General features: G+C 40.0%; 1 protein-coding gene across 2 annotated transcripts; it reads right to left on the bottom strand.

Moving 5' to 3' along the window:
* Positions 1-26,490: 26,490 nt before the first annotated feature.
* On the bottom strand, positions 26,491-59,103 carry LOC122555549 (organic solute transporter subunit alpha-like). 2 transcript variants are annotated; one of them, XM_087992401.1, is made up of 8 exons: positions 58,896-59,103; positions 52,500-52,658; positions 50,135-50,228; positions 47,777-47,935; positions 43,198-43,309; positions 41,154-41,300; positions 29,943-30,048; positions 26,491-29,250 (listed from the first exon to the last, which is right to left on the bottom strand). In XM_087992401.1, exons 1-8 carry the CDS (start codon positions 58,969-58,971, stop codon positions 29,072-29,074), a joined length of 1,032 nt encoding a protein of 343 aa, XP_087848527.1. In that variant the 5' UTR covers positions 58,972-59,103; the 3' UTR covers positions 26,491-29,071. The 2 variants fall into 2 exon arrangements, with proteins under 2 accessions (XP_087848527.1, XP_043557509.2); XM_043701574.2 differs by having other exon boundaries at positions 50,135-50,208; positions 52,504-52,658.
* Positions 59,104-72,089: the final 12,986 nt, after the last annotated feature.

Raw genomic sequence — 72,089 nt, 5'->3', positions numbered from 1 at the left:
CAGAAAATGGCATATATAACACTAAGACATAATTATCATATTTATTGCAAGTAACTACCGAAAAGTGGTAAGGAGGTTCCAGAATGGTGAAGCAAAATTTGATGGGTGAAAATTGGAGCACATGATTGTGGTCAAGCAGAAGCAATCTCCCCACATTGCATATGATAAATAGGTAGAATGCAATGGAAAATCCAGACCTATTCATTTGATCAAGATTTTGGTCATAAATTCTGATGCGACTTGCTTTCAAATTGTAACTGATAAATTTCTTGCAAAGCAAAGCAAATAGAGACATTTTTCTCCTGGTTAAGAGCACCATGCAGATGGAGAATGACCCAAAATGCTTTCAAGGCACAGTAAAGTCAAAAATGACACCTAGCTACTTAATGTGACATTAGGTCAGATTACCAAAAGTTTATTCAAAGAGATTGGCTCTAATGAGTAAAGGAGGAAAATAAAACACCATTAAGTGTCCAATAAGTCCATAAATGATTCAGGATGATGATCTGTATTCATGACACATGGCATACAACACTGATAGATAACATAAGTTTATAATTTGCATCAACTGTATAAATTTATTTAATGTGCATTGCTGTTTAGGTTTGTAACCTGCAACATGTGAACTTGAATTATGTATTCAAATACATTTTAAGACATAACAATAACATAAACTTCTAGCACCATTAACCTAATGATCATATAATCTGAACTAACAACATCGTTTCTCCATCAATACCCTACACCCACTACCATCACCCCCACCCCTCCCAAACAATAGCATAAATGCTGTCTCCTCCACACTTCAGTTCTGTTGAAGAGTCACCTAGACACGAAACGTTATTTTGCTCTCACTCCGTAGATGCTGTCTGACCCAATGTGATCCCCAGCATTTGTTGTTTAGAGTACAGATTCCAGCATCTGCAGTAATTCTTTTCTGAGATAAAATACAGTATGGGTGAGGGTTCAAGGAATAGATGAGTCAAGGGAGGGATAGAGAAGATGGTTTTAGCCTTGGTAGGAATATATGGTTAGCAGCTCATCTTTTGGAGTCAAATATGACATCAGTGTTGTGTACAGTCACTTTAGACAGTTGCCAGAGAAAAGGATGGAGTTAAAGATTAGGAGGCAAAGTTTTATTTTAGTGATAACCAAAACCTTTAGACTTCACAGTATTGGATATTATACAAGCCTGTCAGAGGTTAGAGAGTAGAGCTTGTGGCAGATACAAAAGACAACAAGATTGCTAAGTTAACAATTAAATGTGATAACTTTAATATCTTTATTGTCTGTTTCATCAGCTTTCAAATACCTTAAAAATATTATTTTTGAAAACCTGATTATTCATGCCATCCGTGGATACAGTTATTGGTTTAGGATCCTTCACCTAACTTTCCCATTCTGTTGCATACTTTGTGGCGTTATGGGTAACTTCTGTCTGGCCACAAATGCCTTCCTAACCCCAGCTGTATTCCATTACTGAGGTTATTTACATACAGAGATTTGAATGCCTAATATTGTGTAATGGAAGTTTACATTTGCAGAAGGAAATCAGGCTGGGAGAAAGAGGTACCAACAAGGGAAAAATCAATGTTCTGCTTCAATGATAACGCCTATGCATTGTTCTGAAAATGACCAAACAGGAGTCGCTTTTCCCTCTTCCCTATTAGTCCTTGTCCCTATTCTGTAAAGCCTTGAACCTTATAGTAGTCGTGAAGCAGAATGCATTCCTTTAAGCTGTTACTTTGTCTTATTCTACATTGCAAAAACAGTTATATTTGACTTGAAATGTTAACTCCATTTCTCTCTTTACAGATGTTGTCAGATCTGCTGAATCTTGCCTGCACTTTCTATTTTTATTGTCGGTTCCCAACGTCCATAATATCTTGCTTTATTTTGTTTTTATTTCACCCTTTGAGCATGTATGCAGATGCCGAGGCAATAATTTTAATATAATTCATTTGTGGGAAGCTGGCATGACAGATTGGCCGCTCATTTTCCACACCACGCAAGTTTACTTTTCCTACTGGAAAATAAAATTAAGTGCCATGAAAAAAAAATAATGAAGCTCAACTCTGTCTTCAATCAATGTCCACAAAAGTAAGTGTCACAATAATGTCAGCAACATTATAATCAGCAACATTATAATCAGCAACAAGCTCAATTTTTCTCCCAAACTCAAGCGGTGTTGTACCAACTTGACTGAGGTCAGCTAACTCAGCACGAACCAAAAATTGAAATAGAGGATATTAGAAAAAATTACATATTCAGGCAACACCATTGAGAACAGAATTGTAGGATAATATTTCAGATTGATACCTTCACCGCATATTGAACTTGGAATCTATATGTGTTCACCAACTGAATGATCAGAGAAACTGATTCTGGCCTGGAAATTCTGTGGAGTCCTCCTAGTGTCTCACTTTAGCTACAGCAGGAGATCAGCAAAATCTCAAGGGAAACAATTAATGGTTAGTAGCTGTTCCTAGTTACTCCTAGAGTTGGCCAAATTCTGTGCCAAAATTAGAATGGAAGACTTGAAAAACAGAATTTTAGAACCTCTCATTATTATCTCTCACTTCATCAAATAGGTAATTTTATTTTTTTAAGATGCCAGTCTTTAATTCTATTCTGTTTCTCCTACATCACAAATCATCTCAGATGGAGAATGCATGCAAACATTCTGCTCCAGATCTCTGAACACTGGTGTAATATCTCCTGTTCACTTTAGATGGTTGTTTCTGAATGCAAACACACGCCTAGTAGGTTATTTGTTGTACAAACATGGAACAATAATTCTGTTGAACCCAACACAGTTGGAACAGGTTTCACTACCTGTAACTGGAAGCAACCAAATGTCAATGTTAAAGATAAAGAGCAAGGGCTGGCAACACTTGGTTTTAGCAAGTACTTAGGAAATGATAAATATTGAATCAATCCACAAAATACTTCCTTCAGAATCAGTTTCTTGCGTCAAATATTCACCATCATTTCTGAGAAAAATGTTTAGTTTATTAAATATTAAAAAAAACTAAAAATAATTTTAGGACATAATTTGCATAATTATGCTAATGTATACATTTTAGGGCCATTCATGAAAATAATACAAAGCGCTCAGCTCTGTCACATTGGAGTGAAATTTAATTTATGCAAGCCTCTGGATTAGGGAGAGAATTATTGGAGTTAGTAGGCATGGGGTCACTGCTGATTCAAAGCATTGGAAACCGGTGTAAACCAGGAAGCTTCTCCAACCTCTTGCCTACAACATTCAACTTCAGTAAGTTACTTTCCATGTGAAAAGTAACATGGAAAGTTTCCATGTGAAAAGTTGCGAGAGGTGAGTCATCACTGTAATATGTAACAATTATGTTGGGTTCAACAACAAAGAATGAGGACCACCATGTTGTGTGGGCACATCAGCTCACTACATTGTAAGAGATGTTGCTCATGGTGAAGTTTGCTGTCATCGTCCTCTTTTAGAGTAGGAAATTATATGGCCTACTTGATCTCGTGTGAAAGAGAGAAAACACTTCTTGGTCTAACGGGAAGAACTTCTTGTAGTTAACAAGATGGCATTTTGCATATTAGCAACTAGTTACAGGTTACACTGATATGGTAGACAGTGTTACAGAGACTTTGAGAAAGACCATGTCAAAGTCTCAATCTTTGAGGTCCTAAGCCGTCTGCCCACAGTCCATATGACATCATCATAGTTGGCAGTTCTCCGTCTTGACCCTTTCAGAACCAAATACAACAACTCTTCACAGCTTTGTTTCATTACTAATATTATACAGTTCCCACTCCCATTTCTACCCAGATCTCTGACATTAAAGTTTCACTACTCTCCTAAAAAGCATTATCTTCAAAACTGGTAGTTTGCTGGATTTTCTTCCTGATAGTCAGAGTTCTCTACTTCTCTTTAAAGCGGAGGACCTTTAGTCTCTTACATTTCCTTTAACAGATGATGTCTTTCTTGCTGAAATGGTTTTACAGATTTTTTTACAGTTTTCAAGTCATGTTTAATGGAGCACATTGTGAGTGGTATAAAAATGTTGCCTTTTCCTGGAACAGAGAAGACAGAATAGAATTGGTGAGTTCTGAACTAAGAGACGGCTGCTTGATGACAATGTTTGATTGGCCTCTGAAAGGTGACCGTTATTGGTCTGGAGGCAGTGCAACAGAAACATCTAGCTTACAAGGAGAAAGCATCAAAAATCTATACCAAAATGTCTCCAGCAAAAGCTAGCTGACACCCCCTCACTTTTCTCTGTATCTTTCTAAATCTCCTGGTGAAGGAGGAATAAATCACCTTTGGAAGGATGAATTCTAAAAGAATAACCTGAAGATTGAATATTAGAGTGCAATCAAATTTGTCAATATCAAAGAATTAAAATGAAAAAAAAGAATACAACTCATCAAATTTTGTGGTCTGGATCGGTGCTATTAACAGTGTTTCCCTGGTTTTCTTTCCACCCTAAGTATCAATTTGTCATATATATATACATATATAATATCTGACAGGAAAATTTCAGAAGGAGCAGAGTTACAATTATACAGTTACAAGTTAGCAGTTCATATTTTTGTCATTGCTTAAAGACAATTTGCTTGCAACAAACAATTACTTTCTTCCTAAATACACAAAGATGTTGCACATATTCTTGGACAGTTAAGTAGAATTGGATGGTTCAGTGGTTTAATCAAATTTTCACAGTTGTAATGACTCCTGGGATAATGGATCTTGATTTCCATTGCAAAGCCACAGTAAGTCTTGACATAAAGCGAGTTGTTCACCAAGCTATGTTGCACTTTGAGGAACATCAGCTCTAAATTTGTCAGTTGGCTCAAATGGGTAACTCATTGTTTTTTCCTCGCAAGCATTGCTGGCACTTATAGTGAGTGCTGTTGAGTGTTGGTTGTTGGCTGGATGGCTGTTTGTGATGCAGAGTAATGTCAATAGTGTGGATTCAATTTCTGTACTGGCTGAGGTTGCTATGAAGGACTGTCCTTCTCAACCTCTCCCCTCACTTGAGGCATAGTGACCCTCAGGTTAAACCACCACCAGTCATCTCTCCCTAATGAGAGGGCAGCCCTATGATCTGGTAAGACAATGGGGGCTTTGTCTTTTACCTTAGTCACAGGTTCCCATCTTATTGACAACATGAGACAAATTTCTCATGCTAACATAACTGATCTCAGTAGTTTCTGCTTTTTTGTTTACTTGCAATCTTTTGACCAGTGGTTCCTTGACTGGCTATCCCTTAACAAGCTGTCCCTTAACTTTATATAGTTTAATTCCGTTACCATTTGAAGAAAACAGAAGTCAAGGTATGCCATTCCACTCAAGAAAGAGAATTCTTGATTGTGAAGTACACTAGACTTTCTAGAATTTGGAATTTAAGCTACTCTCTTGGTGACCATGTAACCTCTGTCAATTATCATTAAAAATCCAGTTCAGTAATATCCTTTAGGAGAGGAATCTGCCATCTTTACCTGGTCTGGTAACATGTGACTCCAGACCGACAGCAGTGTTGTTGACTTTTAACTGTCCTCTGGGTTATTGATTCCTGCCTTTATTACGGCTCTTATGAAGAACCTCATACACTTTGTCACAGACTGAATAAACACTCCCAAATTTTTTTCCCCATTATCCTAGGTCTGCTTAGGTTTTTAAGCTGTTATTGCTTTATTGGTTTCACATTATCCCTGGGTCTACTACCTTTGATTAGTATTTCCTTTCCATCCTTTTATTTCTGCTTCTGTAGCCATGTTTTGTAGTGTCCACCCATTATGGAGGTGATACTTGATTTGAGCTGTAAGTAATTTTTTGACATCTCACTTTTCCAGCCTGGATTACTGTGTTCTTTCCAAGCTCATCAAGAGTTTTAACCTTTATTCATTGAGCTTCCGATGTTTGTTCATTCACTGCTCTGACTTGGGACCATTCCAAAGAGCTCCTAACTCATCTGTTGCAGTATGTTCTCTTCCCAGGTTTGAACTGCTTTTGCCATTTACTGAGGTATTCGTCCTTTTTTAGGATTACCACTAGAGTTTCTTCTATAGGGTTCTTAAATCCTCAGCTCTGCCTTGCTGCTGATTTTATGAGCAAGTGAGTTAAAACTGAATCTGTAAATGTCACACTTTGGCTTATTAAGTAGAATGCTCGGTTCAGTAAAATCCGCACACCTGCCTATCATGTTGCATGAATATTCCAGCTCACTGCTATTTGAGTTGCTGTTCAAGCATCATCCTGTTTAGGTGCAGAAAAATACAAGGCCTAGGGTGTAGGTTTGCTCGCTGAACTGTAGGTTTGATATCCAGACGTTTCATTACCTGGCTAGGTAACATCATCAGTGGTAACCTCCAAGCGAAGCGAAGCTGTTGTCTCCTGCTTTCTATTTATAGAAAGATATAAATAGAAAGCAGGAGACAACAGCTTCGCTTCACTTGGAGGTCGTCACTGATGATGTTACCTAGCCAGGTAATGAAACGTCTGGATATCAAACCTACAGCTCAGCGAGCAAACCTACACCCTAAACCTCAACCTGAGCTACAAACCTTGCAATACAAGGCCTGCTTGTCTTGTATAGAAAAAAAACACTTCCTGATCTAACTGAAAGAGTCTTGTAGTTATCAAATGTGTGTCCGAGGATTAAAGTTTATTCAGTTGTATTAAGTGCCTGAATTCTTCAATACCATATTATCTATGGCCAGCTTCTTGTGTCACGGCAGATAACATCAGCATTGCCGCATCAGGTAATACATCCAGTTCAAGACAAGCTCACACCATAGTAGCAGCAATAGTCATTTAGAAAAGACTCCAATATCCTGGTGACAATTATTTGGTATACTGTTTGAAGACTAACTTTAGAGAATTTGGGCAGTGAGAGACATCCTCACCCCTAAGTGGTAGCAGTTTGTCTAAGTACAGACAGTGTATAGATTTAAAGATCGGGCATTAATCACCGAAAAAACTGAGCCAAATTATTTTTGATCAGATTGTAAGCTCTTTCAAGATAAAAAAATCTAAGATTGATTTAATTAAAAGAAAAAATAAAAGACTGACGTGCACTGTTGAGCTACAAAATAAAGCCAAAGCCATGCAATACAAACGCTGGAAACCTGGTACACTCTAATCCGGACAGTTGATACATAAATGAATACATAACAACACATGAATTATCTATTATTAAAGAACAATGTTCCATATCTGTAGTAAGATAACTACCAATATGTTTCTGATTCTCAATCAGCTTTTGTCAGCAAAATCTTGCCTACAGTAATACTATGACATCAGGCAAATTAAGATTCTTGAAGTGTTTTGCAAGACAAGGAATATATACTTGTGGAAGTCAACTATTCCAATAAAAAAACAGCCCAAAGAAACACAGATGCTAGAAATGAGAAACAAAAACAGAAATTGTTGGAAAAACTCAGCAGGTGTGGCAGCATCTGTGGAAAGAAAGCAGAGTTAATATTTCAGGTCCAGTGTCCCTTCTTCAGAACTCCTTCAAAACACAATTTCTTCAAAAAATTGAGCATGGCCTGTGCAGGAACCTTTGGATAGACATACAACTTTCAATGTAATCTAAAGGAGCAGCACTCTGAAAGCTAGTGCTTCCAAATAAACCTGTTGGAGTATAACCTGGTGTTGTGTGATTTTTAACTTTGTACACCCCAATCCAATACCAGCATCTCCAAATCATCTTTAATCCAGGTATATAGAACTGCTCACAATACTCTAAGTGGGACCCAAATAGTGTTTTGTATAACTGCAGCCTCATGCTCCAAACCTTTAGATAATGAAAGCCAGCATTCCAATAGCCTTCTTAACTATATTCTGTTGCTGTTTGTGGCAATTGTAGACCCTTACACATGTCCTTATACAACATGTCCCCCAAGTTTTCTTTTCCATTATTTATATCTATACATTATGTATAATTAGTACTTTTCCATCCACTCCCCACCACACCTTCCAAACTTCTGACTTCACAAAGTTTCACTATTCTCCCAGATTGCATTCTCGTCAGACTTGGAAAATGGTAGGTCTCTGGATTGAAGACTGGTGACTTTGATGCTCTTCAAGACAGTATGAAGTCTATAAACCCCTTAAACTGGAGGATGGTTTATCTTATTGGATTTCCTTCACTGAAGACATCTTTCCTGATGAAACATGCAATAGCTTTATTGTAATAGCTGGAAGAACTTTAGTCTCATCAATTTCCTTCATGGAGGATTGCCACTCTATTTAAATATATAATTTCTTATTTGCCCTACCCTGTTTCACAACATTAGACAATATTTGGGCAAAAACTTGGCAGATGGATTTTAATATAAGGAAATGTGAGGTCTTGCACTTTGGTAGGTAGAATCAAAAGGCAAATAATTGTTTAAATATACACAGATTCTAAAAAGTGCAGCACTGTAAGATCTGGGTGTTCTTATGCATGAAACACATATAATTGCCATGCTGGTGCAAGAAGTAATTAAGAAGATAAATGTGATTTTGGCCTTTATTGCTAAGAGATTGAAATTTAAACATAGTGAGGTCTTATTACAACTGTACAGGGTATTAGTGAGGCCACACTAATACTGTATTCATTTTCGTCCTCATATTTAAGAAAGGATGTATTAGCATTGGACCAGTTCAAAAGTGTTTCACTGGGCTGACTACTGTGGTGAAGGGATTGACTTATTAAAAAAGAGCTAACAGGTAGAACTTTATTTATCAGAGTTCAGAAAAATTAGGAGTGACATTATTGAACCATAGAAGTTTCTGAGGTGTTTAACAGAGGAGATGTTGAGAAGATGTCTGCAGTAGTGGTGAATCATGAACTAAGGGACATAGGTACAGCATAAGCAATGATTTAAAACTGAGATGCACAAGAAATTCTTCTCCCAGAGGGTAGTGTATGTCTAAAATTCTCAACCCCAGAGAATGAAAGTTTCAGTTAATTGAGAACTATGGTGAACATTACTGATGAAGGGTTTATGCCTGAAACGTCGATTCTCCTGCTCCTCGGATGCTGCCGGACGTGCTGTACTTTTCCAGCTATGATGAACTGGCATGAACGAAGTGTTGAGGCCTAAGGCAGATCAGCTATGATCTTGTTATTCATGAATATTTTTGTGTTGGGAAGTAATTGTTGAAGGATGATCTCAGGGAAGGGTTGGTTTAATTTCTAAGCCAAATTGCTAATAAAAAGGAAGAGGTGTTGCATATCTTAAAAGAGTAGATACAACCTCGGGTTCTGATGGGATCCATGCCAGAATATTGAGGGAGGCAAAAGAACAAATTGCTGGAACATTGATAGACATCTTTGTATCCTCTGGCCACAGGTGAGGTTCCAGAGGACTGGGGACTATGTTGTCCTATTGTTTAAGAAGGGTAACAGGGATAATCCAAGAAATTACAGGCCTGTGATCCTTACATTGCTGGTGGGGAAAATAATTGGAAAAGGTTCAGAGGAACAAAATCCACATGCATTTAGAAGCAAATGGACTTACTAACGAAAGCATGGTTTTGTGCAGGGGAGGTTGTGCCTCACTAACTTGATCATGTTTTTTGAGGAAATAATGAATATGATTGATGAGAGAAAAGCATGGACTTGAGCAAAGCCTTTGACAAGGTTCCTCTTGGCAGACTGGTACAAAAGGTGAAGGCAAATGGTATTGGGATGAGCTGGCAAGATGGATACAGAACTGGCTTAGTTTTAGGAGACAGAGTAGACCGGTGGAAGGATGCTTTTCAGAATGGAGGATTGTGACTAGTGGTGTTCCACAAGTGTTGGGGCCTCTGCTGTTCATGGTCTACATAAATGATTTGGAGAAAATGTGGCTGGACTAATAAGTTTGCAGACGATACAAAGATTGGAGGAGTTGCCAATAGTGAGGAGAAAATTTCAGAGGGTACAGCAGGATATAGAACAGTTGGAGGACAGAAAAATGGTAGATGCAATTTAATCCAGACAAATGTTAGGTGATGTACAGGTAATTCTTCTATAATGTGCGTTTCATCAGTGCGAATTGGCTATAACCCGATTAATGAGTTGTAGACATTGTTACATAACGCAAACTTTCTGCTGAATGGGTATGGCGGGTTTTCCATAGCGAGATCTTCTACAGCACGATTTCTATAGCGGTTTCCTATAACGCGATTTTTTATAGCACGAGGTTGCAGAGGAACACAACTGTTGCATTATAGCAGAATGACCTGTGTCTTGGAAAGTTAAGCACAGGTGGAAATTATATTGTAAATGGCAGAACCCTTAGGACTATAGCTATGCAGAGTGATCAGGATGTGCAGATCCACAAATCATTGAAGTTGGCAGCACAAGTAGATAAGGCAGTAATAAAGGGCTATGCTTGTCTTCATTGGAAGGTACATTGCATGCAAGGATAGGCACGTTATGCTGTAGCTTTAGAGAACTTTAGTTAGGGCACTGGGAATATTGCGCATAGTTCTGGTCACCACGCTAACAGAAGGATGGTAGATGCTTTGGAGAGAGTACAGAAAATGTTTCCCAGGATGTTACCTGATATGTGGAATTTTAGCGATGAAGAAAGGTTGGATAGACAAAAAGTTTTTGTTTTCACTAGAGAGCAGGAGATTAAGGAGCACTCTGATAAACGTTTATTAGATTGTGAATGGCATGAATAGAGTTTTTCCCAGGGTGGAGGGGTCAATTACTAGGGGAGACAGGTTGTGGATGTGGGGGGAATGTTTAAAAGAGATGTGCGAGGTAAGTTTTTCACAAAAAGGGTAGTGAGTGCCTAAAACACACTGCCAAAGGAGGTGGTGGAAGCAGACACAATAGCTGCATTCAAGGAGATCTACTGCAGAAAATACGGAGATCTACTGCAGAAAATACGGAGATATGGCATTGAGGGTGAGTTGGAGGTTTGGATTAGGAATTGGCTGGATGGAAGAAGACAGAGGGTAGTAGTTGATGGCAAAGTTTCTTCATGGAGTGCCGTCACTAGCGGTGTTCCGCAAGGATCTGTTTTGGGACCATTGCTGTTTGTCATTTTTATAAATGACCTGGAAGAGGGGTTAGAAGGTTGGGTGAGCAAGTTTGCGGATGATACGAAAGTCGGAGGAGTTGTTGACAGTGAGGAAGGATGTGGCAGGTTACAGCAGGATATAGAGAAGCTGCAGAGCTGGGCAGAAAGGTGGCAAATGGAATTCAATGTAGCTAAGTGTGAGGTGATTCACTTTGGGAAGAATAACAAAAAGATGGGGTACTGGGCTAATGGTCGGATACTTGGTAGTGTGGATGAGCAGAGGGATCTTGGTGTCCATGTACACAGATCTCTGAAAGTTGCCACCCAGGTAAATAGTGCGGTGAGGAAGGCATATGGCGTACTGGCTTTTATTGGTAGAGGAATTGAGTTCCGGAGTCCTGAGGTCATGATGCAGTTGTATAAGACTCTGGTGCAGCCGCATCTGGAATATTGTGTGCAGTTTTGGTCGCCATACTATAGGAAGGATGTGGAGGCACTGGAACGGGTGCAGAGGAGGTTTACCAGGATGTTGCCTGGTATAGAAGGAAGATCGTATGAGGAAAGACTGAGACACTTGGGGCTGTTTTCATTAGAGAAAAGAAGGTTTAGGGGTGACTTGATTGAGGTGTACAAGATGATTAGGGGATTAGATAGGGTTGACAGTGTGAACCTTTTCCCGCGTATGGAGTCGGGTATTACAAGGGGGCATAGCTTTAAATTAAGGGGGGGTAGATATAGGACTGAAGTTAGGGGTAGGTTCTTCACTCAGCGAGTCGTAAGTTCATGGAATGCCCTGCCAGTAGCAGTGGTGGACTCTCCCTCTTTATGGGCATTTAAGCGGGCATTGGATAGGTATATGGAGGATAGTGGGTTAGTATAGGTTAGGTGGGCTTGGATCGGCGCAACATCGAGGGCCAAAGGGCCTGTACTGCGCTGTATTCTTCTATGTTCTATGTTCTATGTTCTAAGTACTTGGACGAATGCATGAATTGGAAGGAAATAGAGGGATATGATAAGTGAAGATAGTTTTAGTATGGAAGGGCAAAATCTGTCGGCGGCAGGCCTGGAGGACCAAAGAACCTGTTCCTATGCTATATTGTTCTTTCTTATTTGTTCTTCATTCTAAACCACCTGTCTTAAGCTTCAAAAAAGGCAAATACAAGCAAAAGTAGACAGTATGGGTGAAAATGGACTGGAAAAATAGGTTAATGAGTAGTGTGGTGAGGAATCACTGTAAACATTTAAGGAGCTATTTCATAACTCTCTACAAAAAATTGAGAAGGAAAGACTCTGAGACGTTTACATCATCCATGCAAAATTAAGGAAGGATAGTATAAAACAGAAAGAAAACAACTATAATACTGCAAAAATTAATGGCAGGTCAGATGGTTGAAAAAATATTAACAAGTGGCAAGGAAAAGTGAAAAATGAACAGAAAAATTAATGTGTTAAAGTAGTGGCTGCATAGATATTTGTTACAGTTGTTGCAATCTTCTCAAATTCCCTGGATGTTTGAAAGGTCCTAGCAGATTGGAAAATGACAAATGCTATATCTCTGTTCAAGAAAGAAGGAAGGATGAAAGCAGGACACTGTAGGCTAGTTAGCCTACCATCTAGCATAGGAAAAATTAAGTGTGTAAGTTAGCTCACTGTGTTGGAAGGTTTGTTTTCAGATGTTTCATCACCATGACTAGTAACATCATCAATGAGACTCCAGTGAAGCGATGGTCTTGTGCTTCCTAAGATGGATAATGTCATTTTCAGTTTTTTTTTTCAAGGTAGGTAGATGGGATCTGTATCGATGTGTTTATTGATGGAATTCTGGCTAGAATGCCATGCCACTAAGAATCCTCGTGCGTGTCTTTGTTTCGCCTGTCCTAAGATGTGTGTGTTGTCCCAGTCAAAGTAGTGTCCTTCTTTGTCTGTATGTATGGAAACTTGTGATAGTGGGTCATGTCTTTTAGTGGCTAGTTGGTGTTCATGTATCCGGGTGGCAGGTTTCATGCTTGTTTGTCCGAGGTAGTGTTTTTTTACAGTTCTTGCATGGTATTTTGTAAATGACGTTAGTTTTGCTGGTAGTATCTAATGGATCCTTTAGGTTCATTGGTCACTGTTTAAGTGCGTTGGCAGGTTTGTGGGCTACCATGATGGCCAAGTGGTCTGAGTAGTGTGGAAGTCATTTCTGATATGTCTTTGATTTAAGGTAATGTGGATATAGTTTTTGATTGTGTTATGTCTGCTTGTTTGGGTTTCTTTCTATGGAATTGTGGATTGTGTTTATTGGGTACCTGTTTTTCTTGAAAATGTATAGATATTTTCCTTCTGCTTTTTGTAATTCTTGGTGCTGCAGTGTGATATAGCTTGTTGAAATAATGTCTTGACGCATCTCCGTTTGTGAGTGTTGGGATGATTGCTTCTGAAGTTAAGTATTTGGCCCATGTTTGTTGTTTTTCTGTAGATGCGTGGTTTGAAGCTCTCTGTTAAGTCTACGTCCAACTGTCACGTCTAGGAATGGGAGTCTGTTGTCGTTTTCCTCCTCCTTTGTGAATTTTATGCCTGTCAGGATATTGTTGGTGGTGGTATATGTTTCCTCCAATTGGTTCTGTTTTGTGATGACAAAGGTGTCATCCACGTAATGGACCCAAATTTTGGGTTGGATAGATGGGAGGGCAGCTTGTTCAAGTCTCTGCATTACCGCTTCCACTATGAGAACTGATATTAGTGATCCCATGGGTGTTCTGTTGACTTGTTTGTAGGTTTAATTATTGAATGTGAAGTGTGTGGTGAGGCACAGGTCCATTAGCTTGAGGATGTTGTCTTTGTTGAAGAGGTTGGTGCTGCCTGGTGTTTGTGGTCCTGGTTTTCCTAGTAGTGATGCCAGTGATTCTTTGGTCAGGTCAATGTTAATTGATGTGAAAAGGGCTGTAACGTCAAAAGAGACCATTACTTTGTCCTCTTCTATCTTGGTGTCTTTGGTGTTCAGGAATTCTTGGGTGGAATGAATAGAGTGGCGTGAATCTTCAATGAGGTGTTTTTGTTTTTGGTGGAGTTCCTTGGCTAGCCTGTATGTTGGTGTACAAGGGAGAGAGACTATGGGTTTGAGGGGGGGGCCCAGGTTTATATAGTTTTGGTAATCCATAGAAACATGGTGTGTTGGATCCATCTGGTTTCATATTTTGGAAATCTGTCCTGTTTAATTCTCCTGAATTTTTAAGTCCTGTTAGAAAGGATGAGACTCTGTTTAGTAGATATGGGGTTGGGTCTCTCGCCACCTGCTAGTAAGTGTCGATATTTGTATTTGCCTTTTAAGCTGGAAACATGCCACTAGAGTACATGAACACCAACTAGCCACCAAAGGACATGACCCACTATCACTAGTTTCCATACATACTTTAAAGAAGGACACCACGTTGACTGGGACAACACTCACAACCGAGGACAGACGAAACAAAGGCACGCACAAGAATTCTTAGAGGCATGGCATTCTAACCAGAACTCCATCAATAAACATATCGACTTAGGTCCCATCTACCTTCCCTTGAAAAAAAGAACTAGCAATGACTTCATCCACCTTAAGAAATCAAGACCTATAAACAGAGAGGTGGGACATACCGCCAGCACTTCACCAGAGACTCTCACTGATGATGTTACCTAGTCATGGTGATGAAATGTCTAAAAACTAACCGTCCGGCTCAGTGGGCTAACTTACATACTTATCATCAACCTGAGCTATATCTACTCAAAACTCGCTAATAGGAAAAATTCTTAAATGCAACATTAATTAATAGAATATTTAGAAAATCATAATCATAAAAAATCAGAGTCAACATGGTCTTGTGTAAATGAAATATGACTAATTTACTAGTGTTTATTGAACAATTAATAAGCATAGTGAATCATAGTGAACAGTAAACGTAGTGAATTTGAATTTACAAAAGATGCCACATAAAAGTTTATTGCACAAGAACTCATGGTATTGGGAACAGCATATTAGCATGGAAAAGGATGCAGATTTGGGATAAAAGGGTTATTTGGGGTTAGAAAAATGTAACTAGCGGAGTCCCATAGGGATGAGTGCTGCACTACTTTATTTGCTGCTGACACAAAGATACATTGAAAGGCAAATTATGAAGAGGATATAAAGAGTGTGCAAAAAGGTTTCGATATAAAACAAATGGGAAAACGTTTAGCCATGGGAGTATAATGTGTAAAAATATGTGTTTGTCCACTTTGGCGGGAAGAACAGAAAAACATGAGATTATTTAGATGGAGACTGTAGAATTATATGGTACCTGTGGTCCTGTACATGAACATTGAAAGTACCATGCAGGTGATTAGAAAGGCAAATGGAATGCGGGCCTTTGTTGTAAGAGGAGTTGAGCATAAAATTTGGGAAGTTTTGCTCTAGCTTTATAGAGTCTAAGTGAGACAGTACTGTGAATCATTTGGTTGTTACATTAGGAGGTATTTACTTACATTGGAAACAGTTCAGCAGACATTTACTCAAATGATTCCTGATATTTGGGGATTATTTTATGAGGATAAATTGATCATGTTAGGCCCTAAACCTAATTGGCGTTTAGAAGAATGCATGATGTACTTATTTAAAGAGTCTAGGGAGCAAATTTTAAAAGTTGCAGATTTCCCATTTAAGTTGAACATTGGAACGATTCTCTTACTCTTATAACATTGTTAAGACTTGAGAATTCGCTTCCCCAGACACTAATGGAGGCTGTGTCAATGGGTACACTAAAGACAGAGTTAGACAGGTTTTTGATCAGTAAGAGAGTCAAAATGTTATGGAGGCATGGCAGAAAAGTGGAATTAGGCCTCATCAGATTAACTTACTGAATGGTTGAGTGGCCAAATAGTTTACTCCTGCTCCTAATTGATATGATTTTATTGAATATTTTTGGAGATCCAAGTGCACTGTGTCTATTAGTTTCCTTACGTCTATCCTGCTCATTGCATAATGAACTGGATTCACCCAGTACATTTTTAAAAAATTCTAAACAAATGTCTGTAAATCTAGATTTACAGTGTTCAGAATTACTGATGTTTACCACTTGTGGCATTTTTAAAAATAATTCATGTCTTGCGTGACTGCAATGTCTACCTATTAATGTGTTACTGTATGAGCTTTCCTTTTTATTCAAATGCCATAATGTGTACTCCCAAATATCCCCAAATAAAGACACATTTTGTCCGATTAAAGGTCATTTACAATCAAATCTCAAGTTTGAATATACATTCCATTGTCAAGAACTATAAATACTAAATATAATTACCAGACAATAATTAACTATAAAGTTTGTCGCAACTACTAACCCATGGTTATGACTCTTTCAAGTTCATTGCAAGCATTATATTATTTTTGTCTTTGAGATAATGACATAAAGTGCCTTTTGATTGTGGTGCTTCATGTCAAAATTTAATAATGTTAACCCTGACATACACAGGAGCCTGATATAATTTAGCTTTTAAACATTAATCACATCACCAGACAAGTTAAACCATGATATAGCACTGTTAATTGCACTTCGTACTTAAGCTCTTTGCCAAAGCGATTCATGGGGTGTTACACTATCTATATTTATCTTCTGTGATTTAATTTTTTGACGGATCAGCAATTGTCTTTTAGATGTCTAGCAAATGTGTACTTTATTAATGAAAAACCTAAATTTAATAAGACAGTATCCTTTTGTGTTAAATGAAACAACCTGCAATTTGAAGCAATGAGGGGAAAATGTAATCTATTATGCATTTAACACATTTAGTTCAACTTCTTACAAATATAATTAGAGTGTGACACAGTAATTACATAGGATCGGTCACAGATTCATACAACTGCATGTTCTTCAGCTTAGCGCCAGGACTACTGAGTAAATGCCTGACATAAATAAAAAGGGACAATTTGTTTTTATACAAAATAAATATCTGGCAGCAATTCTATCAAAGAAGTTGTGTTGAGGTCACAGATCACAGTTGTGAAGGGTGAGCATTTTATTAAAGTCATTAGCTCCTGAAATTACTGCCTTGATCTGTCAGGCCTGCTATTCTATATTTTATTTCTCATTCAATCTTTTCAAAATTATTTTCTTAATTCTTCTTTGCTGTTATACTTGGAGATTACTGAGCATTGAAAAGAAAGCTATGATGCATCTCAAAGAGTAACAAAAATGTAACTGACGCACACATTACATGAATATGTCATTATATGACAGTTACTAAATACTAGCAATTATCCAGGAAAATATACAATGTAAGTTAGAGATAATTTTACAAAGTGAACCACTCTGTTGAGGTCTCACCAGATGGGAGACCGGGTTATCATGCACAGGTTAATTCTGCAATCCACCTTAAAATCTTCATTTATCACTCGACATGTGATCAATAGTTTAAAAACCTTACATAAAACTAAATTACATAGTGCACATAACTATGTCATCGTTGCCCAATGCACTAGCCACGAGGTGCACATGATTAATTGTGAATATAGATCTAGCTAAATTGCATTATTGATTCGGAATAAGAATGAGTCTTTTGCAATGCGCCTCTTAATCCATAAAAGCTCTGATTCACAGAATCAAAATACAAATTGTGCAAACTTTACGAATCTGACAAAATAATGTCTATCATTCCATATGCTCTCCACTTCTGTTGTGGCCACTGATCGATCACTATGACAACAGAGCTGAAAAGAATGCCCTTGATTACTGAACTACTACTGTTTCAGATTTGAAGTAAGCTTGTCACAGATGATGTCTTCAGATTAAAGCATTGTGACCCCGGCTGAGATATACCTGCATCACTGGTCAACTGCACAGGTATACGGTGGAAATCCTAGTGTAAACTATAATATTATGTTCAGTGTTCTGCCTAGTTACACAGGTGTCATTTGTGACCTCCTTGATTTTGAGGGAAGGTATTTTCAATCAACCTATTCTGACATGTTTGGACACATCTCTGAAACAGGGCCTTTTGCACTAGAGATAAGAAAATTACCAATGCACTACAAAAGCCCTTGATTTTTGGGGGGAACTAGAGTGCACTAAAAGCAATGTCAAGGCACTGTTCCTAATCAATGAAAAATGAGTTCACCCTGATGAACATCATTCACCTCCATTGGAAGCAAAGGTCTTGCTTCTCAGAAGAGAGAGCCATTGTAAAATATAAACCCATGCAATTCTTACCTTCTCCAAAGCTGGTGCAGTAACAGTTCCATCACAGTTTATTTGTCCAAAATTATGCTAAATTTGTATCATTTTAGGTCCAATTAAAAGACAATGGTTTTACAATTCCAATTATAATTTATCATGAGTGACCTTTGTACCACATATGCTAGGCCTAGCTGAGACAAGTCTTCAGCAACCCAACCTGTAAGATGGAGATCACCAACAAAAAGTATTTGAATATTTTAACAGCTTGCTTTCTGATTAGCCATGGTGAGCAGGACTGCTTATCCCAGCTCCCTAAAAAAACTACAGCCCCAATACTAGTCCAGGCTTTAAAGAAGTCTTTTGTTGTAGCCAATATAGTCTGAGACTCCTTTGGCTTAAATCTGGCAGAATTTAAGTGCATCCAGGAGGGTTTCTTGAAGCAATATGTAGTCCAATTAGGGGTGATTCTAGACTTTTATTGGGGAACAAGCCTGGCCAGGTAATTGAAGTTTCAGTGGGGGAGCACATTTCCATAACCTTTAAAATAGTTATGGACAAAGATAAGACTGGTCCTTGGGTGGAAGTGCTAATTTGGAGGAAGGCACATTACAATAGTATTAGGCAGGAACTGGACAAATTAGATCGGGGGTGGCTCTTTGAGGGTTAATCCAGTCTAAAGTCCAGTTAATCAGATTTCAGAACCAGGATGTTCCTGGAAGGATGAAAAATTAGGACGGCTAGATCCAGTAAAACTGGATGACAAAAGGCATTGAAAGATTAGTTGAAAAGAAAAAGGAAGCCTATGTATGGTTTAGGAAACTGAAATCTGACAAAACACCTGAGGAATGTAAAAGAAACAGGATAGAACTTAAACAAGGAATTAGGAAGACTACAAAGGGCCATGAAATATCTTTGGCAAGTCAAACTAAGGAGAATCACAAAGAATTTTATATGAATGTTAGCAGCAAGAGGACAGCAAGAGAAAAGGTAGGTTCACTCAAACATAAAGGAGGAAATTTATGCATGGAGCCAGAAGAAGTGGGTGAAGTCCTTAATGAATACTTTGCATTAGTATTCACTAAAAAAAAGAGCACAGAAGATGTTAAGATTAGGGAGTGTCAAAATTGAGAAGGAGGAGCTGTTGGATATCATGAAAAACATTAAGATAATTAAGTCCCAGGGCCTGATGGAATGTAGCCCACAATAGTGGGGAGGGGCGTGCAAGAGAGAAGATTGCTGTGGCCTTTACAGAGATCTTTATATCCTTTGTAGCCACAGGCAAGGTCCCAGAACACTGGGGAATTACCAATGTTATTCCTTTGTTTAAGAAGAGGAACAGAGATAATCAGTTGTATGGAAATTATCAGAGAAGATTCTTAGGGACAGAACCTAATCAAATTTAGAAAAAAATAACTGAATTATTAGGGATAGTTAGCATAACTTTGTGCGGGGGAGGTCTTGTCTGCCAAATTTGATTGCATTTCTTTCAAGGAAGTGAGAAGGTGATTGATGAGGGTAGGTCAGTGGATGTTGTCTATATGCCTTTATTAAAAAGCACTTGACAAGATCTCTCATGGTCAGCTGATGCAGAAGATTAAGTCACATGGATTGATAGTGAGTTGGTAAGATTGATACACAATTAGATTGATCGTAGAAGACAACGGTTGGTGTGGAGAGTTTTTCTGACAGGACGTCTGTGACCAGTGGTGTTCCACAAGGAACAGTGCTAGGAACTCTTAATTAGAAGTTATACAAATGACCTAAAAGAAAATGTAGATAATCTGATTAAAAGTTTGCAAAGTAAAAATTGATGGTGTTGAGAGTAGTGAGGAAAGGATATAGTGTCAAAGGGTACAGCAAGATATAGGTCAGTTGGAAAGTTGGGCAGAGAAGTGGCAGATGGAGTTCAATTCACACAAGTATGAGGTGATGTATTTTGGGAGGTTAAACACTAGAGGCAGGTATACAGTAAATAGCAGGACCCTTAGAAACATTGATATAGAGAGGGATCTTGGGGTGCAATCCCTATCTCCCTGAAAGTAGCAACACAAGTGGATAAGGTAGTAAAGAGGGCATATGGCATGCTTGCCTTCATTCGTTGGGGCATTGGTGTAAAAGTTGGCAAATCATTTTGCAGTTGTATAAGACCTTCGTCACACTGCATTTGGAATATTGTGTGCAGTTTTTGTTTCAACACCATTGGAAGGGTATCTAGGCCTTGGAGAGGGTGCAAAAGGGATTTACCACAATGTTGCCTGGATTGGGGTCTATTAACTACAAAGAGAGTTTGGACAAACTTGGATTGTTTTTGCCAGACTGTAAGAGGCTGAGGAGTGATGTGATGGAAGTCTATAAAATTATGAGAGCCATGGATAGAGTGGGTAGTCAGAGCTTTTTCCCTGGGTGGAACTATCAAATACTATGGGGCATAGGTTTAAAGTGAAAGGGGAAAGGTTTAAACGAGATGTGTGAGGCAAGTTTTTTTATACAGAGGATGATAGGTGCCTGAAACATGCTCTCAGGGGAGGTGATGGAAGCAGATATAATAGCAAGCTTTAAGACACATTTATGAGACACATGAACAGGCAGAGAATAGAAGGATACAGACCATGTGCAGGCAGATGGGATTAGTTTAGAATGGCATTATGGTTAGCAGAGACACAAAGGGCCAAATGGCCTGTTCTTGTGTTGTATAGTTTTATGTTCCATGTTCCAGGTACCACACAGGAGAACACAACATGATCAGAATTACAATTAAGTGTTGGAAATTGGATTAAAAGGTGTTTAGAAGAGAGGAAACAGAGACTAAATGGGTAAAAGTGTCTGGCAATGTCCATTATCATCCAATTGTGGGACCATATTCATTCACAATGAATATTGATGAATTGTATATAAAAGTAGAGGTATCATTATCCAAGTGAGCAGACAAGATAGCAATTACAGAAACATGGCTCAGAGATGGTCAGGACTGGCAGCTTAATATTCTAGTATACAAATGTTACAGGAAGGACAAAAAGGGAGGCAAGAGAGGAGGGGGAGTGGTGTTTTTGATAAGGGATAGCATTACAGCTGAACTGTGGGAGGATATTCCCGGAAATACATCCAGGGAAGTTATTTGGGTTGAACTGAGAAATAAGAAAGGGATGATCACCTTATTGGGATTGCATTATAGACCCCCAAATAGTCAGAGGGAAATTGAGAAACAAATTTGTAAGGAGATCTCAGTTATCTGTAAGAATAATAGGGTGATTTTGTTCGGGGATTTTAACTTTCCAAACACAGACTGGGACTGCCATAGTGTTAAGGGTTTAGATGGAGAGGAATTTGTTAAGTGTGTACAAGAAATTTTTTTGATTCAGTATGTGGATGCACCTACTAGTGAAGGTGCAAAACTTGACCTACTCTTGGGAAATAAGGCAGGGCAGGTGACTGAGGTGTCAGTGGGGAGAGCTCTTTGGGGCCAGCGACCATAATTCGATTAGTTTTAAAATAGTGATGGAAAAGGATAGACCAGATCTAAAAGTTGAAGTTCTAAATTGAAGAAAGACCAATTTTGATGGTTTAGGCAAGAACTTTCAAAAGCTGATTGGGGACACATGTTCGCAGGTAAAGGGATGGCTGGAAAATGGGAAGCCTTCAGAAATGAGATAATGAGAGTCCAGAGACAGTATATTCCTGTTAGGGTGAAAGGAAAGGCTGGGGTAGGTGTAGGGAATGCTGGATGACTAAGCAGATTGAGGGTTTGATTAGGGAAACAAAGGAAGCATATGTCAGGTGTAGACAGAATAGATTGAGTGAATCTTTAGAAGAGCACAGAGGCAGCAGGAGTACACTTAAGAGAGAAATTGGAGGGCAAAAAGGGGACATGAGATAGCTTTGGCAAATAGAGTTAAGGAGAATCCAAAGGGTAACTAAGGAGAGAATAGGCCCCTCAAAGATCAGCAAGGCAGCCTTTGTGTGGAGTTGCAGAAAATGGGGGAGATACTAAACGAGTATTTTGAATCAGAGTTTACTGTGGAAAAGGACATGGAAGATACAGAATTTAGGGAAATAAATGGTGATATCTTGAAAAATGTCCAAATTACAGTGGAGGAAGTGCTGGATGTCTTGAAACGCATAAAAGTGGATAAACCCCAGATCCTGATCAAGTGTACCTTACAACTCTGTGGGAAGAGCTGAAAATGTGTTGCTGGAAAAGCGCAGCAGATCAGGCAGCATCCAAGGAGCAGGAGAATCGACGTTTCGGGCATAAGGTCTTCTTCAGGAACTCTGTGGGAAGCTAAGGAAGTGATTGCTGGGCCTCTTACTGGGATATTTGTATCACCGATAGTCACAGGTGAGGTGCCGGAAGATTGGAGGTTAGCTAACATGGTGCCACTGTTTAAGAAAGGTGGTAAGGACAAGCCAGGGAATTATCGACCAGTGAGGCTGATGTCAGTGGTGGGCAAGTTATTGGAGGGAATCCTGAGGGGGAGGATGTACATGTATTTGGAAAGTCAAGGACTGATTAGGGATAGGCAACATGGCTTTGTGCGTGGGAAATCATGTCTCACAAACTTGATTGAGTTTTTTGTAGAAGTAACAAAGAGGATTGATGAGGGCAGAGCGGTAGATGTGATCTATATGGACTTCAGTAAGGCATTTGACAAGGTTCCCCATGGGAGACTGGTTAGCAATGTTAGGTCTCATTGAATACAGTGAGAACTAGCCATTTGGATACAGGACTGGCTCAAAGGTAGAAGACAGAGGGTGGTGGTGAAAGGTTGTTTTTCAGACTGGAGGCTTGTGACCAATGGAGTGCCACAAGGATCAGTGCTGGGTCCACTACTTTTCATCATTTACATAAATGATTTGGATGTGGGCGGCACGGTGGCTCTGTGCTTAGCACTGCTGCCTCACAGCACTGGGGTCTTGGGTTCGATTCCCACCTGTCTGTGGGAAGTTTGCACGTTCTCCATGTGTCCGCGTGGGTTTCCTCTGGGTGCTATGGTTTCCTCCCACAATCCAAAGATGTGCAGGTCAGGTGAATTGGCCATGCTAAATTGCCCACAGTGTTAGGTGCATTAGTCAGGAGTTAATATAGGGTAGGGAAATGGGTTTGGATGGGTTTCTCTTTGGAGGGTCGGTGTGGACTTGTTGGGCCAAAGGGCCTGTTTCCACACTGTAGAGAATCTAATCTAATCATATGAGGTATAGTTAGTAAGTTTGCAGATGACACCAAAATTGGAAGTGTAGTGGCCAGTGAAGAAGGTTACCTCAGATTCCAACGGGATCTTGATCAGATGGGCCAATGGGCTAAGAAGTGGCAGATGGAATTTAATTTAGATAAATGTGATGTGCTGCATTTTAGCAGGACTTCTAGACTTAATGGTAAGGTCCTAGAGAGTGTTGCTGAACAGAGACCTTGGAGTGCAGGTTCATAGCTCCTTGAAAGTGGAGTCACAGGTAGATAGGATAGTGAAGAAGATGTTTGGTGTACTTTCCTTTATTGGTCAGAGTATAGAGTACAGGAATTGGGAGGTCATGTTGCAGCTGTACAGGACATTGGTTAGGCCACTGTTGGAATATTACGTGCAGTTCTGGTCTCCTTCTTATCAGAAAGATGTTGTGAAACTTGAATCTGTTCAGAAAAGATTTACAAGGATATTGCCAGGGTTGGAGGATTTGAGCTATAGGGAGAAGGTGAATAGACTAGGGCTGTTTTCCATGGAGCGTCAGAGGCTGAGGGGTGACCTTATAGAGGTTTATAAAATTATGAGGGGGCATGGATAGGATAAATAGACAAAGTCTTTTCCCTATGATGGGTGAGTCCAGAACTAGGGGGCATAGGTTAAGGGTGAGAGGGGAAAGATATAAAAGAGACCTGAGGGGCAACTTGTTCATGCAGAGGGTAGTACGTATATGGAATGAGCTGCCAGAGGAAATGGTGGAGGCTAATACAATTGCAATATTTAAAAGGCATCTGGTTTGGTATATGAATAGGAAGGCTTTTCAGGGATATGGGCCGAGTGCTGGTGGGTGGGACTAGATTGTGTTGATATCTTGTCAGCATGGACGAGTTGGACCAAAGGGTCTGTTTCCGTGCTGTGCATCTCTATGACACTATGACAAGAATGGAATAAGAGGCACAATCAATAATTCAGGGTAACGGTTGAAGAAAACTGAAAAATCATGGACAGTGCTTGCCAAACTTTATTGAACTATGATCCCATTGCAAGGCTTGAAAATTCTCACCATTGGTGAAAACTGAGAAGTCTGACGGTTGGGGGAGAATACTTAGGAGGTTAATGAGTGGCAGAAAGAAGATGTGAGAGTGCAGGGAGAAGAGGGTGAAACTTGAGCTCATAGCTTACAACCCCAAAATTTCAGCTCACAATCCCACATGCAGTCTCAACCTAAAATTTTGGAATCCTGGCAAAGATCCAGAGTGGGCATCAATAGGTATTGTTAGTAGAATAGATGTTAACTCTGACTGAAAGCTAAAACATGAAAAGGATCCAGACACTGTGGACTGGATATCAAATGATGGACATAGCTCTTGATCCTTTGTCCTCCATTCCGATATTTACCCTCTTCTGGCTCTATGCTTTGTGATTTCTAATTTTCCTTATCCTTTAACCTTCCCTGACCTCTGTTCTGTTCTAATTGTTCCTCCCCATGTTTTTAATAGGATAAAATCCATCAATTTTCCATTTCTCTTCAATCCTAAACAAGTTGTATTGGGCATGAAAGAAAATATAGCACAATTATTTATTAGGAAAGAAACAGTTCTATATTTATACCTCAACTAATAAGACAGAAACAAATTTTCGAGTCATAAATCCCTTGCAGTTTGGGGGACCTTGCTGTGCACAATTGAGCTGGTATATTCTATCATGATAACAGATCATCACCCAAGGTCATCGATAGATGCATTGAACTTTAGTTTCAATGTTTTTTTAAAAAAGTAAGTGATTTAGCCAAAATGTCAATGGATATAAATGTAGTGTTTTCTGGAGAGAGAGAGAGAGAGAGAGAGAGAGAAAGACCATGGAATATCATTCCTGATGAAGTGTTAAGGAATTCCAAGGGGATGGAATTAAAAGGGAGAAAATGCATTACTAACTTGAACTGTAAGCTCTTGGGGGTTAACTCAGACTGTGAATGTGATGAAAGAAAAGTGCAGCAACCTGGGAGAGACATCTTTGTTTCTTCCCCTTTCACCATGGCAACCGTGAGGGCCCTTCATCCTACAGCACCCTTTCAATCATAATAACAGGGGTAAAAAGCCAATTCAGTCCTGGTCTGTATGTGCTAGTGGAAGACATTTTGCTAGTGAGGGTAGGTCCTTGTGTATATTAGCCTGGGTTTGAGCTTTAATGTGATATGAAGATCACAGCTGAAGAGACATCCTACTGGTCACCTCTTTGATGCAGATAGAGGACTCCCTTGCTCTGAATGTTAGAAGTCAACTAGTCAACAAACCAATCAAGAGGAAACAGGACAAAGGAAGGGCTTTCTTGCTCTGAGTGCTGCTCGTCAGCCACTGTCAAAAAGAAACAGGATGAAAGGATTTCAATTAGCCTGTAGAGCTAAACATCTCAAACCTAACTGTTCAACAGCCAACATCACACCATGTATTCCTTACTGACCTGTATATCTATTAGCTTTCATTTTTGTTTGGACTCACTTCTCATTTCTAATCTGTGTATGTATATTGTGTCATTATTTACCCTCACATTTTAGCAACTAATGCACTCACTCTTCTGTTAACTTAAGAAAACCTGGTTAAAATAGGTCCTTTTAAAATATATATTCATTTGGTCTGATAGAAACATATCCACATGGGAAAGATCCTTTGTAAATTAACCCTTTTATGATCAACTGAATACGTGGGTGAAAAAGATGAGGAAACACTTCATCCCTCATCAAGGTGCTTGACAATTTGATATATCCCATCTAGAAACATGATAATGTTGGGTGCTCCCCTAGAGGTCTGGTTGTAACAAACTGTGGCCTTTTCTGGAATCTGCTCATTACAATTGTCTATGTTACAATAATAACAATACAATAGAGCATAACTTTTTTGGGGATACTCCCATATATAACTCCTGGAGCTGTGAAAAGGTGGTGCCTGTTAACTATTAGACCACAATTTAAAATAAATTTATTTGATCTTATTAACAGGCACAAAACTAGTGTCAGGTGAAAGTTATACAAGTACATGCATAAGGAATACATGCATATGTATTCAATTTTTTAATCTGAAGTTTGTAGAGTGAATGAAATCTGCTCACTTGACACTAAGTTCACACATTATTGCTGTATATGAAAGTGAATAACAATCAGACAATATTATTTACTTTAATTTGGCATGTCTTCATTACAGAACTTAATAATGCAAACGTATGAACTTTAATACCTCATCTATTTGATTTGGCATTATCAGATAACTCCTGTGAACACATCATTCAGTGAAGGAATATATAATTAGTGCACCTGATTTCAACAATAGTCTTTTTTAAAAATGCTGCTAATTTTGTTGAAAATAGATAGATCTAATAATGTTTTCTCCCAAAAATAAATTCTGCAAAATAGATTATTTGCATATCAGCAATTGTTTCAGTACCTCAGATTCACGTTTCGCTTACTAGAAATTAATCTTCATGCATGAAAAGATTTGCTTTTGAACTAGGCTTAATATACAAATAATCAGTCTCACAGTATGCTGCAATTTGCCATTGAGAAAAGAATATGGTTTCAAAGTGAAAATGAGAATTACAGCATTTTCAGGTAACAAGTATATGCAGTATTTCTTAGAACTTGTTTTCTGCTACGTGCTGGTTTGTAGGTTTCTGAAACTTGTGTAATTTATAAATGCTGTTTTTGATTAAGTTCATTGTGGTTTAAAAGTAAACTCTCTCATTACACATTAATTACATGTGAATAAACTTCATAAGTAAAAACAAAATACACAAACGAGGACTTGGAACAAAATGAGAAATTAATATCATGCTATTTGAGGAAGTAAATGTTTGCCAACTGAACAGGTTGATTATAAAAAAAGATTGATTTGACCAGCATAGAAAATGCTGTGTGCAACAATGTACTAGTTACAATAGACTGTGTAGCACTGGGATTTTTAGAATCAACCTGTTATTACATACCTTTGGAGCAAGTGGGACTTTGCCTCGGAGATGTGGAGACCGTACCACTGCACCCAAGAGCACAGAATAGGCTTCATTATCAGATATTTTCTAAATTAATTTGTTCAGAGATGTTAATAGACATCTCTAGAGCTGGTAGGACTTGAACTTGGACCTCCTGGTTAGTTGTGACACTAGGAGAAAGTGAGTACTGCATCCTTCACCAGGATGAAGAAGGGCTTATGCCTGAAATGTCAACTCTCCTACTCCTTGGATGCTGCTTGACCTGCTTTGCTTTTCCAGCGCCACACTTTTCAACTCTAGTTGTGATACTATTCTGACAAGAGCCCTTCAATTTTAACAACAGCTGGAACGACATGAAGTTCAGATTAATTGTGATAGCTGTAGTAAATGGGCACATTTAAGAGATGAAATAAGGCAATCTCAACTTCTTTGATCCAAACTAAACATCCTTTCCTTAGAACTACTAGTCTATGCTACACCAGCATTTACTAATGTAGGTGTCAAGGCTCAGGTTTGCTACCATATTTGCCTCCTTCTTCCCTTTCCCCACTGTTCAGTGATATATTGCCAGGCAGTTGCAAGAGTGGACCAGACTACAGTTAATGAGAACTGAGGAGAGACCTCCTTTAAGTATTATTTGTTCCTCCAGTCAGGGTCTTCAGTTGATGACATCTTTGATCCCTCCAGGTCTGTCTAAGCTTTCTCCTTCTTCCTCAAAATTGATTGCATTCAGCACTGTGAGATTCTAAACAGAAGCAATGAGTAGTCTCTGGCCTGCCATTATTCTATTTGGAGTTTGGTATGAAAACAAAATAACTCTAGGTCCAGAAATTGCCACCAAAATGTTGGATTTGATCTGCACACTTCCTCCAGATTTATTCAGGTGTGACATTCAGTGAGTGATACCATGATGCTAAATACCCAAAATCCTTCATTTGTGGATGAAGATTCATCAGATGTCATTACAGTGCGTGTTGTAGCTGAGGTGACATTTACTTTTTGCATTTTTACTTGGATTATATCTTCATTTGATGAGGTAAAAGCCCTTCACATAGCCATTTCAATCAGAGCTAAACCATAAGCAAAGCCAAAGACTCTTTGGCTCTTGTTGAGTTTCTCTAAAATTGTGTGAAATTGGTGAATAGTCTAGACTATACTTCAGATCTATATCTGATATAGTCAAAATGGGTACAGCAAATACAGAAATGAAGGTGGTGGTAACATAGTGGTAATGTCACTGCTCTAGTAATCCAGAACTCCAGGCTCATGTTAGAGGAATATTGGTTTGAATTTCGCAATGGCAAATAATAACATTTGAATTCAACACATCTGAAATTGAAAGCTAGCCTAGTAGTGGCCATGCAACCATCGTTATAAAGACTCATCTAATTCACTAGTGTCCTTTATGGAAGAAAACCTGTTATCCTTATCTGCTCTGTGACCTATGTGTGACTCCAGATGCGAAGAAATATAGTTGACCTTGAACTGCCTACCAAACCATGCAGTTCAAGGGCATCCCATCAATAAAATTTCTAAAAACTGCTAAAGTGGATTTATTTATGGCATGTGTTTACCTCCACATATTTGTTCTGCATTCACTGTGTCCAGATATCCATTATATACAGGAACAGGAAACGTTTTCCCCATTGAAGTCATGAAAATTGTGAATCTAAACAAATTTTTGAGTTGTCCGAGAAGCCAAAATGAAGACTGAGAAACTGTCAATGACAGATCATCAACCCTTTCCATGAACAGGATGTTTTACACTCTCATAGTTTCAGCTTCTGTTTTGGTACCATTTGAGAGGTTTTGGTTCTCTTGTGCTTTTATTGGGGGTTGCATTTCATCTATTTGTTGTTGATTGTATTTTCTCCGATAGTAGATTCGTGATAACAAAGTGATAATGAACATCTCCATAATGAGAAGCTGCTGGTTCATATCTGGAAGAGATAGATCTATAATGAGCTAGTTGAATGACTAATCTGTCAAAAGATTTATTTAATTTTGACACAGGTTACCTAGGCCACTTGTACAGAAGTATAAATAATTCTCAGCAGAACCTCACAAATTGCTCTATCAGTAGCAAGCACAGATTTCAGCATAAGATAGTGTTACAATCCTATTTCTGATCTGACATTAAGGCCAAAGAGGCTCTGTACCTGTAACCAAACCTTTATTTGCATGAAAGAAGAGTCAAATAAATGTTTTATATGTATACTTTAAGCAGGCCTGCACCATAAGAAAAACTAAATTACTCTGTTTGTAAGGTATGTATTTTTTTTCCTAAGCACATTGCATCCCTAAGGAATATAGGTATACACTGGGTTAGTAAGATACCACCTAAATTATCTTGATAAGTAGTAAGTACAAGCTGTTTCCTCAACCAGATAGTAAAGGAAGTCTGTCATATAGAATTTGTTCAGTCCATCATCAAAGCTGTTCTTTGACTGAGTGCCAATGATAGATCTCTGAGTAACAAAGGCTAGAGATAATACTGATGTGGACAATCAGAAACCTTTTTTGAAAATGGTTTGCAGGCACATTTCTCAGATTTAAATCCAAACAGTACAATATTTTTTCAATTTAAAAGATATAGTACATTGCAAATAAAATATTATTTTAAAAAACATACATCCTCCTCTGGCAGTGGGTGAAAGTGGAGGTGCACAGGCGATGCCACCTGACAGTGCTGTTATGTTGATAATGGCAGCTTGGAGTTGAGTGAGAATGAATGAAATCTGCATATATAATACAAAATTAAAGCATCAAGTAAGACAAACATCTTGAGAATTAGACATGCATTTCAACAAATTTCTTGAGGTTGACAATTTGATGTCCCAAGGTGATGAGACAATTAATTAACTGATGAAGGAATTGATTTGACAAACACAGGTTGAATGTTATAAGTTTCAGGCCTGTCAAATTATCTCCAAGGTACAAGTGTCAATCATGTAAACAGACCACATGACTTACATTGTTTAAATATATGTTGGTCATTTGCTTCAATGGTCCACATTGCATATACTTATCAGTTAACACTTATCCTCATGCACACTTTGCCAAACTTTTAAAAGATGGGGTAAAATATTTGATGAGACAAGATTAGAAATGAATTGGTAGGGTGAAAAGTGTACATGATTGTAGAAAATACCAGTCAAGGAAAATTACAGTTCATACAAAGTTAGAATTATTGCTAAGGAGGCCATTCAGCTCATGAAGTCCACAAAGGCTCCTGAGAAAATAATCTGCTCACTGATACTCAGTTGGATTCTGCAAGGGCCACACAGCTCCTGACTTCATTACAGCCTTGGTTTAAACATGGACAAAAGAGCTGAACTCCAGAGGCGAGGTGTAAGTGACTGCCCTTGATATCAACAAAACAAAAACAGAAATGGCAGGAAAGATGCAGCAGGTCTGGAAGCATCTGTAGTCATACATTAGAGTTAACATTTTGGGTTTAGTGACCTTTCCTTAGGACTCTTGACATCAAGGTAGCATTCACCTGAGTAGGGCATCAGAAAACGCTAGCAAACTGAAATCAATGACAATCAAGGGGGGAACTCTCTACTGGTTAAAATCATACCTAGCACAAAGAAAGATTGTGTAGTTATTGGATGTCAATCCTCTCAACCCCAGAATATCAGAGCAGAATTCCTCAGGGTAGTGTCTGATATTCAATCATCTTCATCTGCTTCAATGACCTTCCCTTGATCATAAAGTCTGCTATGGGAATGTTCACTACTGATTGTACAATGTTCAGCACTATCCATGTTCACGTGCAATAAGACATGGACAACATCCAGGTTTGGATTGATAGTGGCAAGTAAATTCATAATAATTAATTACGTCTCCAACAAGAGAGAACTTAACCATCACCTCTTCATGTTCAATGACATGACCATCATCGAATCCCCCACTACCAAGGTCCTGGGGATTACCATTGACTAGAAACTCAACTAGACCAGCTATATAGATACGATGGGTACAAGAGTATATCTGAGGCTAGGGATCCTGCGTCAAATAACTTACTCTCTGTCTCTGCAAATCCTGTCCATCATCCACAAAGCACAAGTCAGGAGTGTAAGCGAATATCCTCACTTATCTGGATGATTGTAGCTTCAACACGACTCAAGGAACTTGACCCCATGCAAGTCAAAACACCAAGCTTGATTGGTACCTCAACAATATTCACTCCCTCCACGACAAATGCGCATAGCAGCAATGTATACTATTTACAAGGTGCACTTCAGTAATTCACCAAAGCTCCTTTGACAGCACCTTGCAAACCTCTACCACCTAAAAGGAAAGGAGTTCCAGTTGCAGGGCAGCACCACAACCTGCAAGAACCCATACAAGTCACAAATTACCCTTTCTTGCAAATATATCGCCAATCTTTCACTGTTGTTGGGTTAATATCCTGGAACACCTTTCCGAACAGCAGTATATATGCACCTACACCCAATGGACTGGAACAGTTCAAGAAAGCAGTGCATTATTATCTCCAGGGCAATTAGGGACATTAATAAATGCTGGCCTAGCAAATAGTGACTACATTCATGAATGAACAAAATAAAGCCCCACGCTGACTCTCGGAACAGCAATCCAGTCAGTTCCATTTTGAGCTTTATCCCTAAAGCCCTGCAAGTTGATTTCCCTCAAGGGTTCATCCCTTAAGGCACGGTGGCTCAGTGGTTAGCACTGCAGCTTCATAGCATCTGCGATCAAGGTTCAATTCCAGCCTTGGGCAACTGTCTGTGTGGAATTTGCACATTATCTCTGTGTCTGTGTGGATTTCCTCTCACAATCCAAAGATATGCAGATCAGGTGAATTGGCCATATTAAATTCCCCATAATGTCTGGTGCGTTAGTCAGAGGGTGATGGGTTGGTGTGGAATTGTTGGGCTGAAGGGCTTGTTTCCACACTGTAGGGAATCTAATCTAATATCCATTTGAAATTATTGTTCATTTCTACTGCCACAAACATAGTAGCAAGAGTCCAGGTCATTAATACTTGTTCCATATAAATGTTCTCCCTCACATTCTCCCCTTGCATCACTTGCTCAAAACATTAAATCTGTGTTCATTAGCTAATGAGAACTATTTTCTTTATTTTTATCTACCTTATCTGTCATAATCTTGTACAATTCTATCAAATCTCCTCTCAACCTCCTTTGTTCCAAACAGAACAATATCTTCTCCAAGCTAATATTTTAGCTAAAATTTCTCATCCCTGGCATCATTTTAGTAAATCTCCTCCGCACCCTCTCACAGATTCTTATATCCAAAGCCATCTCTGGTGGGGAATAACAATACTCCCTCTAAGCCAACATGACTGAGCACATGTGCAGACGCTCCAATGTTCCATGAATGGCAACTGTGGATGGCACACCAATCACAGCATTGTCTTCCAGCTCCAGGCCCACGCAGCCTGGTAAGAAAATTAGAGGGAATATCAGCGTGCAAATATTATGGTAAATCAGACTCTGCAGGAACCCCATTCCCCAGGGCAATAGACACAATAGAGCTTATGCTATGCCCCACACTGTGGCTCTGAAAATTTTGCTTCCATCCTGCAAATGAAGGTCTACAGGTTATAAATCTGTGCAGCTACTTTGCATTAATAATGTCACGTCACCTTCAAACTAAACTGGAAAGGAACAAATGCCACTCACTAATTCGGAAGTCACTCCACCCTGGTTTCTGGTTTCTCCCATGTGCCTATGGGCCCAGAGCAGGTCCACTAAAGATGGTGTCCTAGGATGATCAACCTGATTTGCCTTTCTCCAGGGAGTGTTCTGATTGTATCCTCCATAGATGCTGTGATCAGAACTGCACTTATTACACCAAATGCGAATTACCCAGAGTTTTACAAAGCTTAAGCATAACTTCCTTGCTGTGGCACTCAATCCCCCAATTTACAAAGCCCTAGATCCCATATAGTTTGCTAATTATTCTCTCAGTAAATCCTGTCATTTACAAAGATGAATCTACATGAGTCCTCTGGTCTCTCCATCCCTGCACACTCTGAAGAACTGTGCCATTGAGAACATATTGCCTTTCATTATTGCTTCTGCTAAAATACACTCCTTCACACTTTATTAAATTCCCTCTGCCATTTGTTTCTATTTCCTGTGATTGCAGCGTAGAAAGTATCAGCTTGCCAATGTTGTTGAAGCTATCCTTAGCAGTTTGACGAATGGTATTTGACATGTTAAACATCTGTTTATAAAGAAAGGACATCTTTGGCTACAGGTATTGAATCTGCCTTTGGAAATTCCAGGAGAGTTTAAAAGTTTTTTTTTCCCCTGAGTCTACAGTTCCTGGACAGGACTGAGTATTTCTACATCAAGTTAGTAAAAGAATCTCCGTGGACTTTCACCACATAAAAAAATGTAACAGGCTCAATTAACTAAAGTTTACAATGGTGAATTATTTACGTTGATGGATAAAAAAATAACTTGTACTGATGTCTATATAAATAAATCACACCATTTTATCACTGCTATCATGGGCTGACAGTGCGTTATTTTCTACCTTCAGAAGTGCAGTATAGAACATTTGGACAACCTCTAGTGAAAACAAGTGAATTTCGCAGTAATTGTTATCCTGTTTGCTACATCCTATCGATGCTGAACACAAGATCATTCATTTCTGTCTGTAGGATGTGTGCCTGGGTATGGATAATGTATTTTTTTAAAGTGAAGAAGAGTAAAAGGGAACCAATAATTGGAGCACTCATCTTGTTTTACATAGTATTTTAAAAATTAGTATTCTGTAACTTAATTTATTTTCTTCATCAATATGATATGAAATATGCCCAGCAATGTGGACAAGGAACAGGAGTATGTGACTCGGCCTTCACGCTTGCTCCATCATTCAATATGACCATGGCTGATCAGATTTTAACCTCAACTCTACATTCCTGCATATCCCCGATAATCTTTCATCCCCTTGGTAATTAAGAATCTATCTACCTCTTCCTTCAAGATCCTACATCCACTGTATTTGAGGAAGGGAATTCCAAAGACTCTGAACCCTCAGAGAAAAAATGTTTCCTCATTTCTATTTTAAATGGGGATGCCCTTATTTTAAAAGTACAACCCCTAGATTCTCCCTTAAGAGAAAATATCCTTTCAACATCTACCCAGTCAAGTTCCGTCAGGATCTTATATGTTTCAATGAAGTCACCTCATTACTCTTCTAAACTCCAGAGGATACAGGCCTAGCCTGTCCACACTTTCCTTATAAGACAATCTGCTCATTCCAGTATTAGAGTCGAGAGTGTGGTACTGGAAAAACACAGCCGGTCAGGCAGCATCCAAGGAGCAGCAGAATTGACGTTTCGAGCATAAGCCCTTCATCAGGAGCGAGGCTTGTGGGCCAGCGGGGTGGAGAAATAAATGGGAGGAGGGTGGGGCTGGGGCTGAGGTAAGGTAGCTAAGAGTACAATAGGTAGATGAAGGTGGAGGCAATACGTCAGAGAGGAGGGTGGAGTGGATAGGTGGGAAGGAAGATGGACAGGTAGGACAGGTCATGATGGCGGTGCCGAGTTGGAAGGTTGGATCTGGGATAAGGTGGGGGGAGGGGAAATGAGGAAACTGGTGAAATCCACATTGATGCCCTGGGCTTGGAGGGTCCCAACGCGGAAAATGAGGTGTTTTTCCTCCAGGCATCGGGTAGTTAAGGTGTAGCAATGGAAGAGGCCCAGGACCTGTATGTCCTTGGTGGAGTGGGAGGGGAAGTGCTTGACCATGGGGCGGTAGATTGGTTTTTGCGGGTATCCAGAGATGTTTTCAAAAGCGCTCTGCAAGTAGGCGTCCTGTCTCCCCAGTGTAGAGGAGACCGCAATGGGAGCAATGGACACAATAAATGAAGTGCAGGTAAAATTCTGATGGATTTGGAAGGCTTCTTTGGGGCCTTGGATGGAGGTGAAGGCACAAGTGTAGGCGTAGGCTTTGCAATTTCTGCGGTGGCAGGGGAAGGCCTTAGGTGAGGAGGGTGGGTTGGTGGGGGGTGTGGACCTGACAAGAAAGTTGTGGAGAGAATGGTCGTTACAGAACGCAGATAGGAGTGGGGAGGGAAATATATCTCTGGTGGTGGAGTCCATTTGTAGGTAGTGGAAATGGTGGGGGATGATGCGATATACAAGGAGGTTGATGGGGTGGAAGGTGAGGACTGGGGGACCATCCAACCCCATCACTCTTCAGCTTCCCCCTCCTACTCCACCAAGGACATGCAGGTCCTGGGCCTCCTCCATCGCCACACCTTAATCACACAGCACCTGGAGGAAGAACGCTTCATCTTCTGCCTTGGACCCTCCAACCAAAACGCATCAATGTGGACTTCACCAGTTTCCTCATTTCCCCTCCCTCTATCTTATCCCAGATTCAATCTTCCAACTCGACACTGCCTTCTTGACCTGTCCTACTCTTCATCTTCCTTCCTGCCTATCTGCTCCACCCTCCTCTCCAACCGAGCACCATGACTCCCACCTTCATCTACCTATCTCACTCCCAGCTACTTCCCCCTGCACCCCCCCAGTACCACCCCCACCCTCACCCCCTCCCACTTACTTCTCCACTCCCTTGGCTTACAAGCCTCAATCCTGATGAAGGACTTTTGCTTGAAACATCAATTCTCCTGCTTCTCGGATGCTGGCTGACCTACTGTGCTTTTCCAACACCAGACTCTCGCCATTGATCCCCAGCATCTGCAGTCCTTTCTCCTCGTTCCAGTATTAGTCTAGTAAACCTTCTCTGCACTGCTTCCAAAGCATTAATATCCTTCTGGAAGGTTTGTGACTAATACTGTATACAACAATAATAATCCAAATACAGTCTCACCAATGCCTTGTAAAACTGAAGCATAACCTCCCTACTCATGTCGTCAATTGCCCTCACAATGAACAAATGTTCAACTTGGTAATTAGCTTTCTTAAAGCGAATACAGAGGTCTAAATTTTCCTCTCCATTAAGTGGAATAGGCAAGGTTGAGAAAATTGGGAAAATATGAAGGAAATGGAAAATTCAGATTTTCACATTGAGAAAAAAATTCCAATTTTCCCCTTCAGGTTTAAGTAGCAAGTTCTGCATCTTGCCAATGAGCAGCAACTACCTTAGTTCCATGCATTTGCACCTAAACTGAACTTGCCTCACTTTCACCTGGATTTGCCTCATTTCCATGCAGCTGCTAATTATTCTTTCCATCCTTGAGCTACTAGACAACATCAACCCTGACCCATGAAAGTTAGAGTGGCAGATAATCTGGTCGTAACAACTCATCAATTGCTTTTCTAAGCTTTCATCCAACTCTGTCTTCATAATATCCCTGTGTACTCCACGGACACTATCCTCTTCCACCCTTCAACTAAGCAAATCGCATTGCGAAATGTCCAGCCTCACCACATCATCAGGGCTTGCTCCTGGATCAACTCAAAGGCCACTTCAGGACTCCACTTTGGAGTGTAAGGTCACCTACAACTTGCATGTTTGTGTCAGGTTGCTTTACACACAGGGATACGTGCATAACATACATCTACATGGGATGTATCTTATGGCTTTTCCCTTCATTTCTAAATGCTCACTCGGTTTGCACTTACATGGAGGCTGTCAGAATCCGTGGCATGCTTTGCTTTTTAGCCTATAGGAAGATGCAGTACCTTGGAATCATATTCATAGAGATGTGCAGCACAGAAACAGACCCTTTGGTCCAACTCGTCCATGCTAACCAGATATCCTAAATTAATCTAGGCCCATTTGCCAGCACTTGGCCCATATCCCTCTAAATCCTTCCTATACATATACCCATCCAGATTCCTTTTAAATGTTGTAATTGTGCCAGCCTCCACCACTTCCACTGGCAATTCATTCCATACATGCACCACCGTCTGCGTGAAAAAAGTGCCCGAGGTTCCTTCTAAATCTTCCCCCTCACACTCAATCTATGCGCTCTGGTTCTGAACTCCTTCACCCCAGGGAAAAGATCTTGTGTATTTACCCCATCCACACCCTCATGATTTTACAAACCTCGATAAGGTCATCCCTCAGCCTTTAATGCTCCAGGGAAAACATTCCCAGCCTATTCAGCCTCTCCCTTTCACTCAAACCCTCCAACCCTGGCAACATATGTGTAAATCTTTTCTGAACCCTTTCAAGTTCATGTGGGGGGACCTAGAATCAGGGGATGTAGAGTCAGTATGGTTAGAGCTGAGAAATTCTAAGGGTAAAAAGACCCCCTTGGAAGCTATCTACAGGCCCCCAAACAGTAGTCTGGATGTCGGATGTAAGTTGAATCAGGAGCTGAAATTGGCCTGTCGCAAAGATATTACTACAGTTGTTATGGGGGATTTCAACATGCAGGTAGACTGGGAGAATCAGGATGGGATTGGACCTCAAGAAAGAGACTTTGTGGAGTGCCTCTGAGATGGATTCTTAGAACAGCTGGTGCTGGAGCTGACCAGGGAGAAAGCAATTCTGGATCTGGTGTTGTGCAACAAACTGTACTTGATCAGGGATCTTGAAGTAAAGGAGCCATTAGGAGGTAGTGACCACAATACAATAAGCTTTAATCTGCAGTTTGAAAGGGAGAGGATAGAATCGAAGTGACAATATTTCAGTTGAATAAGGGGAACTATGGAGCTATGAGGGAGGAGCTGGCCAAAGTTCAATGGTGCAATACCTTAGCAGGGATGGCAGTGGAACAACAATGGCAGGTATTTCTGGGAATAATGCAGAAGATGCAGGATCAGTTCATTCCAAAAAGGAAGAAAGATCCTAAGGGGAGGCAGGGGTGGCCGTGGCTGACGAGGGAAGTTAAGGACCATATAAAGACAAAAGGGAAAAAGTATAACATAGCAAAGATGAGTGGGAAATCGGAGGACTGGGAAGCTTTTAAAGAACAACAGAGGATAACTAAAAAGGAAATACGCAAAGAAAAAATAAGGTATGATGGTAAACTGGCCAAAAATAGAAAGGAGGATAGTAAAGGCTTTTTTAGGTATGTGAAAAGAAAAAAAATGGTTAAGACTAAAATTGGGCCCTTGAAAACAGAAACGGGTGAATGTATTACGGGGAACAAAGAAATGGCAGAAGAGTTGAATTGGTACTTTAGATCTGTCTTCACTGGGGAAGACACAAGCAATCTCCCAGATGTAACAGTGGCCAAAGGACCTGAACTGAAGGGAATTTATATTAGGCAGGAAATGGTGTTGGACAGACTGTTAGGTCTGAAGGCTGATAAGTCCCTGGGACCTGATGGTCTGCATCCCAGGGTACTGAAGGAGGTGGCTGTAGAAATCGTGGATGCATTGGTGGTCATTTTCCAATGTTCTATAGATTCAGGATCAGTTCCTGCGGATTGGAGGGTGGCTAATGTTGTCCCACTTTTTAAGAAAGGATGGAGAGAGAAAACAGAGAATTATTGACCAGTTAGTCTGAACTCAGTGGTGGGAAAATTGCTGGAGTCAATTGTAAAGGATGAAATTATGACACATCTGGATAGCAGTAACAGGATAGGTCAGAGTCAGCATGGATTTATGAAGGGGAAATCATGCTTGACTAATCTTCTGGAATTTTTTGAGGATGTAACTCTGAAGATGGACAAGGGAGATCCAGTGGATGTAGTATACCTGGACTTTCAGAAAGCCTTTGATAAAGTCCCACATAGGAGGTTAGTGTGCAAAATTAGGGCGCATGGTATTGGGGGCAAAATACTGACATGGATTGAAAACTGGTTTGCTGACAGGAAACAAAGAGTAGTGATAAACGGCTCCCTTTTGAATGGCAGGCAGTGACCAGTGGTGTGCCGCAGGGATCAGTGCTGGGACCGCAGCTTTTTACAATATATATTAATGATATAGAAGATGGTATTAGTAATAACATCAGCAAATTTGCTGATGATACTAAGCTGGGTGGCAGGGTGAAATGTGTGTAGGATGTTAGGAGATTACAAGGTGACCTGGACAGATTAGGTGAGTGGTCAAATGCATGGCAGATGTAGTTTAATGTGGATAAATGTATGGTTATCCACTTTGGTGGCAAGAACAGGAAGGCAGATTACTACCTAAATGGAGTCAAGTTAGGTAAAGGGGCAGCACAACAAGATCTATGTGTTCTTGTACATCAGTCAATGAAAGCAAGCATGCAGGTACAGCAGGCAGTGAAGAAAGCTAATAGCATGCTGGCCTTCATAACAAGAGGAATTGAATATAGAAGCAAAGAGGTCCCTCTGCAGCTGTACAGGGGCCTGGTGAGACCGCACCTGGAATATTGTGCGCTGTTTTGGTCTCCAAATTTGAGGAAAGACATTCTGGCTATTGAGGGAGTGCAGCGTAGGTTCACGAGATCAATTCCCGGAATGGTGGGACTATTTTACGTTGAAAGACTGGAGCGACTGGGCTTGTATACCCTTGAGTTTTGAAGGCTGAGAGGGGATCTGATTGAGTCATATAAGATTATTAAAGGATTGGACACTCTGGAGGCAGGAAGCATTGTTTCCGCTGATGGGTAAGTCCCGAACCAGAGGACACAGTTTAAAATTAAGGGGTAGGCCACTTAGAACAGAGTTGAGGAGAATCCCCTTCAGCTAGAGAGTGGTGGGTGTATGGAATGCTCTGCCTCAGAAGGCTGTGGAGGCCAAGTCTCTGGATACTTTCAAGAAAGAGTTGGATAGACCTCTTAAGGATAGTGGAATCAAGGGTTATGGGGACAAGGCAGGAACAGGATACTGATTGAGGATGATCAGCCATGATCATAATGAATGGTGGTGCTGGCTTGAATGGCAGAATGACCTACTCCTGCACCTATTGTCTATTATTTGAAATTTGAGAACTCAATGTTGAATCCTCTGGGCTGTAGGTTGCCTCGGCAGAAGATGAGGTGATGTTCCTCCAATTTCCGGTTTGCTTCGTTATGGCAATGGAGGAGACCAAGGATGGTAATGTTGGAAAGGGAGTGGGATGGGGAATTAAAATGGGCAGTGACTGGGAAGTCTGGTTGGCCCCTACGGGCCCAGCTGAGATGCTCGGTGAACCATTCCTTAAGTTTAGGTTTGGTCTCCCCGATGTAGAGAAGACCACATTGGGAGCACCTGATGCAGTAAACTAGGTTGAAGGAGAGGCAGGTGAACGTCTGTCTCACCTGGAAGGACTGTTTGGGGCCCTGGATGGGTGTGAGGGGGGTGGTGTATTAGCCAGTTTTGCATCTTTTCCGGTTGCAGGGGAAGGCACCTATGGATTCGGGTAGGGTTGGTGGGGAAAGTGGTGCAAACCAAGGACTGTCAAAGGGAATGGTTCTTGCAGAAGGCAGAGAGGGATGGAAAGGGGAAGATGGTCTTGGTGGTGGGGTCTAGTTGGAGTTGGCAGAAATGCTTAAGAATGATGCATTGGATGCAGAGACTGGTGGAGTGGTAGGTGAGGACAAGGGGGACCCTGTTGGTTTAGCATCCTTTGCCAGTCAGCAGAAAGATCCTATTCTACTACCCTATTCACCAATAACCCTTCTGGTCCCTGTTGACAAAACTTACAATGAGCACATAGCTTCCTATTCTCAGTAAGTCCTTAGTAATAACAGTGGCTCTCCGAATTGTGAAGGGTAGTTCACACTTTGAAGTGGTGTACAGCTTAGGTTGAAATATATTGCCAGTGGCGTGCATTTGACAAAGTCCTGGCAGCAATGACAGCTTCCACCTCTCCTGTTGCATTCCATGACACAGGTGTTGATGAGTCTATTTGTATAATTAATAAGCTGAACAGCAGGAAATTGCATAAGGAAAATCACCTTAGGCGTTGGCAAACCACTCATCTCAGCTCAAGTAAGTACCTAAAACATGCACAGTCCAACCTTACCTGATAAAGAGTGAATTTTGGAATTATCTTCTGATTTTTTAGTTCATCTTTAACTTTGTTAAAAACAATTCCAATGGGCCACAGTGCAACTATTGTGGACACACCAAGGGAAGAGTTAATCCATATTGCAGGTCCACTAGCAGAAAGCTGTAAAATAAGAAATTATAAACTGTTATCTTCACTGAAAACACATTCACCTATTATTAATTCTATATCACGTGTTCTTTGGTGTCTTTTGCTGTATATAATCAATCTTATGTAGTAACAGCTGAACTCCTCTTTGTACCTAACTGTTGATGCTGCAGTTGAGATTTGAAACCCAAATATGGACCACAAATGTGAAGACATACAGCTAATCGTTAATGTAATAACATATGACACGACATGAAGAAGTGAAGAGTTAGAGTTCTTAGCCAGTCTTCTTTCAGCACAGTTCTCTCTTCAGAGCTTTCTCTATAGCCATTCATCATTTTCATTGAACAGTACACTGCAGCAACCACTGAAAAATTATGGTGTGCATTTTTAGACTGGATTAGCCTTATTTTAAAAAGCTTTTTTTAAAATACAAGGATCATTTAGTTACCTCAAGAAGAAGCAAAATTTGTCACATGTAAGATTTATCAACTGATCACCAACACTTTATTTAACTTATTTCTTCCCAACTTGACACTATTTTGTCTCCCTTCATCCAAGTCTCTTTCCACTTCAATGTGTGAATCTTCTGATGCTTTATACTGTTTCCATAATTTCCAGTGTCCTGGCTTTAGCCGCCTCCTGTTTGCCATGGGAGTATGATCCCTCGACATGTCCACCCCCATCAGGATGATCTGAAGGCTCACTGCTTCTTTCTTGAAAGGAGCCCTGTATTGTCCCACCCATTACCATCCTTCTCCTCTGGCTGAGCTCACTTTCACTTCGAACAATCTCTCCAAATCAAAGATGTAGCTACAGGTATCCACATGTGTCTCAGTTATGCTTGTCTCTTTTGGGGTATGGGGTAGGAGTAGGTCTATTAGAACCCTCCCCACACAATATTTTTTGATAAATCAATGATTTCTTCAATATTGCTTCTTCTCTTCTCTGTAATTGGAAAACTTGACCAATTTTACATTTAGTTTTTATCCTTCTCTCACGTTCATCTGATCCACCTTTGAATCTTTCCTTCCCTATCTTGACTTTGAATTCCACTTCTGAGGATAAGCAATGCATCAATATCCACTATAAAACTACAAATTCACAAAGTATCTTGTCTACACTTCCTCACACTCTGCTTCCTTGGGGATAGCTAACAAAGCAATGGATAACACTTTGAATGATAGGACCTAGGAAAGGACTGAAGATCAGAGGGATATCTATCCATAGATCCCTGAAAGTAGTGAAGCAGTTAGATAAAGTGATTATGAAGACATATGGGAAACTTGCCTTAATCAGCCAAAACACAGTACAAAAGCAGGGAGGTTATGCTGAACTGCATAAAATGCTGGTTAGGCCACAACTGGAGTACTGTATGCAGTTCTGGTCACCGTATAATGGGAACAATGTACTTGTATTAGAGACGGTGCAGAGGAAATTTACCAGGATTCTACTTGAAAAGCTGGTTTAAGCCATGAATAAAGATTGGAAGGCTGGAGTTGTTTTCCTTGGAATAGTCAGGTTTAAGAGGGTATCTGATAGTGATGTATAAAATTATGACAGCCATGGATAGGGTGGGTAGGAAGGCACATTTTATGAGTAGAAGCTCAATAGCCAGACGCATAGATTTAACACAAGAGATGGAGGGCTAAGAGCAGAGTTAAGGACAATCATTTTCATCTGGAGAATCTGAAACTCACTGCCTGAAAGAGTGGTTAAGTTTAAAACTCTCATAATAATTCAGCAGTATTTTGATATTCACTTGCAATGCCCTAGCCTCCAGGGCTAAGGGCCAAGAGCTGGGAAATTGGATTAGTGTAAACAGATGTTTGTGGACCAATGCGAACACCTCAGGCTGAATAGTCTCCCTCTGTACTGTAAGCATTTATGAGACAAGGAAAAAACAACATACATCATCCAGACTAAATGTCCCATTCACCCAAAGGACTAATGTGAAGATCATTAGGACTGGCCGTAAGAAAGCAAGCTGAAATGTTCCCAATTTCAATAAGAATATCAAGCGCCTGAAAGAACAGAAACAAATGTTAGCATTTTAGACAATAGCTTAAAAATGGTAAATGTAGATATTTTGTTCACTTTTAACATATTTAACCTAACAAATTAACACTTTGTGAAGGGCAACGACAGGCTTTTGTTGTTGCATTAAGTTTAGATACTCTGAGTTAAATTAATTACTGTAAGTTTGCAAACACTGTCAGGATAGAGGATAACATATAGGTATTATTTATATTATATATTTATGTTAAATATATGCACTGGTACAAATTGTTACAATCACTTGTGTTAATTTACCAATGATTAATCAAAATGTTTTAATATATTTACCTCCTTTTGTTCTTATTAATTAATCTAATCCTGAAACTCTACATCATTCTTTGAAGTGAGAGAAAGTGCCAACAAAACTTATGTGAAAGTGTCAAAAAAAACAAACAATCCTAAATAGCTACTGTGAAGCAGGAATTTGAATCAGGCATAGTTCACCAAGGTAGACTGTATCAGAAGATCATCTACAGTTTCATAGAAACAGAAACATAGGCGCAGGAGAAAGCCATTTGTCCCTTCAAGCCTGCACCACTATTCAATATGATCAATGCTGACCATGCAATTCCAGTATTCCTTTCCCAATTTCTCTCCATACCCGTTGATCCCTTCATCGACAAGGGCCATATCCAGCTCCCACTTGAATATATCTAATGAAGCAGGCCCCAACAGCTTCCTCTGGGAGAGAATTTCACAAGTTCACAACTCTCTGTGTGAAGAAATTCTTCTTCATCTCTGTCCTGAATGGCCTACCCCTTATTCTTAGACTGTGAGCCCTACTTCTGGACTTCCCCAACATCTGGAACATTCTTCCCGCAATTAGCATGTCCAGTTCCATCAGCATTTCATATCTTTCTATGAGAGCCCCCCCCATCATTCTTCTAAATTCCAGCAAGTACAAGCCCACTCAATCTAGTCATTCTTCATATTGTCAGTCCTGCCATCTGGTGAACCTTCGCTGGACTCCCTCAATAGTATTGAATATCGTTCCACAAACTAGGAAACCAAAACTGCACACAATGGTCAAGGCGTGGTCTCACCAAGACCCTATATAACTGCAGCAAGACAACCCTACTCCTATACTCAAATCCTCTCACAATGAAGGCCAGCATGCCATTAGCTTTCTTCACCACCTGCTGCACCTACATGCCAACCTTCAGCAACTGTTCCACCATGACACCCAGGTCTTATTGCATCTCACCTTTTCTTAAACTGCCACCATTCAGATAATAATCTGCCTTCTTGTTTTTGCGACCAAAGTGGACAATCTCACATTTATCCACATTATATTGCATTTGCCAAGTATTTGTCCACCCAACCAGTCTGCCCAAGTAACCCTGCAGCCTCTTAGCATCATCCTCACAGCATACACTGCCATCTAGCTTAGTGTCATCTACAAATTTGGAGATATTGCTTTCAGTTCTTTCGTGCAAATCGTTAATGTATATTGTGTACAGCTGAGGTCCCAACACTGAATCCTACTGCACCTCACTTGTCATTACCTTCCACTGTGAAAAGAATCCATTTATTCCAACTCTCCACTTCCTGTCTGCCGACCAGTTCTCTATCCCATCAATACATTATCTCCGATATCATGAGATTTAATGTTCATTACTAATCCTTTGTGTGGGACCTTGTCAAAAGCCTGTTAAGATACACAACATCCAATGATTCATCCTTGTCCACTCTTACTGGTCACATACTCAAACAAATCCAGAAGATTTGTCAAGCATGATTGATTTAGGCAAAAATCGTAGGTCATGATATATTGTACATGAGCATGTTTTGGATTAATGTGCAGGCACAATTGCCCACAATTGACTTAGTGAATCCATGCTGACTAGGACCAATTCTATCACTGCTTTCCAAATGCTCGGTTACTACATCATTAATGATTTCTCCACCACCAATGTCAGGTTAACTGGCCAATAATTTCCTGTTTTCCCTCCTCCACCCTTTTTAAAGAGTGGGGTTATATTAGCTACCCTCCAGTCCACTGGAACTCTTGCCGAGTCTACAGAATGCTGGAAAATGATCACTAATGCATCTGCTATTTCTCGGGTCACTTCCTTAAAAACTCTGGGTGAGGAGCATCAGGCCCTGGGACCTAAGGGTTTTAATTCCATCAATTTCCCCAATACTGTTTCCTGACTAATAAAGATTTCCTTCAGTGGTTCCTACATGCTTCACCCTCTATTCCCCCAGCATGTGCTCAAGGTCATTTGTGTCCTCCTTCACTGCATTGTTAATGCTTGAATGCACAATCTCCCATTACATGGCTTATAGATACAGTGTAGCCAGGAGCTAAGATTTTCAAGCCAGGCATTTTTAAAAATCTTTTCATTGGCAAACTAGTGGCAATTTGTTCTGAAGCTTTAACATCTGAATTAAATAAAGCAAAGTGCCTGTAAGATATTGCTCTTCATTCATATTCAATGATTTCACCTGGGACATCACAATATATGACTATGATGGCTGGACCAATTGTTGCTGTGATGTTCTCCTTGCAAGACTTACCACTAATTCTCATTATCTGTACTCATATGTGAAAAAAATGCCAATACTCCGAACTGAATTCAATATAAGCAACTGTTTTATAAAAAACTGGGAATAGGCATAAAATTGAACAATTTTTAGAAAGTGAAATATTGTCTAAAAATATCCAGAAAATTACGGAAGAATATACACAATTGTCAGTCTCTGCATAAGTTTATTGTCAATTTTATTAAATATCTAGTTCCAATGGGGGAGCTGGTTAGCACAGTTGGTTCACATGTGATTCAGATCAATGTCAATAACCAGGGTTCAATTCTCATTTTATTTAAGGTATATTTGTATCCTCAGCCTGCCTCTGAAAGTGATTTGGAGACGCTGGTATTGGACTGGGGTGTACAAAGTTAAAAATCACACAACACCAGGTTATAGTCCAACAGTTTTAATTGGAAGCACACTAGCTTTTGAAGCGACGCTCCTTCATCAGGTGGTTGATGATCACCTGAAGGAGCGGCGCTCCGAAAGCTAGTGCTTCCAATTAAACCTGTTGGACTATAACCTGGTGTTGTGTGATTTTTAACCTTGTAAACCACTGATGGAATCTGCAAAGGAAGCAGTTCAGGATGAAGCATCAGCAGACAATGAGTGAAGGACTTGCCTTTAAGCAGAACACACATGATATATCCAGTACAAAGATTTTCAGAATAGAACTCTATCCCATTGTGAAATATATTATAAACTAGAAGAGTAAAGATTGTATTCATTAAGCTATAAAATCTTCACAAAAACATTTCACTGCATCTGATCTGGGCAGTGGGGTTGAATGGGGGTGGGTGGTAGCGAATGGGGTGGGAGGACAGGGAAGGGGTGATAAAGAAGGGAAGTGTGAATGGGAGAAAGGGAGATAGGTGAGAGGACAGTTCTCACTCTTCCTGGCCCCTGGTCCTCACTCCCTGCCTGCCCTCACTGAACAGCTCCTGGCTCCCATACCGCACCCTGACTCTCTCCCTTACCTCCTAATGAACCCTCTTTTTAATATCGTGATTCTGGGCCTTTGCAGATGGTGTCATCAAAATCGTTAGTCACGACATATTGTGCGTGAGCATATTTCCGGACTAGCGCCCATGCACAATTGCCCACAGTTGTGGATGTTAACAGATACGTATGGTGGCACAGTGGTTAGTACTGCTGCATCACAGCGCCAGAGACCCGGGTTCAATTCCTGCCTCAGGCGACTGACTGTGTGGAGTTTGCACATTCTCCCTGTGTCTGCGTGGGTTTGCTCCGGATTCCTCCCACAGTCCAAAGATGTGCAGGTCAGGTGAATTGGCCATGCTAAATTGACCGTAGTGTTAAGTGTAGGGGTATGGGTGGGTTGCGCTTCGGCGGGTTAGTGTGGACTAGTTGGGCCGAAGGGCCTGTTTCCACACTGTAAGTAATCTAATATAATCTAAAAAAAAATACTTCTGCCTCCAAATAAAATGGTGATGGTATTTTCACCAGCTCTCTAATTGGTAGGACAGACTCCCATCACCTACATTAAATACTGCCCTGTTTCCAAATCAATATAGAATCATAGTAAATAAGGCCAAATGGCCTATTCCTGCTCTTTCAAGCCTGCTCCATTATTCAATCTGATCATGGTTGATCATCTAACTCAGTATCCATTCCCTGACTTCCGTTCATACTCTTTGATCCCTCCAGCCTTACGAACTATAACTGACAATACATGTAGTTTTTCTATAACGCGATGGTTGCACTTAGTGTTGGCGATGTAATCACATTACAGTCAATGCACATTTTAAAAGTTTGTGCTTTAGGAACAGTGTCCCCAATTCGTCAATCGTATTGCAGCGAATGTGTTAACAAAACATGCATGATAGCAGAATGAGCTGTCGTTCCACAAAATGTTTTTCTCAACCAAATCTATAGCTCACCTTGAAATCTTTGCAAAAGGCAAACAAAGACAACAGCAACAACAGGGTCCTGTACTAATCTTGACAGGTGTATTCTGAAATCGTTTCAAGAATAGCTCATCACCTCCAAATTCTTCTATCATCATTCGCTGGAATTTATGGATGACAATTGCAAAATACCTGGAGAAGTAATGATAAAGTAGTTAAAGACATTTATCTGACAAAGTACAGTTCAATTAAACGATTTAGTATCATTCCTAGATATATAATGCTGAATGTTTTAGAATTTTTCACCATGAACTTCCTTGGTACTGACAGCATTTTCCTTAATGTTCATGCTGTCCTCCTAATGAAATTAATAATGATGGTACTACATTTGTCTTACATTTCAAAACATCTAGTTGAAGGAAGCTTGGAAATGGATAATTTTTGAAGTTCTATTCCACTCATGAAAGGGTGCATTAGATTATAAGTACTTTGGGAGGACTGTACCTTATAATTGCAGAGTGTGTTTCTAGCACTAATACAAATTAAGAATAGAAATTAGTCACATCTCACCAAAACTCCCTTGTCAAAACAAGTTAGAGCTATATTGCCAAAAACAACACAGGTCCACACATGGTGGATATCCACAAAGTGTAGATGTAGATTTGCTCCCATGTTTTCTGACCACTATTGGTTTGTGAATCTCATCAATTTAATTATTATAATATCACAAAGCTAGTCCTTTTTTTTCCTAACAGCTGTTACTTGGTAATTTTCACTGTACACTTACCGAAACAATTTGCAAAGTTAGGTCCAGGGCTGCCTACTTAAGAATATTTTGAGTAGTCTGGCCTAGTCCATAATAATAACATTTATTTATTCTCCATATAATTATATTTTACTTATTATACATATACTTGCAACTGACCCAGTGCAGTTGGAGCTTATATCTGGGAACAGGTTGCCTGCTTAATTGGCAAAGATCCAGGAAAAGAAAATGATTTGAAAATATAAGTATTTTGTGATAAGTACTAGAGAATTAAGCTAATCTTGTGACTTGAGGGATAACTCTGATTTGGCATTCCACATGACGACTTAATTCAGTGAATCAGGTTCATAAACTTTAGACTCCCATCTCTAAACCACAGTTTCTGTGAGCATGGTTCTCACTCATAGTATAAGGTTGTGAGATTACCCATTTCAGATTAAAGGTAACTGTCATCAAATTATTCTTGACCTCCTTCCACCTATCACATTTCCCCCAAGTCCCTCCTCCTTACCTTTTATCTTAGCCTCTGGACACACTTTCCTCATTCCTGAAGAAGGGCTCATGCCCGAAATGTCGATTCTCCTGCTCCTTGGATACTGCCTGACCTGCTGCACTTTTCCAGCAACACATTTTCAGCTCTGTTATTAACTATTCTAACATAGCTCATAATGAAGAAATGAAGTAAATGGCAACTGCTTTGATTCATTCCCATTCAATATTAGACACTGTAACATGATGGAGTAGCATAATTTATGGTAGCTTTTTTTTGTTTTGTACTTTTGATATCATTGGCTTTCCTTTACTTAAGGATGATATCTAATGTGTCTTTACCATGGCTCTTCAGGTAACTGGACAGGCCACTTCTCGACCCACAGATTTTCGACTCTGTGCAGAGAAGTGCACTCCAGATTGTGAGATTTGCTACCTTATCTTTTCTTTTGGTTCCCACTCTGCCTCACCACCAAAGCATTTGCACTCAAAGCGTGATGAAGCAAGATGGACAAGTTGTCACCATTTTGAAGGATGAGTAGTAAGCTCCTCACATACATTAACGTCAATGCTGCTGCACTCCAAGGAGAGTGTCAGAGTATCTTTGAAGTGTCTGTTTTTACCTTCCCTGGAACATGAACCATTTCAGAATTGAGAAAACAAGACCAGGCACAGAATACACTTTAGGCCATCTGGACCTACTGTGCAGTCCACAATTGTCCTAGTTGATTTTGCATAAGTTTTGCCTGAATGTTTGTAGAACTGACTCACAAAAAGCAGTATGTTTGACAGCCCTCCCACTGAATCTGGAGAATGCAGCTAATGCATTGCTGGGAGAATTTTAATCGCATTTTTGTGTTGCTGGAACACTGTCTGGTTCTTATTGAAACACATGAGTGTGTTACTTTAAAACTCACATCAGAGATATGGAAACAGATGTTAGACTCTTCCATCTCCAACGGCCACAAAAAACAATTTATTTTTGTATAAAAATGAGAGATTCAGTTGAAAGGATCTGGATTTCTTGGTCTAGGCACTAAGTGCTTTTAAGGCATTTCTACTTCCCAGAATTTAATGAAGACCATTAAAATATAATACGACCTGGGTGTAATAGTAAACTCAAAAGGAATACTTACACTGCTGTCGTCAAATCTGTGATCATTGATGCTAGAGGAATCCACATCCCTACACAGGATGTAGATGCAATCACCTGAAACAAAAATATAAAACCTTTTTTTTAATACATCAAGTCCTGCTTAACATTGTCTTAACATTGAATTACTTTAACAAAATTATTAAAGTAACCTCAACATATCCGTTCCATCACTGAGTTTTTTTTAATTCAGTCATAGGATGTGGGTTTCACTGGCTGGACAGCTTTTATTGCCTGTCCCTAATTGCCCTTGAGTAGATGGGGGCAACTGCCATCTTGAACTGCTGCAGTCTGTGTGCTGTAGGTAGACCCACAATGCCTTTAGGGAGTGAATTCCAGGACTTTGATCCAGGATTTAACTTTGTTTGCCACTTCCTGTTCTATGGTCTACAATGCACCCATTATCCTATTTTCTAGTGCTTCCACTCCAGCCCTTGGTCTTGAGGTTTCTTTTCCTCCTGGGTTCCAATTTCTATTTGTACTTTTGAAATCCTCGGTGTATGGTGCAGCCACTGGAGACTTCAACTGCTCATCCCTGGCAATTCTGTGTTTCCTTTCATTTTCCCTGCCATTGCATGGACCTTCGTGTAAAGTAGCAGATTTCAGAACTGCAAGTCAATGTGTCACACACTGACCCTCAGAAAGGATATGCAGCTTAGAGGGACATTCCAACATGTCTCTAGGTTTTTACCTTAAACAGCCCATGTTCCTACTCTGGTTCTCACATCTACCCTGCCCCAGTCCCTCTTCTCCCTGGCTCTTGTTCCTGCTCTGTCTTCTTATCTCAGACCTGGGGTTTCTTCTTTCGCTGCACCCCTTCTGAAATCACATGGATGACCTGGGCTCCATCTGGTGGCAGAAGTTGGTGTGTGCCAGTAGTCCTGGGTCTTCACTTGCTACCCGCACCAACTAATCTTTGCCATTAGGTGGAGCCTAATTAATCTAAATGAACTGTACTGTAGATGAGCATTTGAAGTCACAGAGATGTACAGCACAGAAACAGATACTTCGGTCGAACTCGTCCACATCTACCAGATATCCTAGATAAAGCTAGTCCTATTTGTCAGTATTTGGCCCATATCCCTCTTAAACCCTTCCTATTTATATACGCATCCGGATGCCTTTAAAATACTGTAATTGTACCAGCCGCCGCCACTTCCTGTGGCAGCTCATTCCATACACATACCAGCCTTAGTGTGAAAAAGTTGCATCTTAGGTCACTTTTAAGTCTTTCCCCTCTTACCTTAAACTTATGCCCTCTAGTTTTTGATTTCCCCACCCCGGCAAAAGACCTTGACTATTCACTCTATCCATGACCCCCATGATTTTATAAATCTCTACAAAGTTACCCCTCAGCCTCCAGGGAAAACAGCTCCAGCCTATTCAGCCTCTCCCTATTGCTCAAACCTTCCAACCCTGCCAACATCTTTGTAAGTTTCTGTTAAACATTTTACAATGTATGTTGATTAGTTTGTGTGTCTTTTATATTTTGTGATGTATCATGTTTTAGAAGTTATTTTAGCTAGGAAAGGGTGGCACTGCATATTCATGCTTTTATATTTCAACTTGCACATTGATTTCTCCAGATACAAAATGTCCAAAGAAATCTAGCTCTGGCTTTACCATTTATTCCCATGGGAACCCATTACTCACTGAAAGTTGTTTCACTTAAGGTCATGATTATCAGATACACAATCAAACATTTACAATGACATTATGTACTTTAAAAGTTAACATTCCTTAATGTTGTGAAAAAGAATTTCTAAATTGTCTGTTGAAAATTAATTCCTGAATTGATATTTGTGGGATGAAAATGTCTAATGGCAAATGATGTACAGTGATTTTAGTTGTTTCATTAGGTTTTAGATAGCTTATATATTTACTTTAACATTTAGGAATTTAGCTGTTAGTCAGAATATGTTTCTTTTTCTTTGTTATAGCTTCCTTTTTCCCGTTACTTAAAGTGCTACATTGAGCTGTTCTTTGAAGGACATGACAAGAGAAGAGCCCTGAAATTACACCAAATAATTATAAATAATTCAAACAATAAACATTTTTTTTTGTTTTACTTAAAAGACATGCATTAATACATCACTGAAATGTGTGGGGAAGAGAGGGATATCAGATAAAACACAAAATTCCTTAAAAAATAGCCCTGTAGTTTTTAAGCAGAGTTCCAAATTAAATTATACAATTTATATGGTCAGGTGACTGATCAATTTCAAACCTCTTGGGTGAAATCAAAGAGTTTAATAAGTTGAAAGGGAAATTATGAAATCTTATGAAAAATTGAAGATGATTTCTGAAAAGAAGGAAAACGTATAATTTGTAAGGTTTTGCAAACGTACTTACAGGTGCAGCCCCGCTCACCCACATAATAGTTGTTCTCCTGTTTGTGGCAGGGACCTTTCTTAACAGGTAGATAATTTCCTCAAAATACACAAGATTTGCAATTACAGCCATTAGAGTGAGAACAGTGTATAAGATGATAGCAGGCAAACTTAAATCTGTAGAAATAAATAATATTAGTTATTTAAATGAGTTCTCTCCATTGTCACTTTCACAAACAATTTTACAAATTTATTGATAACATTCATTTGCATTTGTGCTCAAGAAAATATTAATGTCAAGGGGCTGGCTTGGGGTGAGATAGTGATACGGAAACAATCAGGAGGTATGGACAAATGGAAAAAAAAATCAAGAGCTTTCTGAGTGTCCCATGTTCTGTAATGCTGCATTTTGGTGACTCAATTTTTCCAAAGAGAATCCTGCACTTTTCAGGGGGCTAGTTCTTCTAGGGAAGGTGCCACCTGTAAAAGAAGGACAGGTTGCACCTAAACTAGAAAGGCACCAATATCCTGACCAAGAGGTTTGATAGTGCCATTTGGGAGAAGTTAAACTAGGTAGAGTGGTGGAAACCAGAGCAGCAAGTCATTAAGTATAGGGACTGGGGAAGAGCTTGAGACTAAAGACTAAGAAGAAGCACAGTCTGGGAGAGGTTACTGAGCTCAGCAGAACTGGAGGCTTGGACTACATTTACTTCAATGTGAGAAACATAACATATAAGACGGATGAATTTAGAACCTGAATTAATGCATGCAATTATGATGTTGATGCTATCCCAGAGATATGGTTGAAAGAAGTCAGGATTGGTAGCTTAACGCTCCAGGATATTGATATTTTAGATAAGACTGAAATAACTCCAAAGAGGTCGGTATCCCATTACCAAATCACCCTTAATTTACACATGGAAAATCCTTGACAATGGTCCAGCTCCCTCAGCTCCAATCAGGGAACTCACTATGAGGAACACCTGGCTGACCTCTTTACATTCACTATAGAGACAGAGGGAAAACAAAAACGGTGTTCTGGATGGGGTGGGGGGGGGAGAGATGGTGATGTTGCATATCACAGGGAGCATTAGGGAGCATGTCGCAGCTGTCTTGAGGGAGGATACCCTGGAGGACCTTGCAGCAAGATATTATGGGTAGAGCTCAGGAATAGGAAGAATGCAGTCACAATGCTGGGATTGTATTACTGACCTCCTAGCTGTCAGCAAGAAATATGTAGTCAGATTCTGGAAAGATGTTGGAATAACAGTGTTGGTGTAGTGGGTGATTTTAATTTCTCCCTTAGTGCTGGGGGATTGTGTGGGGAGCACTTTGTTAGGTGTATTCAGGAGAGCTTTTTGAAACGATATGTAGATAATCCAACGAGGGAGGGGGCCATACTAGACCTGATGTTGGGAACTTAGCTCTGCCAGGTTATCAAAGCTTCAGTGGGGAGCATTGTGGGAATAGTGACCACAATTCCATAAGTTTTCAGATACTTATGAATAAGGACAAGTGTAGACCTCGGATAGAGATGTTAAATTGGGAGAAGGCTGACCAAAACCGAATTACATAAGAATTGGAGAATGTGGGTTAGGAGTGGCTGTTTCAGGATAAAGCCACAACAGACATGTGGGAATCTTTTAAAAACCAGTTAATCAGAGTGCAGGACATGCATGTTCCTGTGAAAATGAAGGACATGAATCACAGGATTTGGGAACCTTGGATGACAGGGAAAATTATCAGCTTCGTCGGAAGAAAGGTCTAGGCAACTAAAAACAGACGAAGTCCTTGTAGAATATGAGGAAAGTAAGAAGGAACTCAAAAGGGGAATTAGGAGGGCTAAATGGGGCTATGAAATGTCCTTGGCCAACAGGGTTAAGGAGAATCCCAAGGCATTTTCACCATATATTGGAGCAAGACGGTAGCTAGGCAAAGAGTAGGCCCACTCAAAGATAGAGGTGAGTAGCTATGTATGGAGCCAGAAAGAGTGAGCGAGATCCTTAATCAGTACTTTACACTGGTATTCACCAAAGAGAGGACCATGAGAGATGTTGAGGTTAGGGAAACGTGTGTGAATATTCTCAGACAAGTCAACATAACGAAGGAGGGAGTATTGGGTGTCTTGAAATATATTAAGCTAGACAAGTCCCCAGGTCCAAATGGGATCTATCCCAGGATTACTGTGGGAGGCAAAGGAGGAAGTAGCTGGGGTCTTAACAGATATCTTTGCATACTGTTTGGCCTCAGGTGAGGTTCCAGAGGACTGTAAATGGCCAATGTGGTTTCTTTGTTTAAGAAGGGAAACAAAAATAATCTGGGTAATTTTAGGCCATTGAGCCTGATGTCAGTGGTTGGGGAGCTGTTGGAAAAGATACTGTGAAACAGGATTTATTTACATTTGGAAGCAAATGGACTTGTTAGGGATAGTCAGCATGGGTTTGGGTGGGGATGGTCATGTCTCACCAACTTGATTGAGTTGCTTGAGGAGGTGACAAGAATAATTGATGACAGAAGGACAGTGGATGTTGTCTACATGGAATTTAGTAAGGCTTTTAAAAATGTACCTTGTAACAGGCTGGTAGGATCTGAGGACAGCCAGCAAGATGGATACAAAACAGGCTTGGTCATGGAAGACAGAGAGTAGCAGCTTTTCACAAGGGAGATCACTAACTAGTGGTATTTCACAGGGATCAGTGCTGGGACCTCTATTGTCTGTTTTATATATATAAATGATCTGGAGGAAAATCTATGTGGTCTGATTAGTAAGTTTGCAGATGACGCCGTTGTGGGCGGCAGGGTGGCAGTGGGCGGCACGGTGGCACAGTGGTTAGCACTGCTGCCTCACAGTGCCAGAGACCCGAGTTCAATTCCCGCCTCAGGCGACTAACTGTGTGGAGTCTGCACATTCTCCCCGTGTCTGCGTGGGTTTCCTCCGGGTGCTCCGGTTTCCTCCCACAGTCCAAAGATGTGCAGGTTAGGTGAATTGGCCATGCTAAATTGTCCATAGTGTTAGGTAAGGGGTAAAGGTAGGGGTATGGATGGGTTGCGCTTCGGCGGGACGGTGTGGACTTGTTGGGCCGAAGGGCCTGTTTCCACACTGTAAGTAATCTAATCTAATCAAAATTGGCAGAATTGCAGGTAATGAGGAGGATTGTCAAAGGATACAGTGAGATATAGACAGATTGCACATTTGGGCAGAGAAATACAGGTGGAGTTTAATCCAGACAAATGTGAAGTGATGCATTTTGGAAGATCATATTCAGGTGTGAATTATACAATAAACGGCAGAACCCTGAGGAGCACTGACATACAGAGGGATCTGGGTATATAGGTCCACAGATCCCTGAAATTGACAACTCAGGTGGATAAAGTGGTTAAGAGGCACATAGCATGCTTGTCTTCATCGGCTGGGCATTGAATACAAAAGTTGGCAAGTTGTGTTACAGTGGTATAAAACTTTAGTTAGGTCACATTTGAAATATTATGTGTAGTTCTGCCACCACATTGCCAGAAGGGCATGGATGCGTTGGAGAGAGTGCAGAGAAGGTTTACCAGGATGTTGCCTGATCTGGAGGGTTTAGGTATGAGAAGAGGTTGGATTAACTAGAAAGATGGAGGCTGAAGGGTGACCTGATAGAAGTCTACAAAATTATGAGAGGCATAAATGGAGTGGATAGTCAGAAGCTTTCTCCCCAGGGTGGAAAGGTCAACCTCAAGAGGGCACAGGTTCAAGGTCAGAGGGGGGAACATTTAGAGAAGCGCAGGGATAGTTTTTCACACAGAGAGTAATGGGTGCCTGGAATGGACTGCCAGAACAGGTGGTAGAAGCAGGCATGTTTAAGGTTTATCTTGATAGACATATGAACAGAAGGCGAACAGAGAAATAAAAACCATTTATGGGCAAGTTTGACAACATCCTTCTGATGAGAAGGAGGCCAGAATTGCACGCAATATTTCAAAAGTGGCCTAACCAATGTACTGTACAGCTGCAACATGACATCCCAACTCTTATACTCAATACAGTGACCAATAAAGGAAAGCATACCAAATGCCCTCTTCACTATCCTATCTACCTGTGACTCTACTTGTTTGTGATTACAAGATTTTATCATCAAATATTTAGCAAAATAAAACATTTTGAAAACCGAACAATAACAGTCCATACCATAACTACAAAGCAATCATTACTGCACTCGTTATATGAGCCTTTTCAGATCAGCTGAATGTTGCGCAATTGCATATACGATTTTCTTCCTCTCCAATGAAAATGAGAAGGGTAGATCCTTCTATTAATTTATTGTTAATGGAAAACATTTCCCGTGATGCTGTGTAATCGCTGGCAACAATTGTGTTGACACAGTATTGCTATTTTCGGGATGTAGTTGAAATATTTTTAATAAAACGTAGCCTGCCAAGAAACCTGCTTAGCATTATTTTGGAAAACGACCAAAGCAGGGAGCTGATCAGTGATTCCATTATATGTGAGACTCAGAACTGTAGGATTGCATAAGAAAGGACTGTAGGATTGCATATTGAAACACTTTCTACCTACCAACTCTTTAAATGGAGATTTTCACTCTTAGTACAATTTGCTTTGTTTATTTTCAACGCAAATCTTTTCTTCACTTCTTCAGATTTTTTTTTCATAATTTTTTAGTTAAAAGAAAGCAAACAGGTGAACTGCTCCAAAGACTTCAGCAGTTTGTTTCAAGGTTAGAAATTTAGGACAACCATTGCTGCAAGCAGCCTTTATTTAACAGTTACTGAAAAGTTACTTATGAACGTATTTTTGTTTATTTTACTATGGAGCAAAAACTTTGGCAACAATTGTAAATTTGCATCAATAATCAGGTGTGATGACCAAGCTGGACTCAAAATTTGCCTTCCTCACGCCTCCCCTCTTAAGGAATAATTAGAAGGACTTGCAGGTCAGTTGCCAAGCTGGTGAAACACATCATGAACACTGTTTTCATGGTCATTGGAGGGTGGGATATGAAAATGATGGCGCACTGCCCACTAAGTCACAAGGCCCCAGGCCCAAAATGAAGCAGAACACAATTGTATCGTCCAGCAGATTGCAGGACAGTTAATATACCGAACGAAATCATTGACATGTCAATTGGAAACGTATTTGCTCGATATATCATTGAACTAGCTGCAAGTTAAATACCGACAGCAGAGAAGTTTGGCACTTGTATAAACTGTAACAGTATATGGTCTGAAAATGCTGTGACCAGCAAATTAAGCAGTTATCCACATCAACAAATTGAAAAGGACAGAATAGAAAGAGTTGCACATGAACGGGTGAAAACTAGATAAGAGAACGGTATTACTGCTGCAAGACTGGATGGATTTCCCGTGTGTCTAATCGAGCAAAGTTCAGTAACAGCTCGATTGCAGCTTCTCACCACATCAGCTCCGACAAGAGTTGGAATCAATTCGGGAGAGCAGAGCAGCAACTTCGAGCAAAAGGCCGGAAAGTTAGCAGTGACAGGGGCTGGGAGAAGCCGCAGCCCCGCTCCTCAGACTGAGTGCCTCCTGAGGAAGGGAGTGTTCCCTGAGGCTGGGGAGGCACCGGGACTCTGGCCCTTTTCATCCACCTCCCCAACCCCCCGAACTGGAGCTGGGGCTGTCCCCGGGCTCTTTGTTGCCCTGCGCGACTCCCCAGGCTCCTTTTCCATTGACCAGTTTGAGTTCAGCTGCTCAGGTTGAGAACACACACACACGCACACACTTTCTCACACCCACAACCCCCACCCCAGACACACACACACACACAGACAGACAAAGACCCACATGCACACATATATTTTGTGGGGTGAATTTGTACTTGCAGAATTACATTGCACTTTGCTCAAAAACTGCATATATTCATGTAGAACTCTGAGCTCACAAACTGCATGAATTTATATAAAACTCTGTTATCTCACTCTTTAGATTAGAATCAATCTAAACATCATGCCATAGACAGAGAACACAGGGGGCTAACACCTTCAACATGTTGTCTAGCTATCACCATTGTTAACAGCTAACCCGAGAATGCAACTTTAAAAAAAAGGGTTTGTGATTTACACATGAAAGAAGTGAAACTATCACGGTATTCTAACAGACAATCAATGTTTCAATGTATAATTTCAGTTATATCACACTGCAAATTTTTGCTATAAATTCTGTGTTACGATCGAGCCCTCCATTATCACCTGATGAAGGAGCGTCGCTCTGAAAGCTAGTGTGCTTCCAATTAAACCTGTTGGACTATAATCTGGTGTTGTGTGATTTTTAACCAGATTGAGAACTGCAGGATTTGAGCAGCATCTTCACCCTCCCGGTATCGAGTGGCTGATTCACAAAACGCTGCTCCCCACTGAGTAGACCGACAAGGGTTGGACAGAAGCCAACTTGCTTACTTACTCTTTAAAATATCCACGGCCCTGGGTGGGCTGGAGCCGCAATAAATTTCCAGGCTCTGGTTTGCTCCGTCAGACATCTCTCCAAGACACACACACACACTCACAGGAACTGTCTGTGAGGAGTCAGCAGTGAGACTGAGAGCAGGCTCAGCACCGCTGTCCAAACCAGGCTGGCGAGTGCTGCACAATGTGGGGCTGTTCCTTCTCTCCATGCACCTTCACCCATTCTCACTCCCACACGTCCTTCAATACATAAACATCAATAATCAAAGCCGTAAAGTAATTTAGAGATTACAAACTATTGAAACTGAAATGTCAACTCCGCTTTTGCTGGCTGCTCCTGGGGAAATAGATGGGTCAGCCGCCATAAAATGATTCCAATGCAATGGCCATTATCTTTTAATTTTCCGATCCACATTACGGGAACAGATTGTCTGTTGATTTGGAGTCATACAGTCATAGAGATGGAAATTCATGTGGCTCTGCCTAATAATGTTACTGCATCTGCAGTCATTGTCTTTACCTAATAATGTTACAACTTTATAACCAAAATTCAATGATAAGTGAATGTTTTCTAATTATAATCAGATTTTGTTTATTCAGTAGCTGACTGGGACAGCATTCATTGAGCATGACCAACTAATTTACGAACATACAAAATGACAATAGAGTTAATGAGAATGAAGTGCAGAGGGCAGGAAGAATTAGTGGTATGAGAGGACGAGGTAAGTGTGAGCACTTGACTGGATATCACGCATGTGTTGCTGAAACTTGAGGGATATGAGGCTTTGTGAGGTGTGTATGCAGAATCAGAGTTAGAGTGAATGATTGCCACGTAGGTGGGAGGCAGAGGATAGAAAATAGCGCCATTCATCCTTGAGGAGCTCAGGAGATTTTTGGCTTTGCTCTGGTACTGTTTACCATCCTTTTTTTGAGATCCAACAGGACTGACATGCACTGCCAACAGCGCTCAGGCTTGATGCCTATGATGTGACTGTCTTGTGATTTTATTCAGCGGGATGTGACATCTTTTTGTGACTCCATCCAGCAATATCAACTCAGGATGTGCTTTATGAAGTGGGGAGCCAATACAGGCTTTTTAAAAACTGACATCTCTTTAAAAAGTGACCACCGCAGGCTGAGGGGAAAGTCATACCTGCAGACAGCGAGGTCTGCAGATGGTGGAGATCAGAGTTGAGAGTGTGGTGCTGGGAAAGCACAGCAGGTCAGGCAGCATCCGAGGAGCAGGAAAATCGACGTTTCCGGCCGGAGCCCTTCATCCAAAGTCATACCTTCCAGAATTAGTGTGGTGGCCAACTAACCTTTAATTATGGTGCCAGACCATTCGGACATGGAGGTCCCACCCACCTGTGATCCTGCCACATGATTCGTCCTGTAATTTGCTCAACTTCTCACTTGTATAGACAGAGAAGTGTGTGATTGTAGGCAGCAACATGCCTCAGTCATCAGCACATATAATACTATCCAACAAGACTGATGCTATGTTTAATTTCAAAAGGGTATGAGGTGATTAGCCTTCTCCTGTGCTGTAACAGTTCTACGATTCTAAAAAAATTCCTGTAGCTTTTCAGCTCTGATCAAATGGCTGAAAAGCTGTCAGTTTCTTTCTTTGCTGGATATTGGCTAGCTCAGTTAGCTGGATGGCTTGTTTGAGATTCAGAATAACACCAACAGTGGGGGTTCAATTCCCACATTGGCTGAGGTTATCATGAAGGACTCACCTTGTCAACTTCTCCCCTCTCCTGAGGCATGGTGACTTTATCTCCATTTTCTTTTCTGTACAACTTAGTGTTATTTTTGTTTTTGCATTTTGAAGGACCTCTTCATTTGTTTTATAGATTGTATTTGCAATTTTAAGCATATGTTTCTTTTCAAAGGCCTTTGTTTTCTTCCATAAATCTTTCCTTGTGCTCCAGGTTTCTGAGTTTTATTATTGTTAACACATACTTCACCTTTACAAAATCACCACTTCTAACTTCAACAACACACCTACCATCTTGTTTTGTCATTCATTCTAAATAGACAAAGCCTTCCTTCCATTGAATCTGACTGGTCTTGGCAATGTGACCCCACTTATCAGCTTCTAAGGGGAATGACAATGCTGATTCTCCTGGCTGGGTGCAGACCCAGCTGTATTCACCACTCCCAGTGATGTAACTGAGAGATAATATCTGCAGCTTTTGGAGGTGGGATCTTGCATGTTAAAGGGACAGGAGATGAAAGCTCATTAATTAGGTTGTCATAGGATCTGGGTTTTCCATCCAATCTTCACTGCCACCACTGCACAAACAAAATCCAGTCCTCTTTATGCAAACATTCAAAATTCTGCCTCTGGGTGACATTGATGCATCAATACTGGTCCCTTGACCCTTTTCCATTAATGCTACAAATCTGTCCATGATTGTCATAACAGTGCCATTTGTCAGGGCTGAAGCGAGTAACCTTGATCTTCCAGGAGCCATCGTTCCAACCTCTTCTCATATTCAATCGGTCTGGCATAATGATTAGTACAGCATAAAAACATTGCAGCCAGTTGTTGGGAACTGGCTTCTGGCTCGCACATTAGCCTCCAGAATCCCATTTTGTCCTGATTAGATTAGACTCCCTACAGTGTGGAAACAGGCCCTTCGGCCCAACCACTCCACACCAACCCTCCAAAGAGTAACCCACCCAGAACTATTTCACTCTGACTAATGCACCTAACACTATGGGCAATTTAGCAAGGCCAACTCACCTGACTCACACATCTGTGGATTGTGGGAGGAAACCAGAGCACCCGGAGGAAACCCATGCAGAGAGAATGTGCAAACTCCACACAGTCACCCAAGGCTGGAATTGAACCTGGGACCCTGGTGCTGTGAGGCAGCAGTGCTAACCACTGAGCCACCGTGCCACCCCGCCACCCCAATTCCTGTTGAATTGTGGACAATTAGTCAGGTAGTCAAATAGGAGCTATCATCAACCCTACACTTAAGGACTTTGGTAAAATTACGCAACCTGGAAATGTGCTATTTCTAACCAGTGGGAGAGAAATGAATGCAACCTCTTGATTAAAGCATCTTCACCTCTTTATTGCAGTAACAATAAGGGTTGGAGCCATAATTAATGAGAGTTTTGTCACCTTGACATGTACTGGCAACATCATTAATATGAACTGCAGATAATTCCAAGCAGATGTCTCAAATATGTAATTGTTTCCTTGATCACTATCAACATTTGAAGGTCATGCCATTCAGTCATTGTCAACTGGCTTATATTTATATGACCTCAAGATGTCACAAAGTGCACTAAAGCCAATGAAGTAATCTTGAAGTATGGTTTCCAATGAAATGCAAAGAAACACAGCCATCAGTTTTCACATAATGAGTTCCCACTTATGGGAAAGTTGTAATGCTTGGATAATCAGAGTATTTCAGCAGTGTTGATTGAGGAATATAAATTGCCCAGGGAGGAAATCCCCTGTTCTTCTTATTATCATACCACACAATCTCTAATACCCACCTAAGAGAGCAGAAAGGGCCTGCATTTAATATCTCAAACAAAAAAAATTGCCACAGCATTTACTCAATACTGTATTGAAGTACTGGCTTAGATTAGTGTCTGAAAGCTCTAGTGTGGACTTCGATCCACAATATTCTGACTTTGAGTCACAAGTTGCTACCAATCAAGCCATAGTTGACACACTTGATTGCATCTGTTCCAACTTATCCTACACAGCTACGTTGAGCACTAGGAAGCACTGAATGTTTTACCATAAGAAGCTTGAAACAACCATATGCTTCAATAACCATCAATGTGACAACTTGCTTCAGCTGCGAAATGTGACATCTGAAATTTGGCATGCTACAGTGTCAATGAACAACTGTTGGCAATAGAGCTAATCCTCAAGTTCAGCAAGTATTTCCATTGCCTCCAAACCAATTTCAGAACATTGACAATTAAGTCTATTATTCTGTAGCTAAATCAAAATGAAGGAATAGTAATGCGGATAATAAAATCATAAAGAAAATCTTCTTAAATTATATTGTTTAATTGCCCTATCTCAGGTTTATATCAAAGGCAGGAAAGAGGGCAATTATTGGTTGTGGTTGCAAACTTTCTCATTTAGAGAAAAGGACAAATAGGAAATATTTTCTGGGTTAGGGAAATCTGCAAAAGGACATGATATCATAGGAAATTACAACTGCCCAAGTTGATGAATGCAAAAGTGAGGAAGGAAAACTAAGAAGTTAGGAATATCTCCGTCGGTGATACAGATTGCTTTCTTACTTCTTTATTCATAGGCTGATGAATAAAGTGATTTCTTGGAATTTAGGTTTTGGTAATGATCCATGTCTGGTAGTTTGGGAAATTCTAGTATCCATGGCTGTAATACTAAAAGAGTATTATTTAAAGTCATATAAAAAGGCATGGCCAAAAATAGTAAATTTGAAATAAGATTTTCAAAAATTCTCTGACAAAATGCAAATGCAATGTTTATTTTTATGAAAAATTAATTAAAATACAATAATAGTTCAGACCAGCACTGTAGAAAAAATAGGAAGTATAAAATAATGAGATAATGACCAGAGGGCTGACATCTCTTGATTTCACATTTCATGAGAAAGAGGATTAATAGATTTAAAAATTTATGAGGAAACAGGATAACATGAGATGCAAGATTCCTGAGAATGCATCAATTAAAAGATATTATATATAAGCATATATGCACACAGTAATCAAAGGATGAAAAAAAATCTTTTCTCCATCTGGACATGATCCAAGATGAGCAGTAAATCTTTCAGTTTTGCAAGCTCAACATGCACATGTACTTTCTTTAATGGTATATTCAATCACACAAAAAAACACAGAAAATCTTGGCTCCAAGTGAGTGTTTTTGCTAGTATGTGCTCGCCTGGTTACTTGTAAATGTCACTTTCTTTGTGCATTTCTTTTATTTAGAAATCAAGTTAGGGTACTGGACTGGAAAGAGCCCTGACTTAATGAGGTACACAGATATATTTTTATATTCAGAAGGTAAAGCCTACTACAAATGGAATAGCTTGCCCAAATTTATTTGTATTTGGTTTTTTTTATTTTTCTTATTATTCACCATTCTAATATTAATTGTCTTTCTCAAAAGTCATTTCTACGTTTGTCTAGTTTATTTCCATGTTTGAAGAAAACAGCAAAACAGACAAGGTCATAAACAAGCAGTCAAAGAATTGACTAACTAACAAAGAATAGTCAGACCTTTTAAGGGGGCAAGAAAGAAAAGGCTGTGATTAATAGCAATTGAAGAAATGTGTGCAATGTGATTACAGATGCCAGTGGAATGAATGTCTACCCAAGAAGTTTGTGTTGAATAGCTATTGGCAGGAGAGACATGGTGGCAGGAAATATCCAAAGCAGGAAAATAAATTATGTGGTCACTAAAAGTTGCATGCTGAATTTTCTACAATTGTATTTCCCTAAAAATTAAGGAAAGAAATTAGTTATTTTGTGAATAAATTGTGGTTTTCTGCAAAAGATTAGTTTCTCCATAAATAATCGATAAATATAATTTACAGACTTTTAATACAATGTATGTATGATTACATTTCCATTTGTAGAAAATGTTTTGCAAAACTTAACATAATACAAGTCACACCACGTACTTCCATTATGAGGTCAAGATGATTATTTTATTCTTACATGCTTTACACCAGCATTAGTCATGAGTTGACTAATAGCTAGTATTTCAACAAAGATAAAAAAGCAATAAAATGACTTTACAGATGGTAATCTGTATGTTCTCCAGAGCAATGAACTATAGGTTCAGTGGTAAGTCTGTGGGCTAGATATTCAATCACGCCCAATTTTTAAATCACTCAACAATATACTATGTCTCCAACCTACAAGTAGGAAGTGCATGCACCTTTCAAGCCAGTTGGGCACTGTCAACCTGTTTGAATTTAGCTTTTTCATTATCAATGGGAATATACATCATGAGTATTTAAAATGATGAGTAACTGAGTTAAATTAGAGCTCTGCGTTTGCTGAACCCATCCCAAATTTGGCCCAGCAACAAGGGTTGCTAATTAGCTAGTTTCAAATCACTGCTAGTTAAAGGGATGATATAAAATTTAAGATTAGTTACTGTTTAATCATTTCAGGCTGCTAGTTGGTTGTTTGATTGTTTCTTTGCACATATTACAATGCTAGACAAGGTGGCAATGGATCAGCACTCTTTTCCTCCCAATCATCAACATGCAGCCCACACTGGGAAAGCCAGTGTTCCTCCCAGCAAAGCAAATTCAACAAATCAGCACTTGAAGAATCTTGGTATCATGGAACCAAAATTGAGCAACAACATGATTTCATCCATCTAGCCACTGACTAGGTTTGCTTGGCTCTGTGACTATTTACTGTACATGTTACAAGACCATACATTGTAGGAGCAGAATTAGGCCATTTTGCCCGTTGAGTCTTCTCCACCATTTCATCTTGGCTGATATGTGTTTCAAGGTTGAGAGTGTGGTGCTGGAAAAGCACGGCAGGTCAGTCAGCATCCAAGGAGCAGGAGAATCAACATTTTGGGCATAAGCCCTTCATGATTCCTGATGAAGGGCTTATGCCCAAAATGTTGATTCTCCTGCTCTTGGGATGCTACCTGACCTGCTGTACTTTTCCAGCACCACAATCTTGACTCTGATCTCTAGCATCTGCAGTCCTGAACTTTCTGCTACCTGATATGTTTTCAACCCCATTTTCCTGCCTTCTCCCTATAACTCTTGAACCCCTTATTAAGCAAGAACCTATCTATCTCCGTCTAACATATACTCAATGACTTAGCCTCCATAGACTTCAGTGGCAATGAATTCCACAGATTCACCACCCTCTGGCTGACTAAGTTCCTCATCATTCCAGCTCTAAAGGGTCATCCTTTCTCTTTGAGACTGTTCTCTGTGGTTCTTCTCTCTCCAATTAGTGGGAACATTTTCCCCACATCCACTCTATCTAGGTCTCTCAGTATTATATAAGTCTCAATGAGAACCATCCTCAACTTAAACTCCATCCAGTACAGACCCAGAATCCTCAACCACTTTTCAAATAAAAAGGGATTAATCTTGTAAACCACCTCTGGACCCCTCCAATACCAGCACAATCTACTTTAGATACTGTGCTCAAATCTGCTCACGATATTCCAAATGTGGTCTGGCCACAGCCTTAACAGTGCATTCTTGCTCTTGTATTTCAGCCCTCTTGAAATCAATACTAACATTGCATTTGTTTTCTTAACTGCCAACTGAATTTGCATGTTACAAGAATCCTGAACTAGGACTCCTAAGTCCCTTAATGCTTCAGAGTTGTGTCCAGTTCTGGTCGCCCGACAATAGGAAAGATACAGAGACTTTGCAAAAACGATTATCAGGATGTTGTCTGGACTGGAGGGCTTGCCTTATGAAGAAAGGTTGAATAAGCTCAGACTTTTTCTCTGGAGAGAAGGAGGAGAGAGGAGACCTGATGGAGGTATACAAGATAATGAGAGGAATAGTTGGGGTCAATAGCCAGAGACTTTTCCCTAGGGCAGGATTGACTGGTACGAGGGGTCATAGTTTTAAGATATTAGGAGAAAGATACAGAGGGGATGCCAGAGGAAGGTTCTTTACACAGAGAGTTGTGAATGCATGGAATGCGTTGTCAGCGGTGGTGGTGGAAGCAGAGTCATTAGGGACATTTGTGACTGCTGGACATACACATGGATAGCAGTGAGTTGAGGGATGCATGGGTTAAGTTATTATATTTTACATTAGGATTATATTTTACATTCGGCACAACATTGTGGGCCAAAGGACCTGTTCCGTGCTGTAATTTTCTATGTTCTATTTCTGAAGTTTTTCACTATTTAGAACATAGTCTACTCCACTGTGCTTAAAAAATAACTAAATAATTATTTTGAACATTTGATATTGTCTGCATCAAACAAGGTTTTAATACTATCATGATGGCTTATTCAAATAATTTGTCTCCAGTTGTGGGGCGGGATGGGGAGAATTTAAAAGACTCCCTTTCGCATTGGAGTGTGACGAACTGCATTAAGCAAGGACAAAAGAGTAAAAGGCAGGAGCATCAGTTGCACTAGAGATGAGGAGGAAAGCATAACAAAGGAAGCCTTATCCACAATTCAAGGAACTCTTTAACTTCACTGAGAAATATTACCTGTGGCACCTTTGCTTTGAAAAGAAAGCCATCATGAAATCAGCAATAAATCGCCTTTTGCATTCTACCAGGAGAACATTTTGGTTCTACATCTACAAAACATCCACATTTAATTCCCCATGGACAGAGGGAAGCAGGATGCAATTACACTGAACTTTGCCCACATCACGGGTTTCAGCCAAGTTTTGCATGTTCCCTACCATTAGCCTGGCATGAACTAGCGGCATATGGGTTTTGGCCTATGTGTATGATGTTTAATAATTTACATGTCAGGTTTTATTAATTTAATATGAGAGAGAGAGAGAGGTTATGGGGTGATAATAGGAATTTGTTTACATTGGGAGTATTTTACAAGGAAACAAAGTAAACATTGAAGAACATTAGCTTGCTTTCAGTTAGAAGAATCACTTGTTTAGTTTTTGTTTAGAATCATTTTTGTTTAGTGGGGAATCCCCAGTTTGGAAAGCTTTATAAATCAGTCCAGAAGACTTGCTTAAAATTGGATGTATGAAACAGTTCTTCTTAGAGAAAGAAATTAGTTCAGAAAAATTAGGATATAAGATACCTCAGTGAAGGGGTTTTGGTTTAAAGCTCCAGAACAGAAATGTTTGGGTAGAACCCAGAAGGGGTTATTTAATCTAAGAAAGTTTAAGTTCAGTTGTGTGACTAATCAAGATAAGGGCAATCAAACTCTCTAGATCAGGAATTGAAAAATAAACCCAGATAATTTAAACGTATAGATGTAATAGAAAAATGAATTCTCTCTGGTGTTAGAGCAATAGACAATAGACAATAGACAATAGACAATAGGTGCAGGAGTAGGCCATTCAGCCCTTCGAGCCTGCACCGCCATTCAATATAATCATGGCTGATCATTCCTAATCAGTATCCTGTTCCTGCCTTATCTCCATAACCCTTGATTCCACTATCTTTGAGAGCTCTATCCAACTCTTTCTTAAATGAATCCAGAGAGTGGGCCTCCACTGCCCTCTGGGGAAGAGCATTCCACACAGCCACCACTCTCTGGGTGAAGAAGTTTCTCCTGAGCTCTGTCCTAAATGGTCTACCCTGTATTTTTAAGCTGTGTCCTCTGGTTCGGCACTCACCCATCAGTGGAAGTAGCACTGTGAAGTAGTGATGATAGGTGGAATTGTGTCTTTAGTTGTGTTTCAAAATAGTATAAATTATATTTTGTATAAATAGCTTGGTTTATTACAAAATAGAAGATTCTGTTTTATGTTAAAATCAAATCTATAGCAGTGTGTGCTTGCGTTTCCATGATAAATCACCTCATTAAATACAAATAAAACAAAATATAATCCATTGAGTTAGTTTTCAATCTGGGATCTGACTTGGTCAGTAGTAACTTCAGCTGGCATTATAACACCATTAAAAATAAGACTAGCTACTAAGCAACAAGTAGAGTCCGCTCACAGTGACAGTAACATAACCAAAAACAACCTGACTATGTAAATAATCTGAGTATTCAGAAAATGTTTCCATTGCATAATATGTAGAGGAACTGCTGAGTGCATTGATCCAGATTTATGAACAGCTGCTTCAAGTGTATCATCATGAAGGATCAGCCTTCACCTGAGCAATGAAATGCATTCAGTGCTAATTAATCTACTCCAATTATTTTATAAAGTGTTTCACAGTAGCTATAGCTTGAAAGATAAAGTTACCCCTCATAGAGTTCATTTCAAATGGCTTGGTGGTCATTCCAAGTTCTTCTTCATAATAAAGCTTTGTCTAGGATGTGTAAACCTGAGCTCAATTGGCAGCTTTAGCAACCACGTCTTTCCTTCTAAGTGATTCCCTAGTGTCTGCAGCCAACTCACACCTCTTTTCAGGAGTTGTTTGTTGTCTTTAATGTCCCCAATATCCAGCTGCTCAAACTGGATATGTTATTTAATCTGATGAATGGTTTTGGTAGCATTGACTATAAGCTTGAGTGATGATAAATTATCGGGCGCTATACTTCAATAAGTTGAGAGACATGTGCAATAGAAATTATAGTTAAATACATTCCTGCTCCTACCCAGCTGCATTTATCCAATTTCCAGATGAATCAATTTGTAGGTAATAGTCAGCCTAACCAGAGACGAGCAATTGTCACAAGTTTTGATGCCTACAGATAGAGTCTAGGGAACAATGGAACAAACCAGCAAGCAGGGGTATTGTAAGATCATGCCTGAATTATAGATAGGAGGTTGTTCACAAGCTCATCAGGGAAGACAAGCAATCTTTATTAAGTATTTACACTACATACATGAGAGAGTAAGAGGTGACATTTCTGGTACCCAACCCCCTCTTTGTGATCTGACATCATTGTAAAGACCACATTTGTTTTTTCTTGTTATTTATTGTGGAACAAAATATGAAAATGATTACTTTAAGTCAAGGACTATGAAAGGAGTTGGTATACATTTAACAACATGTAACTGAACTCGTTGAGAGTTGTGTTTGCATTGTTGTTTTGGTCAATCAGAGGGGAAAGATATCTAAGATGCCACAGCACCATGGGTGATTTTTGACTGGTTTGTGAAGTTTAGGCCAGTTGTGGAGGCCAGGCCTCATCAGCATAAGACCACTCTGATTGGCTTCTGGGCAAGTGAAGAGAGAGACTTGGAACAATACAAAGGCAGAAGCAATAGAAAAACAGTCTGTCCCTTCCTCTGCAGACAAATAACCAAAGCCTGAAAAATAATGATTTATTCTCTCCCAGTTCCTGTAAACATTGTCTCAAGCCAATAACTAAAAAACTGAACAATTAGCATACCAATTGTACTGTATCTGCAGTAAAGAAGTGAAAGGATATGGAAACAAGAATCTTGGAGATCAGAATGACTGGGAAAAAAAGGGGACAGCTCATTGAAATCATTGGATTGTTGCTATTGAACTATACTTCCTCTCCTTCCCCCCATAATATCCATGTTTTTGTTTCTGTTTTTCTGTGTCAGTCTATAATGTATGAAAGTATTTAAGAGGAAGCTACAGTTTCAGCTAATAAAGTTACATGTCAATAATTCATAGTTTTGTTTGCCTGTGATCAGAATTGTTTTCTTTGTTATAACTAGTCATTCCCTGTTAAGTATCAAACCCTGGTCAATTTTTTCAAATAACCTGAGTTCATCAGACAGGAAGATTGGGACTTTGAGCAATTTAGTTAAACCTTTAATGTTTGTGATGACCCCAGGAGTAGTGGAGCTCAAACATCAGTACAAATTCCAAAGTTGGTTGTGACATCATCAGTACACAGCTCCTTGTGCACATGCACAGTAGCTATCATAAAGATAAAGGTACTGTTAACCCTTTACTTCACATCTCCCCAAGTCTTTTTCCCCATTTATGGTTTACGCTAGTTACACTAATTGCACATCATTCTACACCACCCCATCTCATGTCTGTGGGACATTTCTGGTGAATGTATATTGAGTTCCTTTGGAGGTTGTTGGGGTCTCTGTACATTCCAGACTCCTTCTCTGAGGAACTTCATCCCTCATCTCTGCCATCAGTGTTTATGCAGTCATATTTTCTTCTGGGGGATCAGTGTATGCAGCCCATCAGGCAACTCGCTTATTTTTCAGTGAATCAAGACACTCCTAATTGTTCAGTTGATGGCACTTAGTTCCAACAAAGCACATGGTGCCCTCCTGCTGCTGGTCCCCAAATAACACGTGCAATCCCCTTGTGAAGACAGCAAGCCCTTTGTGTCTGGTTGAAAGTACAGGCTCAGTCGGTCCTTAGCATTTCTCTTTGGCATGCCTGCTCATTACTCTGCACTGTGAAGCTTGGTGTCAGTGGATGGGAAAGAGAAGTGAATTGGATTCACCAGCTGCAGCTTACCCAAGCTGGCATGTGGCAAAACTGTTCTGCAGTGGTGTAGATCAGTATTTGAGTTAGGTTAAATGAAAATTTTCATTCTCTCTCAGTAGGTCTTTTACGGTACCCCTCATGTGGTTTTGCCATTGGCTCAAGAATATTGCAGTGAACTTGTAATGTGAACAAATCCATATAAGACCACAAAGAATTAGACACATTTGTTCATGAATTGTGGCCCATTTTTTGCGATGACCAATAATTGAAAATAACATCTTCAAAGAAGTGATAACAGCTTCTGAGGTGGAGTGATTGAGGTTCTAGACATCAATCCATCAGGAATAATAGCCCACTTGGATGAGAAAATCATTTCTTTAATTTCAAATAGATCTATTGCAAGGTGTTCCCATGGCTTTTAGGAAATGAGGAGGGCAGAAATTCTTTCTTCTACACTCTGTAAGAGGCACAGCTGGCACAATTGGATACCATGTCCTCCAGGTAATGTGAAATACCTGGCCACTGTGTGATTGTAGTGCCCTGGTGCAATATGGAAATGCACAGATTTCTGGTGGATTTTCTGAAGAATTCAAAATAGGGAACACTTAAAGCAGCCACTTCCCATCATAAACCACAAGGTTATTATTTATGAAGATTTGATGGCACTGTTTAAGATCCTGCCACAGAACAAGGTTACTGAGGCCATACACCCCCTGGCCATCATTACAGGACATGGAATTTGCGCATGAAGTCCATCAAACAATTGAGCCTCTTGATATTCCTACAATTTATTCACTGTGCCCGACAAATACTAGGTGATGAAAGTATCAATGTCTGTCCATTTGTCTTCCTTCCTTGGGCAGTTGATGATTATTCTTGAGAGAATCAGCAGTAATCTGCTATTTCCCTTGCACATGCTCAATAATTATGTCATAATACAACATAAATGATGATCATAATGATATTTTATTTAAATACCAGATCTGCAGGCCATAAGCTGAATTGCAGTTCTAGCACACATCTAAAAGGTTATGTATAAGTTAACTAATCAGGCTAACAAATTCCAATCATTTAACAATCGTGTAGTGACATAAATGGACCTTAAGCCTAAACTTCACCCTAATTCAGTGGGGAGCAGGGAAGTAGTGGACAGGAGATCAAAAGAAGGGTAAAA

Source organism: Chiloscyllium plagiosum, unplaced genomic scaffold, assembly GCF_037043375.1.
Source record: "Chiloscyllium plagiosum isolate Xiang-an unplaced genomic scaffold, Cpla_swu_hap1 HiC_scaffold_12, whole genome shotgun sequence".
In the NCBI taxonomy this organism is placed as follows: domain Eukaryota; kingdom Metazoa; phylum Chordata; class Chondrichthyes; order Orectolobiformes; family Hemiscylliidae; genus Chiloscyllium; species Chiloscyllium plagiosum.
This window is presented reverse-complemented; position numbering and strand designations above follow the sequence as displayed.

Coding starts and splice junctions, on each gene's coding strand:
- LOC122555549 (XM_087992401.1), bottom strand. CDS start 58,971: ATGTCTGACGGAGCAAACCAGAGCCTGGAAATTTATTGCGGCTCCAGC. Junction 52,659..58,895: donor GGCCGTGGATATTTTAAAGA/GTAAGTAAGCAA, acceptor TTATTTCTACAG/ATTTAAGTTTGCCTGCTATC. Junction 30,049..41,153: donor CAAAATTCACTCTTTATCAG/GTAAGGTTGGAC, acceptor TTATATATGCAG/ATTTCATTCATTCTCACTCA.